Below are 72,089 nucleotides of genomic sequence, written 5' to 3' on the forward strand. Positions count from 1 at the left end.
AATAAAGTAAAATAATAAAAAATAAAAGCTTTACTAACTTAATATTGTAATATATATATATATATTTATATATATATTAGGGATGGGGGATATGGCCCTACAATAATATCACAATAATTCATGGTATTTTAGCGATAATATTCTTTGAGATATGACAAAATTGAAAAATTAAATTTTATTATTACATACAATATGATGGGGAACACCTTGAGATATTAAAAATACAAGAATTTTATCAGATTTGTAACAGAAGTCAATGATCCAGAATGTCATTACGCTAATAATGCACTCCAAATATCTCCATATATGCAGAATTAAAGTAAAATAAATGCTACTGGACAGACATAATCTGTCTCTAGTAGATATATAATGAGAAAATGAGACCAGTGTGAATTTTCTTTAGCTAAAAACAGCAAAAAAAAAAAAAGTAGAACCTTGATGTGATAATTAGGGGTGGGTGATATGGTACGATATTTCAGGGTATAATATTGTTCACGATATTCAAAAATATCGTACCTGTAAAAATAGTTGGTACCACTTTAAAATAAGACTACCTTTATAAAGGGTTTATAACATGTTTACAATGAGTTTATTAATGGTTACTAATTAGGTTGTAAATGCTATACAAATCATTAATAATCAGTTATAACACATGCGTAGAAAGGGCAACAATATAGATGGCTGTGGGTTCACTATTCGGCAAACAACAGGTCATTGTAGCCCTTTCTATATATGTGTTATAACTGATTATCAATGATGTTTAAGACATTTACAACCTAGTCAGTAACCATTAATAAACTAATTGTAAACCATTTATAAACCCTTCATAAAGGTAGTCATATTTTAAAGTGGTACCAAATAGCTTTAGCATTACAGATATATATAAAAGGAACAAAAATTAATAAATATATATTAGAAAACAGTAAAAGTACATCAATGAGTCGACACATAGTGTACTAAAATCTCGATAGATCAACACATTCACAACCCAGAGAGAGAGAGAGAGAGAGAGAGACAGAGAGAGAAAGAGAGAGAGAGAAAGAAAAAGGCAGTTGAGGGAGTGAGGACCCTTCAGACTTCATCCAAGCAGTTATACATTTATGCAAATGACATGTGATTGCTGACGTAATCATATTGATAGATTGTGTCCAGAGTCCAGTTAACAGCTTGTTGTCCAGTTTTAATGACGTGATTAGCTCCAGCCTGTCTGAGCAACAGGTTCTCATCATGGTGTTGTTCAGCTCTGTGTCCTTCATGAACACAGCAGACAGTCCTTAAGTGTCCTAAAGTCTGTGAGAAGATGAAACAGAGGAAAAGAGTGGATGGAAAGATCTTCTGGCCTGTGTAAGTCTTTACGCCGTGTAGAACAGGCATGCGCTGGCTATCTGAGGAGAGGTTCCCAGCACTTCACTCAGAGAGCTTGTTGTCTCCTACTTCATATGCACTGGTCCCAGAACAGCAGAACAGCAGTGAAGCTTCTCTGCCACTCAGGGTCACGTTCTCCTCACAGCTCTCACTGTTGATGAAAACACTCTGACCTTCCTGATTCCTGAAAAAGTACAAACAACCTCCAAAGCCTTGTGTCACTGTGACACAGTTAAAAAGAGAGCAAAGATCGTAAAGCTAAATTATTAAGTGAACAGTAAAAATAATAACTGTATATATAAATGTATAAAACAATTAAGAATAAGAGTGTGAAGGTGTGGTTATCTCCAATCACACCCTTAAATATATATATTTATATAACCCACATATCACACCACATACCCCACCATTTAAACCCCACATACATGCCACACTACGTCACACACACACTACACCCCACACTGCACACCCCACACACATACCACACCACCCACACTAGCAACTGTCTGTGAAAACCTTAGCAACCAGTTTAGATAGCAACTGCCTAGAAAACACTTAACAACTTTTCAACGATATTAGCGTACTTTTCCAAGCCAACTTAAAGTTGGTTCAGGAACTTTGCCTTTTCTAGTTCTGGTTTTATTCTTGTTAATATTAGTTTAGGTCATATGTTCCATTCAGGTGCAGTTTTCAGCTCTGCTCTCTTCCTACAGAATAACTTAGTAAACCTTATTGCTATTCTGAGGTGAATCCATGTTCCTATTATCCACATACTTCTTCATTATACTTATTTAATGCCTTATTTACCTTGTTATGAATATCCTGTCAATAATTGTGTGTTATTTTTGTGTTTCTTAATATTTGTGACAAACACGGGAGATCCCTGACCTCATGCAACCCTATGACCCATGGGATTCAAACAAGACTGTGTTTTTTACCACCTCTGATAATTAATTAACACAATTCATTGTCTTAGTTGACCAATTAATGAACTGAACACAATAGGGTTAATTTCCCCCTACAAAATACAGGTTAAAAAAGAATAATGACTTTGCTCCAGTTCCTGAAGTAAATCTTGCAGGTGGTTCATTAAGGTCACCTCCAGGTGTTCCTTATTTGACCCCTCCTCGCTGAACTCTGCCCGGCAAACTGACATGACAAAGTCTGCATCAGCCTGACACAATAAATCAGATGAATTAGTAAAACAAAAAATGTAGAGACTTGTTTTTCTACATGACTTTTTCCTGAATATACCTTATATTATATATAATATATATATATATAATTATATATATATATATATATAATTATATATATATATATACACCTTATATTAATATATAAGTTAAGAGTTAACCAATAGTAAAAACAATATTTGAACACATCTGTTGGTACCAGGCAGTACCAACATTTAGTGGTTCAATGAGTAAAATGTGTCAATTTAGAATAAAAAAAACATGGACTTACAATCATTTCTACCCCAGGGGTGAAAAGTGGCTGGCAGATATCAGGGTATTTGGCCATTAGATCAGAAAGCCCATACAGCTGCAAACCATTCCTTACCTGCTGCAGTATTGGGAACAGCTTCAGGGTTGCATGGAGAATAACAGCACTGTTTTGAAGCAAAACACAAAAATCACTAAAGTAATGAAATCTAGATATTTCCTGAAAGAAGTAATAAATGTAAAACCTTAACAAGTATTCAGAAACTATGCAACAAAAAATGATGTAGTGTAAAATGTCTGTGTGTGTGTGGGGGGGGGGGGGGAGTAAATAGTCAATCAGTTACTTTAAATTCAAATACTGACTTTAAATTGACAATTATAAATAAAATACACGGATTGCTTTGCAAGACTGCTACTGAATCTTCCATTTTTTTTATCCGATTTTCGATTTAAATCTATTTTTTCCCCTACTAAAAATAAAATAAAGATGATTCAAAAACTGGTTAAAAACGAAATACATATGGTCTGTAGAAAATCACTCTGATGGTCTTACCTTGGAAATAAGCTCAATATGTTGGTCATCTCCCAGAGCAGTTTTGTCCAGGTCTTCAAATTTCAAAGATCCACTGCACAGAAACTTGTAGCACCAAACCGCTAAAACATTTGGAGCCGGTCCACTTTGCGCCAGGCTGACAGCCATTACATACCTGTCAAGTCTCCCGTTTTGGCCGGGAAACTACCGTATTTTACTCCTCTTTCCCGCCGTCCTCCCGTATTAGTATTTTCCCGTAAATTTCCCGTATTATACTAAATAAAAAAATATATAGGCCACAGGCGACAATGCCCTGACCGCTGTGTGTCTCTTAACCAATCGTGGTCCGGTTCAAGGAGAAAGTCCCGCCTTTCAGGAGAAACAGCCAATCAGCTAGCTGGTTTTGCGGAGCGCAGTTTAGTGTGCGGGAAGCCCCGCCCCTCCCCTCGCTGTGAGTTCAGGCAGCTAGTCGGAGCAGCTGTCGTTAAAACTAATCTGGATATACGGAGATTTTTCTAAAAGAAAGGTAATTAACCATGTAAACTGTGATGAGATTGTTTCTGATAGCTGGTTAAAAAGACTCTTCTCTGAATCAAAACATAAATTAAACCCACTGTGTGTTTAATAAAATACAGCTTGTGACTCAGTTAGCTTAACTTTAGAATTAGCTAGATAGATATTCAGGGTTTGAGAAAAATCTACATATATATATAATGCCCTGCCCTGATGTGCCTGATCAGCCAATAACTATCATTTCCAAACTCTATTAGTTCAGGGCTAGTTTTAGGGTTTGTTAGAATTTGTTTAAATCTCAAGTATTGTGGTGTAATGTATTATATTATTCTGATACTGGATTGCTTGTGTATTACCTGGACTGTGTTTTCACTACTGCCTCTTGGATTACCTCTGATATTGGATCTCTCGTGTATGAACTCTGGACTGTTTCTCGTTTATGGTATGGTTTTGTCTTCATTGCTCTGTTTACTGGTGATCACCCATTTTTCTGTATCGACTACGATTACATCTGTTTATTTTTATAATAAACTTAATATATTTTTATCAGTATCTGCACGTGTCTGCAATTCTGTGCTCATCATGACATTAGTAGCAGTAGTATCATTTATTTTTTTTACCTCAGAGTGATCAGCACTTTCTGGGAGCTCGACTGTTTGCCTCTTCATACCCGCTTGGAGAAGTACCAATTCTGCAGATGATGTAGGTGTTCGTTCCATGGTTTGTCAACAAGGTAAAACTGCAGTGATACGGTCTTGCCACTGGTACTGACCTCCTTGGAGGGAGAAAATCTTTTCTTGCCCCTTACAGGAGTAGATTTGTGAAAACAGCCTGGAAATGATCTGTATAATCACAACACAAAGAAAACGACTTGTATTGAGTGTACAACTAATTAAAATACATCTTAATTTTACTGTAATAGTACTGCAATTTGATAAAATGTCTGCATAAATTACACACCTTAAAAACAAATTAGGTTTATGTCATCCCCAAACCCAACAATCAAATGACAGACAATATTTTTTAGATAATGCTTTAAATTAGAGATGGACTGAACGGGCTGAAAGGATGCACTGCTGAGAGTGGTAATTTCTGGGTGGTGGGATTAAATTCTTTATTCCCTTTTCTCCACAAGGCACATTAGCTCCACAAATATGAACTGAAGTAACAGCAAAAACACTCTGTACTGACAGAGCTGAGTAGCAACATATGAAGAACAGCTGAATAGAGTTATTCAGAGCTACATCTAATGGTTGGGCAGGGTTTTGCATTTTCATTTGACAGTGAGGCACACAGTGCTCCTGTAAACCTTAAATTCTGAATCGTACCTGATAAATTGTGAAAATATTGAAATATTGATATTGATTAGCTGATCAATCTTTCCATCTCTACTTTAAATACAGGCTGACAAAATGAATGAATATTTAAAAATACAGATACAATGAAATATGGCAAAGTCAGTGCAGGTACTACAGATTTCTAAATATTTCTTCCCTAAGCATAAATAACCTGATCATTGCTTGCTGCTCTGTTACTGCTGCTGCTGCTGCTGCTGCTGGCCGTTATGTGACTACTTATTAAAGTAATCAGTTGACGTGTCACGTCATCTATTGATCCAGTCTGTTAAAGTATAAAACATTTAAATAGCTATTTTAATTAAGCTCACCACATACACAGAAACATGTAGTTATGGCCAGGCCAGAAGCATATAAAAACATAATTAAAAAATGTATTTATTTCATGATTAAATTCAAAATGTGAAACTCATCATAAAGATTCATTACATAAAAACTGATCTAATGAAATATTTATTATGAAAATTATGAATATATTCTAATTTGATTAATATACAAAATCAATTGGAACGTTTGGAAGCGCGGACAGGTACCAAGTGGAGAAATAAATCCACATCTCCATAAAGCTTGTCAGAAGAAGGAAGCATGAAGCACCCTGAAATGTCCTGGTATAGGCTGCACAGACATAGGTCTTGATATAACATGAGACCACCACCAGCAGGGGGTTCTTGCGCTATTTTAAAAGTCAAATGTAATGCTTTTAAAGAACTTTTTAGGACCTCAAAAAATATCATTAATTTTTACACTTTTTTCTTTAAATTGTGTTCCCTTGTGATGCAGAAGAGAGCCAACATAGCATGTAAGTTGCATTACGTTCAACAACACACTGAATTGCATATAGGAAGCAAAAAAAATAATGAAAGAACACTTTAAGCAGTCTCCATTATACATTATTAATCAACTCAAAATGAAAAGCCTGTCCTAAGCCAATCATTTATTAATTTATTTATTAATTAATCATTTATTAATTCTCTTTCCCGATAACTTTAGCTAGATTTCTGCTAACCTCGGTTCTCTAATGTTAGCTAGCTCTTACACTAACCTTAGTCCTCTCTCCAAAATTTCTACTTAACTGAGGTAAAGAACGTCGTTCCTTAACACCTGGCAGGTTAGCCTATCTAGCCTACGGCTTGCTAGTTAAGCTAGCTAGCTTAGCGTTAGAGATCCATTTCCACAATGGCTAAGTCAGCTAGGCAACTAACCTAATTCTGACACGGCAGATCGGCTATGTTAGTTAGGTAGTCTCTAAATCTGTTTCACATTCGTAATGCCATAATATATTTACATATATTCCACAGAACATCATATAAACTAATATGAATACATATATTACAAGTTACAGGGGGCAGGATGGCGGGGGGATTTCATCGCGTTTTTTTCTACCAATGAGAATGCTGAGCAAGCGGTATTAGGAATTTAATTGGTCAACTGCTGTTGCAACGTCTGATTGGCTGGAGACTTTTGGCAGCTTTGTTGCAGTGAAAAGCTCGGCGCTCGAGCAGAGAACGCTCCGCGAGCACGCAGGGGGAAGTTGAGCAAGCGCGGACGCTCTCGAAACATTAAGAACAGCCAGATACCACACGAGCAAGATATATCCGAGAGAGCGCAGATTCCTACAAGAGGAGAGTTAATCTGAGAGAGAGCATGGTAAATCCGTGAGAGCGCACCTATATTTTACACCTGAGCAAATAAAATCCGTGAGAGCGCACCTATATTTTACACCTGAGCAAATAAAATCTGTGAGAGCGCACCTATATTTTACACCTGAGCAAATAAAATCCGTGAGAGCGCACCTATATTTTACACCTGAGCAAATAAAATCCGTGAGAGCGCACCTATATTTTACACCTGAGCAAATAAAATCCGTGAGAGCGCACCTATATTTTACACCTGAGCAAATAAAATCCGTGAGAGCGCACCTATATTTTACACCTGAGCAAATAAAATCCGTGAGAGCGCACCTATATTTTACACCTGAGCAAATAAAATCCGTGAATCGTGATCCTAAAATCAGAAATAAAATGGAATCGAGGATTTAGAGAATTGTGATATACATATATATAGGTCATTTTGCAGGGCTCTGGCAGTGCTCCTCCTGTTCCTTCTTGCACAAAGGCGGAGGTAGCGGTCCTGCTGCTGGGTTGTTGCCCTCCTACGGCCTCCTCCATGTCTCCTGGTGTACTGGCCTGTCTCCTGGTAGCGCCTCCAGCCTCTGGACACTACGCTGACAGACACAGCAAACCTTCCACTACCTGAGCCACTTGTGTGGGTTGTAGAGTCCGTCTCATGCTACCACGAGTGTGAAAGCACCACCAACATTCAAAACTGACCAAAACATCAGCCAGACAGCATAGGTTCTGAGAAGTGGTCTGTGGTCCCCACCTGCAGAACCACTCCTTTATTAAGTGTGTCTTGCTAATTGCCAATAATTTCCACCTGTTGTCTATTCCATTTGCACAACAGCAGGTGAAATTGATTGTCAATCAGTGTTGCTTCCTAAGTGGACAGTTTAATTTCACATTTGATTTACAAAGTTTGATTTACTTAGAGTTATATTGTGTTATTTGAGTGTTCCCTTTATTTTTTTGAGCAGTGTATATATTACAATAATCACTAACAGTGTGCTGAATGATAAAGGAATAAGGACTTTTTTGTGATTATATATATTTATTATTGAAAGAATGTAAAATACAGTTTATCATATACAGATAAAGAATAGATGAAACAAAGGGGTTAAAAAATTAAGAAGAGCAAAAGAGAAAAACAAAAAAACAAAAAGTGACGTTTAAAATTTAACCCATAGCAATGGTGCTGTCACACACACACACACACACACTCACTATACACACACACACACTATACACACACACTACACACACACACACACACTATACACACACACTACACACACACTACACACACACACACACACTATACACACACACACACAATCACTATACACACACACACACACTACACACACTCAATATACACACACACACACTATACACACACACTACACACACACACACTATACACACACACTACACACACAATACACAGAAACACACACACACACACACACAGGGTTATTCTATTTTACACAGAGTCACTGAGGAGTCATAACTATAAACCCCGATCCCTGCATAGAGGGGCTGAGTAAAGGTGGTGTAGAATGTGTGTAAGTGTGTGAGAGTGTGTGAGTGTGTATCAGAGGAGACTCTGTAGAAGGACAGAGTGCCGGCGGGACAGTCCACATACACTCCTACTCTCCTACAGCCGGAGGGAGGAGTGGAGAGAGCAGTTCTGTTATTATTGTGACGAACAGTGTATCTGTTATCAGTGCAGATCAGACTCCAGGAGTTTATATTCTCTCCAAACCAACAGACTAATCCGTCTCCTTTCCTGCTGATGGTTTTATAACTCAGAGCTACATCAACTCCTCCTCCATCTCTCCACTCAGCCTCCCAGTAACAGCGTCCAGTTACTCTCTCTCTACTCAGAACCTGCCGATAATAATCAAATCTCTCTGGATGATCAGGATACGACTGCAGCTCCTCTCTCCTCTCCACCCTCCTGTTCTCCTCACTCAGAGAGAGACCAGGGTGCACTGTGTTTAGATCCAGTGTGAAATAACAGAACCCTGAAAACAAGAACACACACATTACACACACATTACACACACTACACACACATTACACACACATTACACACACACTACACACACTACACACTCTACACATACATTACACACACACACACTACACACACTACACACACATTACACACGCACTACACACACATTACACACATTACACACACATTACACACACACTACACACACTACACAATCTACACATACATTACACACACACACACACTACACACACTACACACACATTACACACGCACTACACACACATTACACACACTACACACACATTACACACGCACTACACACACATTACACACACTACACATACACTACACACACTACACACACATTACACACACATTACACACACACACACATTACACACACATTACACACATACATTACACACACATTACACACACTACACACATTACACACACATTACACACGCACTACACACGCACTACACACGCACTACACACACATTACACACACACTACACACACACATTACACACACATTACACACACACACACACTACACACACATTACACACACTACACGCACTACACACACTACACACACATTACACACACACACACTACACACACATTACAGACATCAAACACACATTACACACAGACGACACACATTAAACACACACACATTACACACACTCAGTGTGTGTAATGTGAGTGTGTAGTGTGTGTAGTGTGTGTATGTGAGTGTGTAGTGTGTGTGTAATGTGTGTAGTGTATGTATGTGAGTGTGTAGTGTGTGTAGAGTGTGTAGTGTGTGTAGTGTGTGTAGTGTGTGTATGTGAGTGTGTAGTGTGTGTATGTGAGTGTGTAGTGTGTGTATGTGAGTGTGTAGTGTGTAGAGTGTGTAGAGTGTGTAGTGTGTGTAGAGTGTGTAGTGTGTGTATGTGAGTGTGTAGTGTGTGTATGTGAGTGTGTGTAGTGTGTATGTGAGTGTGTAGTGTGTGTAGTGTGTGTATGTGAGTGTGTAGTGTGTGTGTAGTGTGTATGTGAGTGTGTAGTGTGTGTATGTGAGTGTGTAGTGTGTGTAGGTGAGTGTGTAGTGTGTGTATGTGAGTGTGTAGTGTGTAGAGTGTGTAATGTGTGTAGTGTGTGTATGTGAGTGTGTAGTGTGTGTATGTGAGTGTGTAGTGTGTGTAGAGTGTGTAGTGTGTGTATGTGAGTGTGTACAGTGTGTATGTGAGTGTGTAGAGTGTGTATGTGAGTGTGTAGTGTGTGTATGTGAGTGTGTAGTGTGTGTATGTGAGTGTGTACAGTGTGTATGTGAGTGTGTAGAGTGTGTATGTGAGTGTGTAGTGTGTGTATGTGAGTGTGTATTGTGTGTATATGAGTGTGTATTGTGTGTAGTGTGTAGTGTGTGTGTGTGTGTATAGTGTGTGTAGTGTGTGTGTAGTGTGTAGTGTATGAGTGTGTGTAGTGTGTGTAGTGTGTGTAGTGTGTGTATTGTGTGTAGTGTGTGTATGTGAGTGTGTAGTGTGTGTAGTGTGTGTATGTGAGTGTGTAGTGTGTGTAGTGTGTGTATGTGAGTGTGTAGTGTGTGTACTGTGTGTAGTGTGTGTATGTGAGTGTGTATTGTGTGTATATGAGTGTGTATTGTGTGTAGTGTGTGTAGTGTGTGTGTGTGTGTATAGTGTGTGTAGTGTGTGTGTAGTGTGTAGTGTATGAGTGTGTGTAGTGTGTGTAGTGTGTGTAGTGTGTGTATTGTGTGTAGTGTGTGTATGTGAGTGTGTAGTGTGTGTAGTGTGTGTATGTGAGTGTGTAGTGTGTGTAGTGTGTGTATGTGAGTGTGTAGTGTGTGTATGTGAGTGTGTAGTGTGTGTAGTGTGTATATGTGAGTGTGTAGTGTGTGTATGTGAGTGTGTAGTGTGTGTAGTGTGTATATGTGAGTGTGTAGTGTGTGTATGTGAGTGTGTAGTGTGTGTAGTGTGTGTATAGTGTGTGTATGTGAGTGTGTAGTGTGTGTAGTGTGTGTATGTTATTAATAAACATTGTTATTTAATAATAGGTCTTTGCTTCTTCAGTGTTGTAATGTTAATTTACATAATTCTGAACAGATTTCGCTCATTTAAAAAGCCTGAAAAAGTTTTTAAAACGCTCAGTTTTAACTTTTTACTCATGAAGAAATGTGGGGTTTAAATCAGGCTCGGGTTCATAATGACAGTTTATGGGTCGGGCTGGATTCTTTGGGTCTGATCTTAACTCTAGCGTACACTGTGTGATTATTTTAATGGAGAGCGTTGTGGATAACTCACACTGCACGTTTGAATGGTTTGTTGTGTTTGAACAGCGACAGATGCAGCTGAAGCTCATTCTCACTCATTCTCTCTCTCATCGTACAGTTTTAGAAATAAAAAATCACATCGAGAAACTGAGTTCAGACAGAGATAAAACTCAGTTCAGTTCAATAAACCTAAGATGAGTTCATCAAATATTGTAGAAGATAAAGAAGAGGATGAGCTTTTGCTGATTCCATCATTTAAAAGTGAAATGCAATGTAATGTACGTATAGTGTGTGTGTGTGAGTGTAGTGTGTGTGTGTGAGTGTAGTGTGTGTGTGTAGTGTGTGTGTGAGTGTAGTGTGTGTGTGTGTGTGTGTGTGTGAGTGTAGTGTGTGAGAGAAAACTTACATTTCTTTAATCCAGGTTTGATTCTTATTTCGCCTCCATGTTCCATTCTAAACACACACACACACACACACACACACACACACACACACACACAGATCAGCAGGGTGTGAGAGTGAAATGCAGAGTTTCTCTCTCTGGGTTTATATTAGTGAACATGGTGAAGGAATATGAAGTTCTGGATTTTCCTGATACACAATAATTAACGTTAATCCTTAAGAAGAAACACCCACTCCTTTATAACACCATTAACACAATTAGAGGAAACCAGAGCCTCAGATTTAAATTTTAATATCTAATAACAGATTCAATATGCTGTCACACTTTAGCTTGTTCTTTTATTCCCAGCCTCTAGGGGGCGTGAGGGAGAATTATAGGGTCTCTGTTTAGAACAGGTGAAGAAGTAAAGGCTGAACCATAAAGATCCAGCTACAAAGGAAACATGGAGTCTTCAACTTTTAACCAACAAACATGTGGACTTTACTTTACTCTAAACTCTGATGAGCTCAATCCATTTTATTAACACCTGAAACGCTGTGATTTATGAATAACGAGGGTTCATCACGCTACGAAATCTGTAGTCCAGAACCCTAATCTTTATGTTCTGTTTATGGGCAAATTCTGATCCTGAACTTGGATTATTATTATTCCTGTGTTGATCTGAAGCTGGATAATATGAGTTGCTTTCACCTTATAAAATAATTTCAGTTTATAATAGAAAATTCACAACAAAAGGCTGAATACACCACATCTGGATAGGCACTGTGCACTTTATTATTAAAAATATATTAACTCAACTGAGAAAATGTAGCTCATTCTAACACAGGGTAACTTTGGACTCTTTAAACAGTTGATCACTCTTCTTTTATCTTTAACTGACCCTCATCACTCTATCTAACATCTGCAGCACACCTGAATCTTCTCCCTGAGTACTTCTTCAAACCTGAGTGTCTCCAGTGAGCAGTGTGGATCCTCCAGTCTGGCAGAAAGCAGCTTCTCTCCTGACTCTCCTGGGTGGTTGTAGGTCAGATCCAGCTCTTTCAGGTGGGAGGGGTTTGAATTAAGAGCTGAAGCCAGAGAAGAACAGCCTTTTTCTGTGATCATACACCCAGATAATCTAAAGAGAGAGAAAATTATAGTAAGTTATTAACAGAGAGAGAAAGAGTGACAGAGGCAGACTGAGAGAGAGATTATACACTTCTGTATTAAACAGAAAACACAACAAACTACTCTAGTCTCTAGGAACACTGGAAAATGAGTCATGAATCCTCTTAAACTTTGTAAATATTGTAATTAGTAATATAATACAGGAAATTGTCAAATCCTGCACCTAACAGCTGCGGTTATGCATAGGGCTCAGCCAGGATCTACTACTCACTCAACTAACAACAATAGCCAAAACCACCACAATCTGATACTGGCTCGACAAGGATCCAGAAGCACAGCCTAACACTATGTTCATGGTCCATCGCCTCAACTGCCAAGTAACAGACCTACCGAAAAATAACCTATGAACAAACAGAATCCCTCCTTAATCTAAGCTCACTTCCTTAATCTATGGCAACAACACACTAACCACAGCACCCTACCTAAGCACAATCACACACAATAAATGACATAAGTTGCGTGAGCAGAACACAGCAACCACTACCATCTGATACTGGCTCGACAAGAATCCAGAAGCATAGCGAACTATGTTCATGGTCCGTGCCTCAACTGCCAAGTACTCAGACGTCTGCAAAAACTCATGAGACAAATTACTACAAGAACAGCCAGACCACACCAATCCCCTTCATCCAAACTCTAACACAAACTTCAGTGCAAGCTCTTCTCAGGGGTCTTCAGGTAGGCACCTTCCTTCATCAGTGTTTCGCTTAATTAGGCCCACGACACCTTCAGAAGGCTCAACAGTGAAGTCTGGCGTCCCAGACCCACCACCCTCCAAGCCTGCTGTAGAAGCACAAACTCATTCCCTTCCCCACGTAGCCTCAGCCCTTCTGAACCACAACCACTGACTAGATCTTCAGCTACATCTGACAACTCCTTCACTACTGTCCTCAGCACATGACCTCTAATTCCGAATTCAGACAGCAGTCTTGTGGCAGACTTCGCAACAAAGCCTCTAGTACCTACCTCCACCGGTCTAATATACGCTTGCTAGGGTTGTCACAATACCAAAATTTTGACTTCGATACCGATACCAGCTGTAGTATCACGATTCTCGATACCAAAACGATACTTGGAAGAAAAAAAAACAATCAAAATATCTGAACATAAAATGTTTATTTTTGACTGAACTGGATTGAACACTGAACAATCGGTGCAAACGTTTTTATTCTAAAATGAAACATTTGAACAAAAAACAAGTTTCGTTATTATAACCTTAACTAAGATAAGAGATAAGATAATCCTTTATTAATCCCACAATGGGGAAATTTACCATGTTACAGCAGTGCAGAGTAAAGGACAGAGAAACAGGTCAGGAAAAGGTAAATACAAATAATGATAAATCTATATATACAGAAAACCTATTGTAGGAAAATATATAAAGAGTTTAAAAAATTATATATAGTAAAAGAAAAAAATATATATACATCTAGTGCATAGAGATATGATTATGGTAGGGTGGACCAGTATTATTGCACAAGAGTAACAGTGAATAAATATCAAATAAATAATAGATAAAAACAAAAGTGAGAAAAAAAATATTGCACATTAAATAAATTGCACAAATGATGATCACAGTACTCGTAGTGAGATGGATATTGCACACGGTAAGCATCACAGCTACACTGAGTAGTATGTAGGTTTGTATCAAGTCCTGAGATAGTAAACTAGTGTTTACTGGGAGCGCGGTGTGTTCTAAAGTTTGATGGCGTGTGGAACGAAGGACCTGCGGAATCTCTCCTTCACACAGTGTGGTGCAGCAGCCGGGTACTGAAGGAGCTGCTCAGTGCTGTCAGAGAGTGATGCATGGGATGGGACAGGTTCTTCAGCATGTTGTTAAGCTTAGTCCTCATCCTCCTGTTTCCCACCACCTCCACTGGGTCCAGAGGACACCCCAGGACAGAGCTGGACTTCCTAATGATTCTGTCCAGTCTCTTCCTGTCAGTGGTGGAGATGCTGTTGCCCCAGCAGACCACTCCATAAAAGATGGCTGATGCCACCACGGCATCAAAGAAGGTCCTCAGTAGTGTCCCCTGCACGCCAAAGGACCGGAGTCTCCTCAGGAGATGCAGTCTGCTCTGACCTTTCCTGTAGAGAGCAGCCGTGTTGTCAGTCCAGTCCAGCTTGTTGTTAAGGTGGACACCTAGGTACTTGTAGGACCTCACTATCTCAATATCCGAGCCCTGGATGTTCACAGGCACCGGAGGAGAGTGTTTGGTCCTGCGGAAGTCCACCACCAGCTCTTTGTTTTTTCCTGCGTTGATCTGCAGGCAGTTCCTCTGGCACCATTTCACAAAGTCCTGCGTCAGTTCTCTGTACTCCTTGTCATCTCCATCACTGATGAGTCCGACGATAGCAGAGTCGTCTGAGAACTTTTGCAGGTGGCAGCTGGCAGAGCTGTACTTGAAGTCTGCAGTGTAGAGGGTGAACAAGAAAGGAGCAAGAACTGTTCCCTGTGGAGCCCCCGTGCTGCAGATGACCATGTCAGACTGACAGCCCTGCGTCCTCACATACTGCGGTCTGTTAGTAAGATAGTGCAGAATCCAGGTGGTGAGGTGATGGTCCAATCCTGTGACCTCCAGCTTGTCCTTCAGGAGCATGGGTTGGATGGTATTGAAAGCACTGGAGAAATCAAAGAACATGATTCTCACAGTACTCCCAGCATTCTCCAGGTGGGACAGAGATCTGTGTAGCAGGTGGATGATGGCATCTTCCACTCCAATGCCAGGTTGATAGGCAAACTGAAGTGGGTCCATTGATGAATTCACCAGGGGGCGAAGGTGGATGAGGAGCAGTCTCTCCAGGGTCTTCATCAGGTGAGATGTAAGTGCCACTGGCCTGTTGCTGTTGAGGTCTTTTGGATGCGGGGTCTTTGGAATTGGTACCACACAGGATGTTTTCCACAGCTGTGGAACCCTCCCTAGCCTCAAGCTCAGGTTAAAAATGTACTGGGTCACAGTGCACAACTCGTTGGCACAGGTCTTCAGAACTCTTGAGCTGATGCCATCTGGACCCGCAGCCTTTCTGAACTTGATCTTCTTGAGTGCACATCTCACCTGGGATGTTGTGAGTGTGAGGCTGGATTGTGGGGGCTGAGTGCTGGAGCTTGTGTCAGCAGAGGATCCGTCTGGTGGTGACTTTGGGTTGAGAGAGGGAGGGGTGGGTGTAGGGCAGCATGCTGGTAGTGCCAGACGGGGAGATTTCTGCAGTGATGTTTGTGCAGTGGGGAGTAGGTGCGTGATCAAACCTGTTGAAAAACAGATTGAGTTCGTTTACCCATTTTTGATCCCCCACTGCCTGAGAGTCAGGTTTCCTGTGGCCTGAAATAGTTTTGAGGCTATTCCAGACTCTGCTGACATTATTGTGCTGCAGTTGGTCCTCCATCTTCCTCCTGTAACTGGCTTTACCATCCCGGATCTTTCGTCTTAACTCCCTCTGTGCAGATTTCATTCCGTCCTTGTCACCTGATTTAAAAGCCCTCTTTTTCTCCTTCAGGAGAGCTTTAATATCAGGGTTGATCCATGGTTTGTTGTTGGAGAAACACCGCACAGTTTTGGTGGGTACAGTGTTCTCCACACAAAAGTTGACATAGTCCGTTATGCAGTGTGTAAGGCCCTCAATATCGTCCCCGTGAGGATCACACAGTTCCTCCCAGAGTGTCGTGCTGAAACAGTCCTTCAGAGCCTCTTCAGTCTCTGCAGTCCATTTCTTCACAGTGCGGGTGACAGCTGGTTCTCTGTGTGCGAGAGGTTTGTACACAGGCAGGAGATGAACCAGGTTGTGGTCTGATCTTCCTAGAGGGGGGAGGGGTGATGAGTCATATGCCCCCTCTGTATTGGCATAGAACAGGTCCAGTGTTTTATTGTCTCTGGTGTGGCAGGTAACGTACTGGGTGAAGGTAGACAGGGTTGAGGATGGAGTGCAGTGGTTAAAGTCTCCTGAGATCACAAGGAGGGCCTGTGGGTGTTGGGTCTGAATCCTGCTCACAGCTGAGTGCAGGACGTCACAGGCAGTATCAGCATTAGCAGGCGGCGGCACATACGCAGTTATCGCGATAGCGTGCGTGAATTCCCGTGGGAGATAGTACGGTCTCATGCTAACGGCTAACAGTTCAATGTCCTTGTAGCAGATTTGCTCTTTAATAGTGATGTGCCCAGGATTACACCATCTATCATTCACAAACACTGCCAGTCCTCCTCCTTTCCTCTTACCGCTCTCCTCTGTCCTGTCCGCCCGTATGAGGTGAAATCCATCCAGAGAGACGAGCGTGTCCGGAGCTAGCGCTGTTAGCCACGTTTCTGTAAACAGCATAACGCTACACTCACGGAATTCCCTCTGGTGTCGGGTCAGCGCCGCCATCTCATCCATCTTATTGGGGAGAGATCTCACATTCCCCATGATGACAGAAGGAAGAACGGGTTTGTAGCGTCTCCTTCTCGCGCGCCACTGAGCACCCGCACGACACCCCCGCTGCCTCCTCTTTAGCTCACGGGGGATCTCGGGCTGCTCCCCTGGAGGTAGCCTTGTTATGCTAAAGGCTAACAGCTGATCCCGGCTATAAACAAAGAGACCGTCTGCTGGATCCGCGGTCGCGTGTGTAATGTGCCAGAAAAACAAAACAAAGAAAAAGCACAAGCTTGACCAGTTTAGTGTCCATGGTGTGCGAACAGTTTAAAAAGTACTTAAACTTAGAGTTCTATAAAAAAAAGAGAGAAAAAACAAGAGAAAAAGCTCACGAAGAGCAGGAGCTGCTGTAACTGGCTGCCACTCGAGCGGCGCCGGAAGATTAAACACATTATCAAACAATATTAAACAGATATAAACATTTACCGTGTGCGCCTTTAGACCTTGTGTTAGCTATGGTTGTTGTTCTCCCTCTGCTACTAAGATAGTCGTCTCTCTCTGCCGCCAAAGTTAGTTATGACCCACAATTCTACAGTTATCCGCGTCACGTCACGTGACTCATTATGCTCCACAGTAAAGCAGCACTGGACCAAGTACTCTTTTTAACCAAATATTATTTTAGAGACGTATATTTATAAAGACATTTCACCCTCATTTTTAGACCTGTTCATATAGTTTTTTAGCCCTATTTAACAACCATGTGAAATAAAAACAACAATTAATTTATAATAATAAATAAACATAATGTCACGTCTGGTGCTGTAGGCACTTCCTGTCCTTCCACACTGGTCTCCAACGGAGGTTGTCAGCCTAACAACTACAATACCCAGAATGCACCATCCGCTGACAACACACACACTGCTGATCACGTGACACCTCACCTGCCCCGGCCTGGAAGCCCTGAGTATTAGCACCAGTATAAAAGTACAGCTCAGATGCTCACCTGCGCCGCGTAATGCCTAGGTTTCGTCCGACATTACAAAGCGTTATTTCTGTGATTAATTTCTGTGTATGACCTTGCCTTTTGTTTTTGACTACCGATTTTTTGCCTTTGCCTTCGTTGTGGATTTTTTCGTGTATTACCCTGGACTGTTTATCGTTTATGTTTTTCGGATCACCTTTGATACTGCCTGCTTCGTATATGACCATTGGACTGTTTATCGTTTCTGTTTTTGGATTGCCTCTGATACTGCTTACTCCGTGTATGACCACTGGACTGCCTCACTATCCTGTTAAGCTCTTCGCTCCCAGGTATACCTTTACTGGTGTTTTGTTTACACTGCTAATCTCATTCTCTGTACCCTGTGGGTTTTTAATAAAATCCTTGACTGGTTCCGCGAGTGTCTGTATTCTGTACCCCACCATGACAGAATACGCGGCCTCACGTGAACAGACAGTGATCTCTGACCAGTTGAAAACAGGGTTGATTAGCCAGGGACAACTTCTCGGTCAGCACCAACAAACCCTCGTTGGTGTGACTCACGCTGTTACAGAGCTAGCTAGCCAGCAAGCTAATCAGCAACAACAGCTGACTAGCATCCTCGAGCACCTACAGGGATTAGCTTCGGCTAACGCTAGCTCTGCTGCTAACCCTAGCTCCATGGCTAAACACCAGGCCTCATGACCCCAGCGCTTCTTCCTCCGGATTTTTTGTGTGCAAACCGGAGTTATATGACGGTGATCCGTTGAAGTGCAGCGGTTTTATTTTACAGTGCTCTGTGTACTTCAGTAACTCTCCAGTGACTACTGATAAAGCCAAGATAGGCTTTATTACCTCTCGTCTCTCCGGGAAAGCCCTCGAGTGGGCTACTGCTGTGTGGGATAGCATTTCGGTGGCTAGCTACACGGATTTTTTGGACACTTTCCGCTCTGTTTTTGATCACTCGCGTTACAGTCAATCTAATGGAGAGTTACTGCTCGCTCTGAAGCAAGGTCACAAGCCAGTCGCTACGTATGCTCTGGAGTTTCGGACGCTAGCTGCTGGCAGTGGATGGAATGACGCAGCACTTCTCACGGACTCAACCCGGATGTTTTAAGAGAGTTAGCATGCCGAGATGAAGCACTCACTCTGAACCAACTCATTGCTCTCTCTATTCGCCTGGATCAGCTGCTATCTCGTCGTCCCAAGTCCAACACTCACGTCGCTTCTGTACCCCATCCACACGTCTCTGCCAGCGGTTTCAGTGGGTCTACATCTACTCCGGAGTCCACACCTGAACCCATGGATATCCAGAGGTCCAGACTGTCTGCTGCCGAACGCCAACGCCGTATTCGATTCCAGCTATGTCTCTACTGTGGAGAGAAGGGTCATCACAAAGCTGAGTGTGGTTTTCTGACCCGATCCATGAGGTCTCCTGCGACGGGAAAGCGCGTGGAAGGGGTTCCACGCGCCAACGTGGTACGTAACTTGACTCCTTGTCGTAATTCTAAGAGTTTCTCTCTGCCTATGATTTTAAGTTCACCTACTGTTCTTTTCCTGTCGCAGCACTCGTTGATTCCGGATCGGAGGGAAACTTCATAAGCCTGGAGTTGGTGAAAGAGCACAACATCCCCACGAAGGAGCTCCGTCGCCCCATCTCTATCCACGCCGTTGATGGGAAATCGGTGCGCTCCAGACCTGTCACTCTCCAGACTGTACCACTCTCTCTCCAAGCCAGCGCTCTCCACCACGAGGAACTGTCTTTGTTCGTGCTTCCCAGCACGGAACACCCGTTGATTTTGGGCATGCCTTGGCTCAAGACGCACAACCCACTGATTTCCTGGCCTGAGGGGGACATTACGGTTTGGTCTGATTTCTGTTTTGAACATTGTTTAGCCCATTCGGATATAGCCTTACAGTCAGTGTTGGGAAGGTTACTTTTAAAATGTAATCCCTTACAGATTACTGATTACATCCCTCAAAATGTAATTTGTAACGTAATCAGTTACATTACTTCAAGTGAGTAACGTAATCTGATTACTTTGGATTACTTTAAATATTGTCATTTTTTTTAAACCTGAATGAATGTAACAAATAGATAAACAAATAAAACAGCCTTTTCAATCACTCTATAAAAATACTTATGAAACCATTTCATCAAACAATTTTATAAAACACTTCTATAAATTGATGATAAAACCATTTAAAACCAAACAATGTAACAACAACCGTAAGCTATCTATTTGCAGGTTTGCCTCCAGTGTAATTTTAACAACAAATTGTGATTTAGTCTTAGTCATAGTCTTGTGACGAAAATAGTATTTAGTTTTAGTCACAATTTAGTCATCTGAAATGTTTTTAGTTTTAGTCGACTTAATGTCATAAGAATATAGTCGACTAAAATTACAGTAAATTTAGTCAACTAAAATGTAAAGGGTGTAAATGTAAATGCTTTTTCATCAGTTCCCTTGAATTATTAACTCTACATGTATACAAAATGAAACGTTTAATAACCACTTGAGTAATATTGTTAATGTTTGAAAGTGAAATATATTTATATATGATTTAATGTATATTATTATTATTGTAGGTGTGTGACTATACATATTTTACATTTAAAATTTTGCTCTAGAAATCAGGTCATAAAACATCTGAATAGTTAAATTATAGTTTGAACAGAGCTGTAGATGCAAAAACTTTTAAAGGATCTAGTTTTATCTCCAGCACTAACCCAGCACATCTACTGGAGCTACAGTCTATAAATGAACACACATTCACACACTGTCCTGTAGAGATGCTCTCAGGATGTACAGAGAGACTTCATGAGTTAAAGTGAGAAACTTATGAGAAAGTGCTGTAAAGAACTTTCATACCTGTCAAGTCTCCCGTTTTGGCCGGGAAACTACCGTATTTTACTCCTCTTTCCCGCCGTCCTCCCGTATTAGTATTTTCCCGTAAATTTCCCGTATTATACTAAATAAAAAAATATATAGGCCACAGGCAACAATGCACTGTGTGTCTCTTAACCAATCGTGTTGCCGGTTCAAGGAGAAAGTCCCGCCTTTCAGGAGAAACAGCCAATCAGCTTGCTGGTTTAGTGTGGGGGAAGCCCCGCCCCTCCCCTCGCTGTGAGTTCAGGCAGCTAGTCGGAGCAGCTGTCGTTAAAACTTATCTGGATATACGGAGATTTTTCTAAAAGAAAGGTAACTAACCATGTAAACTGTGATGAGATTGTTTCTGATAGCTGGTTAAAAAGACTCTTCTCTGAATCAAAACATAAATTAAACCCATTGTGTGTTTAATAAAATACAGCTTGTGACTCAGTTAGCTTAACTTTAGAATTAGCTAGATAGATATTCAGGGTTTGAGAAAAATCTACATACATATAATGCCCTGCCCTGATGTGCCTGATCAGCCAAAACCTATAATTTCCAAACTCTATTAGTTCAGGGCTAGTTTTAGGGTTTGTTAGAATTTGTTTAAATTTCAAGTATAGTGGTAATGTAATGTAATGTAATGTAATGTATTATTTAGAAGGGGTAGAGCTGGAGAGAGAGAAAATGTGGAGAGGGCTGAAATTAACTGAACTGATCAGGAGTGGACTGAACGATAGAAAGAAGTATTAATGAAAGATTATTAATTGTGTAGGCCCCTTAGGATTATTATTTACTTATGGAATATATCTGATCCATGTCCTTTTTGTAAATTTGTGCACCCTTCAATTTAAATTTTAAATCTATTAAATAATAATAAAATATATATATATATATATATATATATATATATATATATATATATATGTAGTGGTTACAAGGGATACCGAACTATTTACCTGATATCAATATTAATTTTAATATTAATATTAAAGGTTAATAGGGCGCCAGTAGCGGCTAGCTACAAAATTTATATTTAACCTCAGGGTGAGTTCTTGTCGGTTTCAGAAAGTCTTTGAACCACGGGAGGAACACACTTAAGTCAAGAATTGGCTAAATCAAGTAATGTTTATTTAGAATAAAAGTAATACATGGATATATGCAGAATTAGATAATGGGCATAATTCAAACAACAATTTGAGAGTGAAATTCAAGCACGCTGATGATAACAGTCTTACAACCAAACCTTCTCATCGCATATATGAATAACCCAAACAACCGAAATGTATAAGTAGATAAAAATAAACAAATCAATACCCAGCTTAATATACCAAAGGGGAAGTAATTATGATAACCCACTAGGAGATAAACCTAAATATGACTAACTAAACCCACTATAAGAATATTAGGAGATTAAACAAGATTATATATGATTATATACTGCTATAAACGAACTAACTACTAAAGAAGCAGAACGCTCTAAATCCAAGCTAATTGAGTTAAACTAGATTACATTAGAACTATGGAACTGACAGGGATCACCACCATCTCAACCGGGAATGACTATAACTGAGAACTTAGCAAGACTCAACCTAACCAGACCAACAGAACGCCACCAGAGAATTAGAGATTTAACCAGCGCCTCACTTTGCGTTGACCGGCCTCGGGCAACCGGTGTCGTCTCTGCCGCGAAGGGAACCGTTGGTGTCGACCGCCAGGAAGGGTAGCTCGATCCAAGTGGCCGAAGCGGGTTCTTCAGGTGGACTTCACGGTGCAAGCAGGGCTTCGGTTCCAACGGCAAGCGGGAGCCTCGCTCCGGGCAGCTGATGGATTCAGGATTCTCTTCGCGTCTGGGTCTGGTACGGCGAGCGATGTATAACGCTAAAGATGAGCGGTGAACTATAGGCAGCTCCGTAGCGCTAAGGTTCAATAGCTGGAAGCACCTAATTCTCTAATTCTGTTGATAATCGCTGGACTTGTGTTGGTCAGCGCGGATGCGCTGCAAGCGCAGCTCAAGCTAAGATCTATGACTCAAAAACTTAAGAATCACTAAGCTGAATCTAAGAGAAAGTAAAACAAAAGAGAGAGTACAAAATTCTAACTAAAACTCTAAGTTAAAATTACTTCTAAGAAAAAAATTGAACTTAACTAAACCTAAAAAGCGCACGAACTCCGAACTGCGAACCACGAACCACCAACCGAATGAACTAACATCCCCCTTTATTGGAAAACACGTTCCCTTCGTGACGTATTGGCCCTAACTTGTGATAGGTTTCCTAACTGCAAGTATAATCTCTAAAAACCCAATCAGCTCCAGGTAGGTGGAGTCTTGCCTGGACGACTCCCCCTTTTTTTCTTTTATTAACTTAAACCTTAACATTCTTAAATGATCAGATTAAACAATTGCTTATTTAAAATATACTTTGACATAGAAAACCCACAATTTCCCCACATTCACCCACTGTTGCATAGCATTTTAGTGATATGAATAAACATCTCAGAACTGAAATCCTAACCAGACAATTAGATAATCATAGTTGATTTTGAGGTGTAAGAATGGAAAGAAATATAACACATGACCAGGGAATACACTAACTTCCACGCATCGGACTCTTAGAAAGGAAAGAAAGAAACTCGTTATGAACTTTAAACTTATTAATTCAAGATTTGGTTATTAACCTGATTAAAGTATTGTGGAAACATGCCCTGATAGCTTTTAAGTAATTATTTTAACCAGACTGCTAGTTTGTTGCCATCCGTATTCTTTTTGTAGTTAATGTTCATTCACGTCTTAAGAACACATTTTGTTTTTAATGTTTTAACATTTTTCAGCCTTAAATTTCCTTTTTGAAAAGGCAGACTCTCTTGTGTATTTGAAGAGATAAGAACTCTGGCTGTCGTAATTCACACCTCTCCCCCACTAAGGAATGCGGGTCTCATTGCTCTGGTTAACATAATTTCAGACCTCTTTAAATCAGAAATTCACTATACCTTTATACTTTTATACTTTGTTCTTTACTAAACAGGAAAATGTATCTATATAACCAAAGCAAAGGTTAAAATTACGCTGACTAGTTGCAATAGTTCAACCAATGACAAACAAGACATAATTCTTCAGCCTGGAACCTGTAGAAGAAAATGAAGGTAAACCTCAAAATTGTTCTCTTGATTAGAAAGTGTTTCATCACATTGCTTGATACCCTGCTTCTCACAATATTAGAATTAACCAACAGTTATTTAAGTTATTGTAAAAGCATATACATATGTAATTTTTCGATCATAGCCTCGTGCTCCAAGAAAAGTTCCTTTCTTCTCCTGCGGGTGGCAGTATTGTCTTGTTAAATGGTCCACGGGTCCTTGACCAGTTAAAGGGTCAAACTGCGTGTGTGTGTGTGTGTAAATTAGCGTGACTGTTTAAGAGGTGTGCTCCGAAGATAGCGGGTCAGCAGGTGACATGTTAATCCCCAAAGTTTATGGGTCTTTTGTTCAGATGCTTTTAGCGAGACAGATGTTTCCAGCAAATGGTCGTAAAAGTCGTTAAAGTGTTATCATTCAAGGTTGGGGAGATCCCCCTATGTTCTCCATTGGAATTCCTTAAATGGATTTAAGGGAACAGAGTTGTGATTTCAAAATGAGATATCAGGCTATCTGCTACATATCCCCCCCCCATCGGGTGATAATCAGCAGAGATCCAGGTTATCAGCCGATGAGATGACGTAGATAGCTGTGGACAAAAGAGGTTACTGGGTATCTCAATTCTTACTGGTGGCATTTGCTGGTCAGTACACAACAGGCTGCATTAGCGTTATCCAAACCAGAGCTAAACCACTTCCCTTACTGCAGCTGCCTGCATAGGTTCATCAGTTGCGTCCTCCTGAGTTTCCACTGACACTTCTTGACCCCCCCTTCTACGTCTCACAAATCTAACCACCTTACCCGACCATGAATCCATCTGTCTCTGTAGCTTCACAGTCTTCCTACGATAAAAACACGTTATACCAAAGGTTGCTACATAACCCAGACATACCAGCGCAGCTAACAAGGTATCGGGCAATGACCAGGAGTATCTTACAGGTTGGACTGTCCATGTGGGACGTGCCTCGATCTCTTTTAAGACATTATTGATGGGGGTCAAATCGATAGACTGGGGACCCTCATACTGTATCCGACCAAGGGTGTCAGGGCTGAGTTCTAAGGAGTGGGTAGTAAAGAAATCAGACACCTCAATTTCACTCTCATATTGATCAGGTACTAAGTGGTACAGGGACCATTCCCCAACATGCAGAGTAGCCCCAGGTGGTACGTCTACCCAAAATGTTTGTTCCGGAAGGGGAATACGTTCATCGATATCATGCTGGTCATAGGACAACACCGCTTCCCGTGCCGCAGTATTTACCAACCACCGGCTCCCTACGATTTCAACCTGAGTCTCGACCTGTTGGTACCTATGAGTGACAGTGGCAGGACACTGGTCCTTAGTGAGCATGGGCTTAAGGCCACAAAGATTGCCGGCACCCTCTCGAGTGAACGGTTTACTGGGACAGAGATAGTGTATATCCTTGGACAGGGTACACATGCGCAAATTTGGGGCCAGATAAAGTCCAGGATTGATGTCTTGGTAAGCTACCAAGGTCGGAGTCTGAATTTTGATGTGTGCTTCTTTTTGCCAAAACCCAACATTTACCACTTCTTTTAAGCGATAAATGTTTTCCGCAGCTATTATAGGTAAGTTGACCAGAAAAGCTACTTCTCTATTTTCTGGATTGACATAAAGAGGTACTGCACTTCCGAGTGTATAGGCTAAATGTGCTTGGAGATCAGTAACTTCCTCTCGGGTAGCCCGACTGAGGATTTCCTGTACCAGGGTTAAAGGCACCAGATAAGCTGGTATCTTGCCCATAGCTAGACTGTCTACTGAGGATCCCACTTCCTGTAGCATGTCATTCAAAAGCATGTTAATCACTTGGATGTGAGCCATATCTGTCTGGATTGCCCGGGTCAGGGAGGTGATCGTTTGCAGAGTTTTGTTTAAAGCTACCGTGTGGGTATTGAGGACCACAATGGTACCCTGTAAAGTTTGTCCAATTGCCTGTAGCTGTCTCTGTTGGGTGTCTATTTGGTCCTTGATGTGTGGTAGTTCTGCCTGTAGTTCCCCTACATTACGGCGGACCGTGGCTAGGCCCACGGCATTAACAGCGGATGTGCCGACGCCAAGGAGTGAGCCTACAGCGGCGGCAGCAGTTAATAAACCTGCAAGAAAACGTTTGGATCTCTTTTGAGCCCCATTCAGTTCAGACTGTGTGACCGCAAATTTTTGCAGCTGTTGTAGCATGTGGGTGGTGTCTCGTTCGGCATGGCTTACTGCCTCTCGTACCCACCAATGCCCAGCCCACCCCACTTGGCGGGACCAATCAGGGAAGTTCTTTTTACATACGTCCTCCGGGTTCAGTCGTACAAACACCCTTTGGGTATGTAACCGGCAGTTTGTGATTAGTAGTCCCGAATTATCCCTAAGAACTACTCCTGAGGTAGGTCCGGGGGAGATCACATCAGGGGCAGCGACGATCGTCCCCAGTACGAGCGTCAGGAGCAGGAGAGTCCTCATCTTCCTAACGAGACAAATGTACATGATTAACCTGGGTGTACTGGTGTGAACCACCAATGAAGTAGAATCTGACAGACAAGTGGCTAACAATCAGTGATATCCTATTCCTTGGCACAAAATGATGGTTCTGTTGGCCGGCTTGATCGGAAGATGTGTAATGGTACTTAGGTCAAAAATCGCAAACAACAGTCTACTGTATACGGATCAAGGGTCAATATATTCCTAAAATTAATAAAAAAAAAAATGAAGTTATTAGTTTAGTTGCAAGTTGTACAGCTAAGAGTTGCTAAACACCTAGGGGTCTAGCAGGGGTTTTGTCCACCTGATTAGACTCTAATCAAGGCATTGGCGGCCCCGACTTGTCCCATAGGGCTTTGGTGTGGCTTAATTTGGTTGCGGTGTACCCACTTGCGAGTTGGCTCCTTAGAACCTGGGCTGATCTGGATCTGGTACACCACCGGGGACAATTTGTCCGTGATTGTGTGGGGTCCAGTCCAGCGAGGCATGAGTTTGCGAGCCAGCCTACCCGCATTCGATTGGGGTTTCTCGACAGGTTGAGCGAAAATGTAGTACCACACCTTATCTCCCACCTGAAGCTCGTCATAGGACGCCTTCTGATCATAGTAGGCCTTCCGACCCTGGGCACTTCGTGCCATGTGCTGTTGGGCAAAAGCAAAAGTGGATTTTAGGTGTTTCTGCAAATCGTCTATGTACTGCTGTGTTGTGTAGGCAACTGAGGTATCTGTTCCACCTGGCTGATATAACAGATGCAGTGGAAGTGTCATCTGTCTGCCTGTCATCACCTCGAATGGAGAGATGCCGGTGGAATCGTGAGGAGTTGCCCTAATGGCCATGAGTACCAACGGCAATTTCACATCCCAGTCGCGGTGATGCGTGGCCACAAATTTCTTGAGGATGCTGACCACTGTGCGGTTAGCCCGTTCGACCTGACCAGAGGACTGGGGGTGGTAGCTCACGTGCAACTTGGCTTTTACACCGAGGACGTGCCACATTTGTTGCATGACTTCTGCCGTGAAATGAGTACCTCGATCTGAGTCAACCCTACAAGGAAGACCAAACCGGGTGAAGATATGATTAACCAGGAGACACGCTGTGGTTATAGCGGTGTCATTGGCGGCTGGAAGACACTCCACCCACTTGGTGAATGCACATGTGACTGTGAGGAAATATTTGTTCCCTCGAGCAGACTTTGTGAGCGGGCCCACCCAATCCATTTGCAGATCCGACCACGGGAAGGTTAACCCCTTTCTCTGTAAGGGAGCCCTGTGCAGAGGATTCGCCGGCTGGAACTGGCAGCACACCAAGCATCCTTTAATGTAACTAGCTACATGCTCCCGCATTCGTGGCCAAAAGGCCACCTGTTTGAGTGTCCTATAGGTTTCCTTGATCCCTTTGTGACCTGCTGATGGAGAGTCATGGGCGTGCCCCAACATTACCCCCCTGTGGCACGGAGGCACCACGAACGCAGGAGAAGTGTGGGTCTCAGTGACATGAACAAGCAAGCCCTTGACCACCTTCAAGAATGCGCGGTTGTGCAAGAGTTGTTTAAGCGGAATTGATGCCTCCAGCATTTGGCTGGTTATGGGATTGTTGGTGGGATCAAGCAAGAAAGCCTTAATAGATTTGATGTCGGGGTCTGCGTCTTGTAGCGTGATCAAATCAGCATCTGTGATTTCTGGATCAATGGAGACCGCAGCGCAGGGTGGGATTTCTGTTGTTGAGGTTTGTTTAGCTTGTGCTCTAGTCACGGCTAAAACAGTGGGGTTGGGTTGGGTTGACCCATGAAACTCCTTCCAAGGCACCTCTTTTGGCCAGTGAATCAGCTTGATCATTGTATGTCTTGTCTGTCCCTGGGACACGTGAGTGTCCCCTCACCTTTTTCCAGTAGACAAGCATGTCATGCCGAACTACCAGGTAGTCCGCGGCTGTGAACAGCTCTGTGTGTTTGACTGCTTTCCTGCCAGATGTGAGAAAACCTTTGGTTTTCCAGATTGGCAAGTGACATGTGAAACTTAGACGTGCGTAGTTGGAATCTGTACAGATTACCAGGGTTTTTACCCCTTTGTCGATAGCAAGTTGAATTGTGATGAGTATGGCAGCGATTTCGGCATACTGAGAAGTTTGTGATCCTAGTTTGAACTGTTGTGGTTCGCAAGGGTTGTCATCAAGCCAGACGATTCCTGCACCGGCTTTGAGGCCTTCTTGGTCATGTCGGAAAGAGCATCCATCTACGTAGACCGTGGGAATGTTTTCACACTCCTTGGGGTCAAAGTAACGATGGTTTGTGGGTTTTTGGGAGGCGAGATTGGGAATGGGCGTTGATGTGGCCGGTATGTCAGTTTCACATCGCTGACATGCCGCCAGATCAGTGCCTAGAGGTAACCTCGAGTTTTGCGCATAGCGCACCTCAACCTCAAAACTTTGTAGTGCCATTAACCAGGAGGCGACTCGTGCGTTGGTGACCACACCTTCTCGAATGCGCTGGCTGTTGAGAAAGACCACTGGCTGGTGGTTTGTTTCTACAATGATCTTTTGTCCCCCAAGGTAGTTGGAGAAGTGTTTCACTGCCCAGACCGTGGCCAGAAGTGCTTTCTCACAGTCAGAGTATTTGAGTTCTGGAGCCATCAAAGCTTTGCTTGCATAAGCTACTACTCTCTTGTCTCGATCGTGTACCTGGTATAGACCAGCACTCACACAGTGCTCTGAAAACCCAACTTGAAGGTAGAATTCTCTGCTGTGGTCCGGATAGGTTAAACAGGGTGCCGATGCCAGTTTGTCTTTGAGGGTTTGCATGGCTTGTGCCTGGGCCTCACCCCAAATGAAAGGTACATCCTGCTTTAACAGCTGGTACAGTGGCTTGGCCAGTTCCGCAAAGTTTTCAATGAACTGGCGGGAGTAGTTGCATACCCCCAAGAAGCTGCGAAGGGCGTGGATGGTTTTTGGTTCCGCGATATCCACGATGCCTTGGGCACGACATGGTTGCGGGAGAACACCATCTGGACCAACCAAAAGGCCCACATAGTTGACCTTAGTTTTGCACCACTGACATTTGGCTAGGGATATTTTCGCACCTGCTTTTGTGAGCTGATCTAGCACATGATCAATCTCTTCCAAGTGAGCATCGAGAGAATTGTTCCGGATAAGAACATCGTCAACATAAATCAAGGTTCCTCGTTCTCTTGCATCAGGACAAGCTTTGTTGAGAAAGATGTTGAATTCAGCTGGTGAATTGGAATATCCGAATGGGCAGCGGGTGAATGTAAATTGACGGCCGGCGAATGTGAATGCCAGTTTGTGTTGGTCTTCCACATGGACCGGAATGGTCCAGAACCCCGATGCCACATCTAAGGTTGAAAAATATTTGGCATCTCTGACCCTAGGGAGTTCTTGCTCCAATTGGGTCATGGGCCATCTAGAAAGAGGGACCTGGTCATTTAGGCGGCGATAGTCAATAGTCAGACGCCATTTGCCATTGGGCTTCAACACCGGCCAAAGTGGCGCAGAGTAGGTGCTGTTGCATGGTCGGATTATTCCTTTGTCTAAGAGATCATCTATGATCTCTTGCACCGGCCCGTATGATGCAAGTGGAATCTTGTATTGGCGAACGTAAGCAGGAGCAGCGTCGGGATGCGTCGGAATACGAATCATATGGATGTGGGTCAATCCACAATCCATAGAATCTTGAGAGAAAGACGCACGATACTTAGTCAGCACTGTTCTGAGCTTTACACGCTCTTCGTCTGATTGCAAGGCATCCGCATCTAACAGCATTTGCTGTAGTTGCTTCTCAAACTCTGTTTGAGTTGAAGGAAAACTGTCGGCCTCCTCCTTCTGCTTCACCAGGACTGTGTTAGTGTCAGGTGATGGGACAGAATCGAGACTAAGGACAGTGACTGTATCCAAGACCATCTGGTCCCTGTGGGTCAGATCAATGCGGTACAACGCATCTTCATTGGTCTCCAAGACAGGAAAAATAGCAATTGCCCCAGACGGTCGGGTGTATAATGTCTTGGACTCTTGCTTTGGGAGCAGCTGCTGAGGAATCGGACCGATGACTGGAAGCCGCAGTTCAAAGTCATGAAATTTGGTGCTAACCAGCCAACCCAGTTCTGTGAGTTGGGGAATCACTATGTCCTGAGTTGTACAATTTTGAACGAACAAGTACACTGACCTAGCACGTAACTCCACAAGAGGTGTGGCTTCCACGGTCAGACCAAGATCAAAGAATCGATGTGAGGGTTGGAACAGTGCATGGGGGTGACATAGTTGTTGTCCAGGTAGGATGGTCAGGTAGAGGCCGATATTTTTGGTATTTGCCGGTAGGGTGATGGCTTGGTTGTTTGCCACCTGACAAACTTCAGGTATGGTCTGACCCGAGTGCAGATACTCTGGCTCAGGGGAAGAGCCATCTGCCTGAGTGTTTGTGAGGGACCAAAGGATGTTATTGATGGTGTCTACCTGAACATCCAACCTGACCAACACGTCACCGCCCACATAGATGGAGTGAGGTAAGTCTGGGACCACAAGGAAAAGCTGGGTGAACTCTTTCTTGTTCCAACGGACAGTCAAAGAACAAGTGCCGACTGCCGGCAAGGTGGGTTGAGGAACGGGCCCAAGCGGAAAAGCTCCCTGGGATTGAATGAAATGAAAGCTAGCATGGGTTGCCGATAATGAGTTTACTAAGTCTTGGCTGACTGCGGATTTGTCCGACCACAGGGCGATGACCACGTCATCCACCTGGAAGTCGTCCAATGTGACCCCCTTCTCCACTCTGGGACAATATTCCCCAGGATTTTCAGATGGGACCATGGTACACAAGAAGGTGTCACGTTGTTCCAAGACTGAGCTTGGAGGCCAAGAAGGATTTGTAAACTGTGAAACGGCGGCTGTAGGCCCTTCCTCAATCTCCATAGGAACCACGGGGTCGATCAGTTCCTTGCATGGTTGGAAATGTCCACAAAGACGGTAGCACTGGATCTCCTCCTCACGAGAGGGAAGAACAGGAAGGGGTTGCCGAACCTGCGCCCAGATCTTAAGACCTTGAAAGTCGATAAGGGGCTCGAACCGATTAAGAAGATCTTTCCCTGCGAGGAATGGGATGGACTCCAAGGGAGACACATGAATTGGATGAACAACAGTCACGGGCCCAATCGTAAGTTGAATTAGGGCCATCGAATGTATGGTGATGCCCGTGTGTGAGTAGGGCTGGATATTGAGAGAACAGTTACTCAGCTGTATCTCCCTATTCCGTCGCCGAGCGGATGCCCGCACTCGGTTAAAAAGGGACATGGACATCAGTGTGATGTCTGATGCCGTGTCAAGAAGAGCATCTTGCACAAATTCATCCTCCAAAGTAGTAGCAAGATAGAATTTTCTGGCCACCCCCCTTTCGCTCAGATGGCCCAAGAACTGTCGGAAAGGAAGCTCCCCCCGAATTAGAAATGGGTCTTCTTCCTTGAGAGAGTGGTCAGTGTCTAGTTCCACAACTAGGACTGCACTAGGTGCAGTGTCTTGGGCATGCTCCCAAGTAGCTCGTTTGGGGTCTTTTTCATGGGGAGCAGTGCTCGACTGCTCCTGGATGTTGCGCCCTTGGTTGAGGTTACCCCTTTTCTCCTTGCGCATTTGGTTAACCCATTGCAGGATTAACTCAAGATCCCCTGCCTCCAGGCCGTTAAGGGTTTTGTCAAGTGATGATTTAGGGCTTTTTGCAGTCTGGTTTGGTCCAGAGTGCCTGTTATTCCCATGATGGTGTGGCCTGCCACCACGTTGATGGTGGGAGGCTCGACCTCGATGGGGTCTGCCCTGGCCGCGATTCACCTTATAAGTAGGTGAGCGGCGTCGCTGTGGATCGACCTGCTGACTTTGGGCTGGTTCTTGTCTATAGGGTCTGGACCCGTGAGTCTTATCTGTTCCCTGGAAGCTGTGCTTCCCCTCTAGTTCCATACAAGGGTTACTGGCTACTGCAAGGACTTCGGAGTCTGTTTTTTTTTCCAAACTTTGCTGAACTTTTGCAAAACCTCTAAGAGCTAGATCTCTTAGCTGCCGACTAGTCAGGGTGCGGGGACAAGCCGAGACACCTAAATGGTGGCTGGTTGAAGGATGGAGGTTCTGGACAAACAGGACCTTGAAATTTTCGTCCTCCTCCATCTCTGGTTCATTCTTGAAGCCAAAGTAAGCGCGCCTGAGGCGATAGTAGTACTGTTCGGGACCCTCCTGCCTGTTCTGCCTCACCGCGAATGCAGCAGAGAGGCCTAACTGGGTTGAGAAGCTAGAGAATTCTGCCACCAATGCTTGGCAGAGAGCCCTATAGTTCCCCCTTACGTGTGGTGGTTGGCGTTCAATGAAACTGCTAACGTCGCGGTTGGATGTTATTTTAATGAGATAGATTCTGTCGTCTATGGTGGCCAGAGGGAAGCGCCGTAGATAGTAATCAATGTCATTTAGATAAAGGTGGATATCATTAGGACAGCCAGGCTTAGGTTCAAACCGGCTGATATTGCGGGCAACTTTATCCAAATCTCTATCTGAGGGCGTTATGGGCCTGGCCATATCTGCATTTGTTTGGGGTCGTTGGGTGCGTTCAGATTCGTCCCAGCCAAACAGGGTCCGGTTCACCTTTTTGGGGCCAGCCGGTTCCGGTTTGACTCTGATGGGTGATCGAGGAGCTTCAGCTCCTCCCTGGTAACCCATGGAAGTTACGGGCGTAGGAGTATGTACCTCCGTCTTAAAGAGATGTGGGGTCGCTGGTCTACCCTTTGTTGGGCTTACCTTTGGCCCCCGGGAATATGTCTCATCCCGTTCTAATTTGAACTCTGCCAACTGCGTTTCTGCATCCCTTTTTTCTATACGAGCTAATCTTAAAGCACTCATAGCCTGTGTTAGTTCAGCCTCGAGTTCGGTCTGCTGCTCCTGGGCTTCCTCCAGCTTACCTCGTGACTGGATGGCAAGCTTTGTGGCTGTTGCGGCCTCTTCCTGCAGTGACTTTACTTTATGTTCAAGGGCTTCTTGTTGGGATTGTATCTCTGAACCAGTATTATGCCATTGCGCCAATTCGTCCCTGAGTTTTTGGTTAGTTTGCTGGAGAGCTGTACAGTGGTTAGTAGCATGTTGCTCTCTCTCGTGTGAGAGTTGGAGTTGTCTCCAGAGTATGAGGGCCATTTTGTACACGGTGTCTATTTGTTCTTTTATTTTTAGGGATTTAGTTAGGTGGTCGTCCACACAGCTAGTCATCAAACTCTGAAGGTGGGCATCATCTGCCTGTTGCACGCCTTCAGCATAGTCTGGAATGCGGCAGCTTACTAAATCAAGAAGAGTGGCTTCTACTTGGTCCACCGACTCAGCCTCGCTGAGGAGCGGGGACCCTGCCTCTCTTGGAGAACTCATTTTGACTTGACGAGGGTCAAGCGATGCGAGCTGTATTGGAAGCCAGTCCCGGATGGGTGACTTAGCACTGCTGCTGAGATTGGAGAGATTGATGCTAGGGTAACAACTTTGATGCGTAGTCCCTAGTGAAACTAATAAGCCAAAAGTGTAGTTTTTTTTTTTTTTTTTTTTTTTTTTTTTTTTTTTTTTTTTTTGGATAATTATTATTTTAATTTTATTTGGGTGACCTTGGATAGGTATAAGTTTTAATAGTTTTGCATAAAAATTGTCAAATACCTATTAGTAATTAATTAATTTGTTAACTAGGTGGTAACTGGCAAGGTTTGAATGACTGTGGATGCATTAAAGATAGCACTGCTGTCACCAACACCACAGTCAAATCCTGTCAAAAACCAGCATAGAGCGGATGTATGTATGTCTATAAGGCTTTGATTTATTTAGAAATTCAACGAAGTGACTCAGACAGAGTCTAAGCTACCTTCAGTATTAGCGAGCAGATTTTTATTATTTTTTTCTTATTTTATTTTTTTTTATATATTTTTTTTTTATTTATTATTTTTTTATATGGCTAAATAGGATAAGGATTATATGCCTGTATTTAGAATAACAAGAAGAAGTGGATAAAATGCTTGACAAAACAAAATAATGAATGGCTACTATGGATTACCTAAGTAACAGGTATTTATAGCAACAAATGATTATAACCTGAATGTTTAAAATACTGGATATTATGGTTATCTCAAATGATTATATTTAATGTAAGCAATGTGAGTAGAACAGCTGACAAGCAAGTTAGCTTTGAGGGTTGACACTATGTTTGAAGTAGGGTGGCTACATAGAACAAAATATTGAATTATTACAATTGAGTTATCTAACTGTATCTATTTGAAGTGAATTCTAATTTGAATATATACTTACTAGTAATTAAGAATGGAAATGACACTTACTAGTATTACTAATAACTAGAACGATACAACATTTAAAATATAACAGTAACCAAGCAAAGAAAACAGGGGAAGAGGGTATCTCGATTAAGGTATGCCAAAACTCATATGAAACCAACACCAACCACACGTAAACACAGTTTACTAAAAGAATTTCCCAAAATAGCGTATAAATGAACTGCAACCCCCTTTAACCTGAGTATTCACCCAAACGACCAGAAGAGGGCAGTGTAGATATAGCTTTACCCCTAGAGGCACGAAAAGGTAAGACAGCCTTGAGGCAAGATGTAGCTGATACAGTTGACCACGAGATGGCGACTAGAGGCCACGGGTGGGGAAGGCTCCGCCTACCGGTGACACAACTGAGTCCCGCCCCCTTGAGTGGGAGGACAAACCTCAGCTCCTGAGAGCTCAGTTGCTTTCAAGCTTTGTGGGGAACACAACGGTCTTGCTGACCTTAACACAGAGACACAGAGAGGAACACAGCACGCAGGGATTTCCTTCACACAGTCTGAGTCAAGCGGGGCTTCCGCTGAGGGCGTGATCCTCGCCCGTCGCGTTTTCGCGACTGTAAACCTCTCTACCACCTAAAAGGATAGCGTTACGCCGCGGTTTGCAAAGCCGCGGGGCACACGAGAGGGTCCCAGTACGACCGGGGTGCGGAAATCCGCGCACACGGGCCGTTTAAACTGGGAAGCGGGTTTACTGCACTGGAAATCCGCAGCTACAGCAACCTCGCTGAGGCCTTTACAAATAGCGCTGATATAATTCACGTGATAATAGTTGTCGGCTGAGCCTGTTTAGATACCCCGGGTAAATGTAAAGCACCAATAACAGTGATAATGAAAGCAGACGCACAGCGGCGTCTACAATACACACACGCGCTCACACTGATCAGCTCTTTGGCGAGTAATATGAGGCGTTTCACAAGTGATTACCAATGCTCTTTAAAACACATACACATAAAGGAGTTGGATATATATATAGATGTATATAGATGTGCGCGCACACAGACAGAGGAGTGACCCGGTTAGCTTTCGCCAGCCCGCTGGCGTTTTACTAACGCGGAGCGTAAGGTAGATATTTAATAAACACAACACACCAATACGTTTCTTAACTCCGTGCTTTCTCCCGTAGATCAGAGATGTGACGTTGGCCCCGCGTCGGCCGCGCCAAATATGTAGTGGTTACAATGGATACCGAACTATTTACCTGATATCAATATTAATTTTAATATTAATATTAAAGGTTAATAGGGCGCCAGTAGCGGCTAGCTACAAAATTTATATTTAACCTCTAAGTGTGTTCCTCCCGTGGTTCAAAGACTTTCTGAAACCGACAAGAACTCACCCTGAGGTTAAATATAAATTTTGTAGCTAGCCGCTACTGGCGCCCTATTAACCTTTAATATTAATATTAAAATTAATATTGATATCAGGTAAATAGTTCGGTATCCATTGTAACCACTACATATATATATATATATATATATATATATATACATTTTTAGCCCTCGGTTGGGCTGTTGGGGCGGCGGAAAAAATCCCTTATTTTTAAGTCCAAAACTTGACAGGTATGAACTTTACACAGACTTTTGGATTCATAGATTCACTTATTTTATTGTTTTATTTTCGTTATATTATTGAGTTCCTTTCTGACCTGCTGCTGATTTAACACTAGCTATATATTTCCCACTGTGAGACTAAACAGATGATCGGATCTTAATGAGTGAGTTCTGTATCAGTTCTGTGTTTTAGTGCACTGCTGAGTTAAACACATCAGCTCATGAAATAACATCAGCATTAAAATGCGGATCTCTGCATGGAGATCTGTGTGACTCTGCTCTGCAGAAGCTGAAAGATTAGTGGTGTTTTTACCGGAGATGGAGTCGCTCCACGCGGTTTACACGTTATCTTGTTTTTCGCGACGTCAAAAGAGAAATATATCGCCTCTCCCCTCTCTCTCTCCCTCTCTCCCTGCTGAACTCTGTCGAGTTAACTTCCAGTCGAGCTCCGTATCGACAGTTTAATTCCGCGCGGCGATGCTGCAGGAGAGGCGGATACTCCACCTTCGCTAAAGTAGCAGTGATTGGATCTCTTCATAACTGGTCCCTACCTTTCACAGACCTAAATCAGTTCTGATTGGATTTCGTCCCTGCCAAACATTTTCGTCTCATTTTTATTTGTTGAGCAAAATGTCAGTTAATTTCGTCTCGTTGTGTGAGCGTGGAGCCGCTGTGAGCCGCTGCCCCTCCTCCCTGTGTGTGTGTGCAGCGAGACGGGAGGAGGGGCAGAGAGTTCCCTGTCATATCAGAGCGATTTCACCGCAAAATGTTATTTGCGTTTTGTCAGTGTTGGATTGGAAGAGCAAAAATAGGAAAGTACCGCAATGTAACCCTTTTATTTTAGCAGAGTAACTGTAATCTGATTACCACTTACTGAAGCAGTAACTGTAACGGATTACAGTTACTTATAATTTGTAATCTGATTACGTAACGCCGTTACATGTTATCCGTTACTTCCCAACACTGCTTACAGTCCACCTCTATTGAAAGCCCCAAAGCCGTAGATTCTCCCGTAGTTCCCTCTGAGTATTCCGATTATCTGGAAGTATTTAGCAAAGCTAATGCTACTAAGCTGCCACCACATCGCCCCTATGACAGTGCCATAGATCTTATTGAAGGTGCCACTCTTCCTAAGGCTAGAATATATCCCCTCACTCTTGACGAAGAGAAGGCTATGGCTACTTATGTAGAGGAGGCTCTTGCGCATGGTTTCATTCGCCCATCTAAGTCTCCTGTAGGTTCGGGCTTCTTTTTTGTTAAGAAGAAAGATGGTGGTCTCCGTCCTTGTATTGATTACCGTGGTTTAAATGATATCACCAAGAAGTTTGCTTACCCGCTCCCTCTCATCCCTAGTGCTCTTGAACAATTACGTGAGGCTAAGTATTTCACCAAGCTCGACTTACGCAGTGCCTATAATCTCATTCGCATCCGTGAGGGGGATGAATGGAAGACTGCCTTTACTACCACCAATGGGCACTATGAGTACTTGGTAATGAGTTTTGGTCTAGCTAACGCACCAAACATTTTTCGCGACATTTTTCGCGACATGATAAACAAGCATGTAGTCCTTTTTATAGATGACATTCTGATTTATTCACCGGATTTAGAATCCCACGTTCGTCATGTCCGCTCCGTACTTAAGCGTTTGCTAGACAACAATTTGTATGCTAAAGCCGAGAAATGTGAGTTCCATCTCCAACGGGTCACATTTCTCGGCTATGTCATTAGTCCCCAAGGATTCCTCATGGACGACACTAAAGTTTCCGCAGTCACCAATTGGCCCGTTCCTCAGTCCATAAAAGACCTCCAACGTTTTTTGGGTTTTGCTAATTTTTATAGGAGGTTCATACGCAACTTTAGCAGTATTGCCGCCCCGCTTACTGCATTATCTAAGGGTGCTACCAAGGTACTTAATTGGTCACCCGCAGCAGAGGCTGCTTTTGCTAGACTTAAGTCCGCGTTTGTTTCAGCTCCCATACTCGCTCACCCCAAACCCAATTTGCCATTTGTGGTCGAGGTTGACGCTTCTGATTCTGGGGTGGGGGCCGTGTTATCTCAGCGTAGTGGCTCTCCACCTAAACTTCATCCCATAGCTTTCTTTTCTAGAAAGATGTCTCCTGCAGAACGCAATTATGGCATAGGGGATAGGGAACTGTTAGCTGTCAAACTAGCTCTCGAGGAGTGGCGTCACTGGTTGGAGGGGGCCGCTCATCCATTCACTGTTCTCACGGATCATAAGAACCTGGAGTACTTACGTAATGCTAAACGCCTCAACCCTCGCCAAGCACGCTGGTCACTGTTTTTCTCCAGGTTTGATTTTTCTATTTCGTTCCAACCTGGTAACCGTAATACCAAGGCGGATGCGCTGTCACGAATCTTCTGCACTCCTGACAGCGCATCTCAGTCCTCTGAGTGTGAGTGCATTCTACCCCCAGACGTTAAAATAGCAGTTATTCGCTGGGAATTGGATGATCTTATTCAGCAGGCTGCTGAACAGTCACCTCTTCCTGAGGGTTGTCCACCTCAGAAAACTTTCGTTCCCTTGCAATATCGTGATCGTCTCATTAGCTGGGCTCACTCTTCCCTCACGTCAGGTCATCCGGGTGTCACGCGCACTTTTCAGTTAATTTCAGCTCGTTATTGGTGGGAGACCATGCGAGCTGACGTACACACTTTTGTAGTCTCTTGCTCGGTATGTGCTCAGTGCAAAACGCCAAAAACCCTTCCAGCCGGTAAGCTAGTTCCTCTACCCGTTCCAGAGCGACCCTGGTCTCATATCGCGGTAGACTTTGTCACGGACTTACCTGAGTCCGAGGGGTACACTACCGTTCTCACGGTTGTAGACAGGTTTTCTAGGGGGGTTAAGTTTATTCCTTTCCCTGCACTACCTACAGCTTTTCAGACAGCTCAGGCCATCTACTCTCACATTTTTAGACACTTTGGTATCCCTGAAGATATCCTTTCGGATAGAGGCCCTCAGTTCACGTCTAGAGTATGGAAAACCTTCTTTGAGCATTTAGGGGTTCATGTGAGTCTGACCTCAGGGTTTCATCCCACTAGCAATGGGCAGTGTGAGCGTGTCAATCAGGAGCTTGGTAAATTCCTCAGGCTTTACTCTCACAAACATCCATCCGACTGGTCTCAGTTTCTTATATGGGCAGAAATTGCTCAAAACTCCCTCACTAACTCTACCTCTGGTCTCACGCCCTTCCAGTGCATTCTGGGGTTCCAACCTCTGTTAGCTCCGTGGACAGCCGTGGCTACTGAGGTTCCGGCAGTAGACGACTGGATGAAACGGAGTGAGCAGGTGTGGGAGGAAACTCATCAGCAGGTCTCGGATGCGTTACACCGTTACAAGGAAAGGTCTGACAGACACCGAGGCAGTACCCCCCAATACCAACCCGGGGATCGGGTTTGGTTGTCTAGACGGGACTTGAGGTTTGAGGGAGAGTGCAGGAAGCTGGTACCTAAATACATTGGTCCCTTTAAGGTGTTGTCCCAGGTTAACGAGGTTACCTATAAAATTGAGCTGCCTGCTCAATACCGTGTACACAACTCATTCCATGTGTCTCTTCTCAAGGCTCTTGTCCCAGGTCCGCTCGCTGAGGGTACTCCAGATGACGTTCCACCCGCAGCAGTGGAGGGGGAGGCCTCGTCTACTTATGCGGTGAGAGAGGTACTGGATTCTCGCAGGCGCGGTGGCGTACTCCAGTATCTGATCGACTGGGAGGGCTACGGCCCCGAGGAGCGTTGCTGGGTTGCTGCCGGTGACGTGCTGGACCCTGCTCTACTGGCTGAGTTTCATGCCCGTTACCCGGGCAAGCCTGCTCCCAGACCCCGTGGGCGTCCCAAGCGCTCACTTTCCTCGTCGGTTCCGGTGCGTCGGGGTTCCCGGTCTCACAGCCCCCGCCTGTCCGGTACCTCTGTGGCGACTCCTGTTCCTCCCGCCGGTACTCCCTGCTCGTCGGGTGGACGTCGTCGTGGTCGTCCTCGTTCCCGTCCGACTCCTTCGGGGGAGGGTACTGTCACGTCTGGTGCTGTAGGCACTTCCTGTCCTTCCACACTGGTCTCCAACGGAGGTTGTCAGCCTAACAACTACAATACCCAGAATGCACCACCCGCTGACAACACACACACTGCTGATCACGTGACACCTCACCTGCCCCGGCCTGGAAGCCCTGAGTATTAGCACCAGTATAAAAGTACTGCTCAGACGCCCTTCGGCGCCGCGTAATGCCTAGGTTTCGTCCGACATTACAAAGCGTTATTTCTGTGATTATTTTCTGTGTATGACCTTGCCTTTTGTTTTTGACTACCGATTTTTTGCCTTTGCCTTCGTTGTGGATTTTTTCGTGTATTACCCTGGACTGTTTATCGTTTATGTTTTTCGGATCACCTTTGATACTGCCTGCTTCGTATATGACCATTGGACTGTTTATCGTTTCTGTTTTTGGATTGCCTCTGATACTACTTACTCCGTGTATGACCACTGGACTGCCTCACTATCCTGTTAAGCTCTTCGCTCCCAGGTATACCTTTACTGGTGTTTTGTTTACACTGCTAATCTCATTCTCTGTACCCTGTGGGTTTTTAATAAAATCCTTGACTGGTTCCGCGAGTGTCTGTATTCTGTACCCCACCATGACACATAAATATCCTAATTAACATGTCATTCTGACAGTTACAGTAACATTTGCCACAAGTCTTTTTTTACCCTGTTACTAACCCTAGTCTAAAATTTGTTTAGCATATCTTTCCACCACTCCACCTAAAATTCCAATTTAATTGCTCTAGACTGGTAGTTTCAAAGCATGCTGTCATTCTAGAGAAGCTAATGTTTTATTTTAGATCAAATTTATATCTCCTTCAGAAATAATCTTATTCAAGATGTTTATCATTTTACTAAATTTTAAACACTGACGTTTAGCAAACAAGTGAACATTTTACACAACTTTTCATTCCATCTTAAATATGGCAGCTTGAGCAGCAGAATCAAAGGGTTTAATTTTATATGCAATCATACAATTCAATTCTCAGATATGGAATTCCATAAGACTGACCTGAGAATCTGTAGTTTACAGTGTGAACTCTTCAGTCCAGCAGAGAGCAGCTCCACTCCTGAATCCTGCAGGTCATTGTTACTGAGGTCAAGCTCTATCAGTGCTGAATCCGAGATGAGTACTGATGCCAGTGTTTCACAGGCGTTTTTACTGAGACTGCAGTGATCCAACCTTCACATTTAATATTATAATTAGCTTTCAGAAACTCTAAAGTGAAGTAATTGCTAAACCTATAGGGTAAAGGGCATTTACCTGTACCTAACACAATCAGTTAGTTTAAAGAATATCAATATAATTACAGACTCAGTGTATGTATAAGGAACAAAAAGCAGCTTAAACATGTTATATATCCTCTAGTATAGCATTAATATTTAGTAAGACCTGTTAACAATATCACATTTCTATTACACTTTGTATATCAACCTTTGTGCAGTTTAGTGATTTAAGATTGTTTTGTTTAGTTATTTCTGGAATCTTTTAAATGTATAATTCTAATCATCAGATATATTATTATTATTATTATTATTATTATTATTATTATTATTATTATTATTATTATTATAGAATAGTTATTTACTACTATATAAAAAGTATCCCAAAGGGAAATAGTACTTACAAAGCTCGCCGTGTGTTTTTCACCACAGGCAGTAATCTCCTCAGTCCTTCTTCTGATGCTCTGTATTTTTTCAGTTCAAACTTCTCCAGAGTCTCCTCTGACATCATCAGCACAAATACCAGAGCTGACCACTGTGTGGATGAGAGTTCCTGTGTTGAGAGTGTTCCTGAGTTCAGGAAGTTCTGGATTTCTCCTGTGAGTGAGGTGTCTTTCATTTCACTTAGACAGTGGAAGAGATTGATGGTCTTTTCATAAGATTTCTTCTTTTTGAGTTTTCTCTTAATGTAGCCTATAGTCCCCTTCAGATCCTCTTTGTTTATCTCTATTTCTGGCTGTAGACTCTTGAGGAGCCTCTGATTGGACTCCAGAGTGAGGCCAAAGAGGAAGCGGAGGAAAAGATCCAGGTGTCCATTTTTACTCTTCATGGCTTTCTCCACAGCTGTCTTCAGAAGATTATCCAGTGTGTGTTCATACCTCCATTTTATTTTCTCCCACCAGGTCTGGAAGAGTGGATTACTTTCATCACTGGATGTGATGAAAACAAACACAGCAGCGAGGAACTCCTGGAAACTCAAATGTACAAAGCTGTAGAACTTCTCATCCTTTTTAAAGATCTGGGTACAGACTCCAGAGTGCACTACGGCTTCTTCTACCTCAATATCACACTCTTTCAGATCTTCCTCATAGAATATGAGCTGTTCTTTTTGTAGCTGAAGAAAGGCTAATTTTGCCAGTTTCAGTACACTCTCTGCTTCCATTTTTTCTCTCTTAGATGATGGAACTGCACCATCCACGTTCTGTTCTGGGTTGTATTTCTCACTCTTCTGTCTTGTGTGAAAGATCAGGAAACGAATGTACATTTCTGTAAGAGTTGTGGGAGCATTTTCCATCTCTTTGTCTTTCTTAATCATTTCCTGAAGAACAGAGACTGAGATCCGGCAGAAGACTGGAATGTGACACAAGATATGAAGACTTCTTGCGGCTTTGATATGTGAAATGATTCTGCTGGCTTCATCCTGGTTTTGGATTCTCTTTCTGAAGTACTCCTCCTTCTGTGAGTCATTGAATCCACGGATTTCTGTAATGATCAGGAAGTATTTACGTGGGATCTGATTGGCTGCTGCAGGTCGAGAAGTTATCCAAATAACAGCAGTGGGAAGCAGCTCTCCTTTAATGATGCCTGTTAGCAGTTTATTCAGAGAGATCTTCGCTTGTGCATTTAATACTTTCTCTTGATTGAAGTTTAGAGGAATCTTGCTTTCATCCAGTCCATCTAGAATCAAAGCTACAGTGTACTTACCTTTTAAAATCTCCATTACATCTTCTATGTAGAGTTCAGGGTGAAAATATTGTAAAAGATCTGAAAGCCTGAGGGAATTCTCTTTAATCAAATTCAGCTCCCGAAAGGGAAGAAACAGAATGAAATCTAAATCCTGGTTGTGCCTTTCCTCAGCCCAGTCCAGAATAAACTTGTGTACAGAGACTGTTTTACCTACGCCAGCAATTCCCAGTGTAAGAACTTTTGTACCAGACTTATTTTCTTCTTTCACTTTAAAAATTTCACTGAAGTTGACTGATGTTTCTCCTGGTTCGGGATAAAATCCTTCCATCTTTCTCATTTCATGCTGAGCGTTTACTCCTCCTGTGCATCCTTTAATCACATAGAGTTCAGTAAAAATGTCTTTCAGAGGAGCATAATCCCCTTCCTGTGACGTCCCTTCATAAAGGTTTGCAAATTTCTTCTTAAACTCCTCTTTTAGTTTTAATTGCATTTTATCTGATGCAAGGAAAAAAAATAAATATAGTGACTCATTGTCATTAATCAAAATATTTCACTTTCTGTGTAACATCAATGCATTACATTTTATAATGTAAATACATATTTAGTAGCTTTTAATATTATTAAAGACAAGATAAGACTAAGGTTCACTACAATAGAATATAAAATATAAAATCATAGCACAAATGTGGCTAATTTTCTGCATATAACAGTATAACACACAAACTGCATTACACGCCAAATGCAAAGAAAAAGTGCATATCACTACAGAGTTACAGTATATTAGAAAGGCCATGGTGTTTATTGGTAATGTTTCATGGTCATTGGTAATGTTCATGTATTAACACAGAATAACAGTGATCATTTAATGAGCTTACCTGCAGTCAGTGTAGTAGAAGAGGCTGCTGAACTCTCACTCATTACCTGTCCTCCACCTGCTCCACCTGAGAGAGAGCACAGCAGTACAGAATAAGAAACAACATCAGATAATTCAATCACAAAAACACTGAACTGAGGACTAGTCTTTATTATTACTCAACTAAATACAAAAAACTAAATAAAACAGTCTAAATACACAGGTTCTGTTCTGTAAAATGTTAATTTTATTTTTTGTCAATGTACATTATTCTTTAATAATTTATATATAATTGTATCCCTAGTTGAAAGGCCAATTACCCCATCCACTCATTGGGACTCCCCCTATCACTAGGAGGGTAAAGGCCAGAGCACGCCTCCTCCAATACATGTGATAATGCAGCATCACAGTCAGCTAACAGAAGCCACAATGAGAGTGATGAGAGCTGCTGATGGAGAAGCAGCATAACCTACTGTACTCTCTCTCTCTCTCTCTCGGACTCCGGCTGCTGAAGGAAAAGCAGCATGATCTACTGTACTCTCTCTCTCTCTCTCTCTCTCTCTCTCTCTCAGACTCCGGCTGCTGAAGGAAAAGCAGCATGATCTACTGTACTCTCTCTCTCAGACTCCGGCTGCTGATGAAGAAACAGCAGCATGATCTACTGTACTCTCTCTCTCTCTCTCTCTCTCTCAGACTCCGGCTGCTGAAGGAAAAGCAGCATGATCTACTGTACTCTCTCTCTCTCTCTCTCAGACTCCGGCTGCTGATGGAGAAACAGCATAATCTACTGTACTCTCTCTCTCTCTCTCTCTCTCTCTCTCTCTCTCTCAGACTCCGGCTGCTGATGAAGAAACAGCATAATCTACTGTACTCTCAGACTCCGGCTCTCTCTCTGCAGTAGTGCCTGTGTTTAAGGGTTCATATGCTTGCATCTTTATAATAATCAAATAAATATAATCTAACAAATATATTCATTATTTATTCTGTTTTTATTTGTATCAGAACAATCTTAATAAAACTGACCACAGTGTAGTAAAATTATACAGAAACAAAAAAAAATCTATTTGTGTACTTTTTACAATCACTGTCTGAAAAAGGCAGCAAACAAGTTTTTTCCTCTTATTCCTCTTTTACTTTACCTTTTATAGTTTTCAGATGTTTCAGATATTTTTACCTTCATGCTGAGATTCAGCTCCAGTGTGAATATGAACTGGTCCATTAAACACATTTCCATGTAGAACAGGTGCAATGACATTCCCTCCAGTCTGAGCTGTGGGGTTCTGGACCAGTTCACTGGGAGCTGTGGGGTTCTGGGTTGTGGTGGTCTGGACCAGTTCACTGGGAGCTGTGGGGTTCTGGGTTGTGGTGGTCTGGACAGGACTGATTTGATCTGTGTTCAGATGAGAGCAAAAGTCTGAGTTTCAAGTGTATCAAAATTCTCACAGTCAAAACTCAGAATCAACCAAAGGTGGATAGAGTAGCCAAAGGCAGAACTTTTGTAAAAGTAATTTGTACAAAAATTATTTTGTTAAATAACTGAATAATTGTCAGTCCTGACTTTGTCAGTCTACCTATTCAGGACAATTGTCCCCCCCAAAGACTACATTTCCCAGCAATCTCAACCCATGGACTACAATGACTCGGCTGAACACGTGACTCTGCAGCGTTCAGCCTTTCTCACATTCTGATTACACATTTCCCACACCTGTTTGCACCTGTATAAATAGCCCTCTGTTCCCTTTGTTTCTCCCCGAGTATTAACTAGTTTTCTAGCTCTGTTATGGCGCGTTTTCCTGACTTTCATGAATTCTTGTTATCGACCCTTTTCTACTCTTAGTTTTCTCTCTTGCCTAGCCCTCTGGTTTTGTTGTGGATTTTTGTTACCGACCTTGTTTCCTCCTCTGACTACTATCTTGCCTTTCCCTGTTTAACCTGCGTGTTTTACCGTGTACTGACTACTAGTATGATGCTTTGGATCTGTGTTTATAATAAACCTGTGTTTTCTAATCAGCACTTGTCTCTCGTGGTTCCTGGCCCTGCTAACAACAATAAGCTGTAATTAGTCTAACATAGTTAATTCAATAATGTTATACAGTTAATCTGCAGCTTTATTACTATAAATACTGCTGTCGTTCTGAAATTGGATGGACAGAATTTTTTGTATCAAATTTCTTGCAGTGTTCAGTGAACCAGGGGGTGGGGGCTGTAAACCCATGACTGTTTAAAACCCTGTGACCTTTAGCACTGTGTGTTGTTGACCTCTCCAGAGAGTAGATTTAGTGCAGGGTGTAGGGAGTGATGTGGGACGGATCTGTAAACTTTGATGTGTGAAGAGCACTTATAACTATGCGTTATAACAAGAGGACGAAGTAAACGTGAGGAAAACTAGGTGTCTTTTCTCTAAACATTGCATTCGGGTTCGGGGCTCATTAAAAATCGTTCAGCCCAGGACAGATGTTGCTCCTGGTGAACGGACTTGTACAAGGTCCTGAAGGAAGCTTTCAGAGATGTGTTTGAATTAAGCAACAGAAAATGTGCATTGAATTAAAAATGACTCATTACTTATAGTTGTAATGTGTAACGTGAGGAACAAAGGTGAATATAATGGAGTAAAAGATTTCTGACATCACAAATGTACTCAAGTAAAAGTGTTAAAATATAATGTAATTAAGTAAACGTAGCGTGTTACTACCCATCTACCAATCAATTATTCTCTGTCAGCAAATTTCTTTAAAAACTCTTTTCTTTACATGTTTTAGACAAAATGTGTGGGAGTGGACCTGGAAGAAGCGCTAGAGAAAACTTAAATCATGTTACCTTATGATTTCCAATATTTGTTCATTAGTATTTATTTATTTTTTATCTAAATATAAGAAACTATATAAGACATTAGTTAAAAAAATGATTGATCTTGTCCAAGAAAGAAAGAGAAAGGAAAGAAAATGGGGGAGGAGCATCTGCTACATCACCTTTTTGATCTGGATCGTCCTCCAACACTTGTGGATCACCTTCCATCCTGTAGGACTGCTCCTGTAGAAGGAGAGTAGATTCAGGTTTAGTGGAGGATTTCTGGTAAAGATGTAGAAGTTCCTGGATTTCTGAAGGAGGACAGAACCCATGTTTTAATGTTATTAGTAACATCTACAAAACACCAACCGCTCCTTCTTTAAGAAGCTTTACTGGATCAGTGATGGTCAGGAGTGAAGTGGGAGTTTGAGGAGAATTAGGTCAAACAAACAACATAAAGAAACACAAAGAAATCAGACAACACAGTAATTTTCATTACATTTTAATAAAATATTTCTCCAGTTTAGGATAATATTTACTGTACATATTGAAACTGTAGCAGAGGAGTGTTAAAAGTAAAGATCAGAAAGTTCATATTAAAAGACATTGTTCATGTATCCTGTAGAATCCAGAGAGAAAGAGTAAAAATAAATAATTAAATGAAATGATCTTACCTGCTGTGAGCAGAGCTGTATCAGTCCATGAGCTTTTAGTCCTCAGCTTCTAAACTCCTGTACTTTTAGATCTGGAACAGAGGATAGAATTTAGCTTTTAGATCATTCTGATCATAAACTTTCCATATAAAACTTCTTCAGCTTTTAAAGATAAGCTTCAGTGCAGACCCGGACTCCAATACCCAGAATGCACCACATTAAGACATCACCCATTCAGTCCCTCATATGACACATCACATGACACCTCCCCGACCACAATCACCTGAATACTGACTTGAATATTGACCTGTTTCACACACTATACATACCCCTGCACTTCATACACATACATTATGATATATATATATATATATATAATTTATTTGAAAACTGTGTCCAGCCCATAGAGTGTTCTTTTTCTTTTATTTGTGCTACTTAGAATTTTTTTGGTGCATCAAATACATTTAAACATAATTTCCAAGAGAACTTCTCTAAACCTTAATCCTTTTTTAAATATAACATATATAAAGTTAGTAAAATACACAGAGAGACATGTTTATTAATTAAAATGCTCTTTTATGGATAATTGTAAAACTTACAGAGCTAAAAACTACTAGATGACACACACCAAACCTCGATTACTAGTTAGTAAGAGTCATAACTCAACATTACAAAAGTAAATACAACAATATGTCAGAACTGCAGCACGGAGGATGCGAAACCAAAACTCAAAACAAGATACAAGAACAGACTACTAGAATTACCACTGAAAAAACCAACACTACAGAAAACAAGACCACACAACCTAACACTAAAACACAGGGGCTTTAAATACACAAATGGAGAACAGGAAACAGCTGAGACTGCTGATGAGGGGGCGGAGCTAAAACTGAACATGCAGAGACATGGGGGGTCATGTGCTCTGACAACAAACAAAGGAGAGGAAAACATGGAAGATGACAAAGGGACAGGACAAGGACATGACACAATAACTGCAGCAGAAAGCTTCAGAGAGAGACAGCAATGCATGATGGGATAGAAATCTGCCCACTGCTATTTATAAGATTTTAATAAACTTTTATATATGAATTAAGTATATATGCCAAACATTTGTATGAATTCCACATATATTACAATATGAAAATAAATCCTAAAACTTATTTATAATATATGTACCTATACACATTTTTATATGTATTTTTGTCATAAACGTATAATTACACATATCCAGAATATGTTGTTATAACAAATATGTATTTTTTTTTAAATAGAAATAGAGATAAACAGAGTTAAACCAGGGGTCCTCAAACTTTTGCAGAAAACTAAAGATAAATGAATGAACCAATGAATGAATGAATGTTCAGTGTTCTGTGTTCTGGTAGTTATTGTTAGACCAGTGCCGCCCCCTGGTGGCCACATTTCAGATTTGCTGCATTTTTATCAGGGAAGAACTGATGAGTGGAGCATCAGTAAAGTTTCACAATGTTCTCTTCATCCAGACTCATTCCCACAATGCAGTTTTCCCTCAGATGCTGTGAAAGAATTTTATTCAATAAAATCTCTCTAAATCAATCTCTCTAAAACACTAGAAAGAGCTGTTTTAAATCAGATCTCTGGCTTCCTCTCCCAGAATGACCTTCTGGACCAGAACCAATCTGGGTTCAAAAAAGGACACTCTACCGAGACGGCTCTGTTGTCTGTGACTGAAGCGTTGAAAACTGCCAGAGCTGCAGGTCAGTCCTCAGTGCTAATTCTGCTGGACCTCTCGGCCGCATTTGACACAGTTAACCATGACTTCCTCCTAACTATACTCTCAAACATGGGGATCGCAGACAATGTGCTGTCATGGTTCAGATCGTACCTCACTGGGCGCTCGTTCAAGGTGTCGTGGCAAGGACAGCGGTCCTCAGCCCGCTCCTTATCCACTGGGGTTCCTCAAGGTTCGGTACTGGGACCCCTTCTCTTCTCCATATACACCACCTCTCTTGGTCAGGTTATCCACTCACACGGATTTTCCTACCATTGCTTTGCTGATGACACCCAGCTATACCTGTCGTTCTCACCTGAAGATCACTCAATCTCTGCACGGATATCGCAGTGTCTCTCTGACATATCCTCATGGATGAAGGAGCATCACCTTCAATTAAATCTCTCAAAGACTGAACTTCTGGTTATACCAGCAAAACCATCTTTTCAACACAACTTCTCTATAAGTATCGACTCTCTCTCTCTCACCGACAAAGGTTGCTAGGAACCTGGGTGTTCTGGTTGATGACCAACTCTCCTTCACGCACCATGTGGCCTCGGTTGCTCGGTCCTACCGCTTTGCGCTCTATAACATCCGAAAAATTAGACCGTTCTTGACGCAACAGGCCACCCAACTCCTGGTGCAAGCGGTCGTCATCTCACGCCTCGACTAATGCCCTGCTAACTGGCCTCCCGGCCTGCGTAGTAAAACCACTCCAGATGATCCAGAACGCAGCAGCACGTCTGGTCTTCAACCAGCCAAAACAGGCACATGTCACCCCACTGCTCATTGTGCTCCATTGGCTACCAGTTGATGCTCGCATCAAATTCAAAGCTCTTACAATCGCCTACAAGGTGATGACAGAACAGGCTCCTTCCTACCTGCACTCGCTCCTGAAGGCTTACGCTACCTCCCGGCCGCTGCGCTCCTCCAGTGAACGTCGCCTCGCTTTGCCAAAAACTCACACAAAGCAATCCAGATTGTTCTCATATAGAGTTCCCCAATGGTGGAACAAACTACCTTCCACTACCAGATCAGGAGAATCTCTCGCTATCTTTAAGAAACTCCTGAAGACAGAGCTCTTCAAAGAGCACTTACTCTCTTAACACCTCTAACACACTAACTACTTCTAACCTCATTTCCTTCTTCCTCTCCTTCACTCCTCTATCCTATTACTCCCCTTTGTCCTCCTTTTATCCCTATCCAAAGATGTTTTACCTTTAAACTTATTTTACATTGTACTTGACTATTGTAAGTCGCTTTGGACAAAAGCGTCTGCCAAATGTAATGTAATGTAATGTAATGTAAAATAGAGTTATTAATGGTTAGTCTAGTCTAATTTTATTGATATGATTAAAGTTCTATATTCCAATACAACATCAGTTATTTTAGCAACAGTTTCTCCTTTGCTCTTTGCTTCATCTCTAGAACTTCTGGCACAAGCTGTCCATCAATCAACACTGATTTTCCCCACAGTAACTAACAATACAGCTCATTTTATATCTCTTTCTGCAGACCATATTCGATTGTTCATTGATAAATTAATCATATTTGAACACTTTTTGATCATTTTATGCTTTTCTCTGGTTATAAGGTTATAAGATGAACTGAAATAAATTCAGATTTCTTCCTCTTAGTTATGACCCTAGTACTAAAAGCTGTCTAGCATCGTCCCTGTTATTAATTTCATTAAGTATCCTGATATATTTTCCCCTCTAAATGATATAGTGACCAAAATTGTAACGGAATTTTATCTTAAATTGTCTCAGATCTTTCTAAGTGCATTTTTACACCAGCACTATTTGATCTGGTTAAAATGGACTCTTTGTTTCTGCGCTTGCTGTGGTTTTGGCAGGTAGAGAGATAGATAAATACTTTATTGATCCTGAAGAGAATTTATCAGCCAGTAGCAGCTACACAAAACAACACAGTAGAGCAAACAACCAGAACAAGAAAACACAGTAAGAAATATAAGACTGTGCTAACTGAGGCTTGAAAAATGATCTATATCTAATAAGATATAAATAAAACGATGCTGTATCATCAAGATAAGTATCTAGCATGGTCAAAGAATAAAAACAATAATATATAAATACAAACAAAACAAAACTATAGGTGTGAAAACAGTAACTGCACTCGTATTTGGACCAAAACAATCAAACCTAGACCCACAAAAGGAGGTGGATCTTGGTTTGGTTTCGGTTCTGTTCACGGTAAGAATGTAATCTCAATGTGAACTGACTATTAAATATACCCCTAAGGTTTGAGCTAAACAGCTTACTAATTACCCAGATAATTAATACAGTTAGTAAATAATGCCAGCTCTGCTGCCCCTCCATGTTAATCTGTTTTACAGTGAACATGGTATACGTAGCATTCCCTGCTCACTGCCAGTGCAGTCCAGACAGCTCTGACCAATCAGAGAAGACATTGTACTTGTTTGGTTTGTTGGGGAGCATTTTTGTGCTTTTAGGTTTGTACCTGTGTGAAAACAAACCAAATCTATGGGGGAAAACAACCAAAATAAATGAACTGATTCGGACCTGAGAAACAGACTACAGGTGTGAAAACACACTAATTGGTTTAATTTCTCTAATTCCCTAATTCAAAATCTCTCTTCCCCCACCTGTTGTTATCTGGGACGAGCTTAAATCCAAGTTCTTTTTCTACATTTGGAAAGTTATCCACTACACAGTGTAGTAAAATAAAGGGAGGTCTCTTTTTCCATCATTTAAATTATATACCCAAGCTTTTGTCCTTCATCCACTGGCAGTGTGGCTCAATCCAAGCCTTCGCACATCATGGTTCACCATTGAAGAGGCTATAATTTCAGACCAGTACTATCATATTTAATATCCACAAGTTTAAATATCCATTGAGAGATTCTCTCTACAACAAACTGTCTCTTGTAGAATGTCTTTTTTCTGTTAATTCAATCCCCCCCTTTTTCCCATTACACTGATAATATCATCCTCTCCTCACTCCTTTATCCTCTTCTTCTTTCACTCTTATCCTCCCCTTTACCCCAGTGAGAGTTTAACCCTAAATGTTATATTCAGTCAGAGCACTTTTAGCTGAAGCTCCCAACAGACTTACAGTGCGAACAACTACCATCTACCTTCAGAGCAGAGTAATGTAGAGAAATCACACTCATATCATATTATTATGTGATAAAGACAGTTCACCTCATCACCATAACCCCGGGGACATTAGTGAGTGGGAGTGTAGTTGTGTTTACTGACCTCCTGTTCCTGTCTTTAATAAAGCTGTAGAGCCCAAATGGATCCAGTTAAGAGGCTGTTTTATCCCATCGGGAGGATCCACTGATGGGGAGGGAAAGGGGATCACTCTTCTCAGGGGAACCTGTAGAATAGAAATGAAATAGATATGTATAAATTACAGAACATGACCAATCATATAATAATACTTACTGCTAATAACTGTTTGAAGTAATCTAGTTTAATCAGTAATACAGAACTGAGGTTGTTTTGGGATAATTTACCCCTCCATAAAGAATTTAGTCTCCTGGGGGCGGGGCTTCTGCTCTATATGCCCTGGGTTTTTACCCAGCAGGGGTTCTTCTCCCCCCCAGTCTATATCATACCATCAGGCTGATGTTCTAGCTGCTGGTAGTAAGAGTGGGAGAATTGGGTTGAGTTAAGGGTAGAGGCTTGTAGACGTTTCTACACATTTTCAGAGTCTGAAACTGGTGTTAAAGAAAAAGTATTTGCCCCCCACAGATTTCTTTTGGTTTTCCTTTTATGTCATAACAATATTTTTTCAATTATCAAACAAACTTTAATATCAGACAAACCTGAGTAAATATAAAAAGCACTTTCTGAATGATAATTCTATTTACTAAAAAAAAAAAATCAAACCAATCTAGCCCTGTGTAAAAAAGAATTTTCCCCTAAATCTAATAACTAGGTTGTTCCACGGCAATAACTGCAATCAAGCTTTACTGATAACTGATAACGAGTCTTTCTCATCACTGTGGAGGAATTTAGTTCCATTCTTCTTTACAAAACTGTTTTAATCATGATAAGATCATCCACAGCATCTCAATCAGACTTTAACTAGATCCTCCAAACCTGCATTTAGATTATTAATCCATTCAGAAGTGAACTTGTTGTTCTGTGTGCTTTGGGTCATTATCCTGCTGCAGAACCCAAGTTACTCCTGAGCTTTAGGTCACTAAGCCACTGCATTAATTCAGATGAACGATGATTGGTTAAAAGAACTGGAAGGAAGAAAATTAGTGGGAGCAGTTCTTTTAGATCTAAGTGCTGCGTTTGATGTGTTGAATTACGATTTGCTATTAAAAAAACTAGCCTGTTACGGGATAAATCCAACTGTAATAGCATGGTTTAAAAGTTATCTTTCGGATAGGATCAGAGGATTTACTACAATGGAAGTTTGTCTGAGAGTAAAAATGTAGGAAGGAAGGAAGGTGTCTTGGGCCATTATTATTTTCGATATACATAAATGACTTGCCTTTAGTATTGAATGAAGCCAGGCTACAGATGTATGCAGATGATACTACTCTTTATGCGTCAGCTACCACAGTTAATGATCTTTATAATAGGTTGAATAAAGAACTAAAATCAGTAACAAGGTGGATCAGTGAAAATCAACTAATACTAAATATATAAATATATTATATTTGGGCATAAATCAGTTGGATAAACAAAGTTAAATTTAAAAATACATGGAGAAACAATTGAACAAGTTCAAGATGTTAAATTATTAGGAGTTATAATAGACAATAAACTATTATGGGGAAAAGAAATTGAGAACATTGTAACAAAAATGGGAAGAATTTTATCAGTAATAAGAAGATGCGCACATTTTTTTACAAAGAAAACATTTAAAAAAGTCATACAATCCTTAGTTTTATCCAACCTAGATTACTGTGCAGCAGTGTGCTCAAACGCAGCAAAAAAACATTTAACAACATTACAGATATAGCAGAATAAGACAGCAAGAATGGCTTTACTGTCTCCATACAGAACAAACATAAATAAAATGCACAAGGAGCTAAAGTGGCTGAAGGTTGAAGATTTAAAGGTTGAAAACTAACCTTGTGGGACTCATAAAGAACTCGATTGATCTAAAATATCCAGTGGGCCTTTATGATCAATTACAAAAAATAACACAGAGAGAAACTAATACTACCAGATACTCAACAAAACATTACTTTAAACCACCAAGAGCTAAAACCAATTCCATGTGTAAAACAGTAATTTATACAGCCGTTAAAGAGTGGAACTGCTTACCTGATTCACTACTAACCAGATAGACCTGAAATGGGGTCAGACCAGTTGTGGCACACCTGAGGGAGTTCTGGGCCATTTCTGCCCAGACCAGGAACTTGGGCCAGTCCTCTGGATTTTGATGACAGTACACACGAAGGAACTTTCCTAGTTCCTGGTTAGCACGCTCACACTGGCCGTTGCTCTGGGGGTGATACCCTGACGTCAAGCTGACATTCACCCCCAAATGCTGACAAAAGGCACGCCAGACTCTCGATATAAACTGGGGGCCACGGTCGGAGACAATGTCCTCTGGGATACCGAAATTGTGGAATACATGGTCCACCAAGGCTTGGGCAGTCTGGAGGGTGGATGGCAAAGCAGAAAAAGGGATAAAACGCACCCCCCTTGAGAAACGGTCGATGATGGTCAGGACTGTGTTGAAACCCTGTGAGTTGGGCAGATCAGTTACATAATCCAGATGTCTGATCTCATGCCCTCCCACCAGTACTTCGGAGAGAGAAGATGGAAGGTTCTCCTCCCTCCTGGGTGACCTGATGAGGCTAACGTGTGAGCCCAAGTGACGAGGCGGACCCGAAAGGGAGCAGGGACATAGGTCTGTCCCTGTGGACAGGCCTGGGGTATGGAAACATTTACTAAGGCCTGGGATAATTCGTTGTCTAGATCCCACTGAATGGCCTGGATCTTAACACTAGGGGGCAGGACAGGAATGGCACTAGCCTGGATTGGACGACCTTTTTGGAAGACTCTGGACAGGGCATCGGCCTTGGTGTTCTTGGAACCTGGTCTATAAGTAATTGAAAAAGCAAAGCGTGAAAAAAAGAGGGACCAACGGGCCTGACGGGGGTTTACTATCTTTGAGTGTCTTAGATACTCCAAATTCTTGTGGTCAGTGATCACTTGGAAAGGAAAGGCAGCACCTTCTGACCAGTGACGCCATTCGCCCAAGGCCAATTTCACAGCAAGGAGCTCACGATCTCCCACGCCATAATTTTGTTCAGCTGCACTCAACTTACGTGAGAAGAAGGCCACTGGGTAGATTCTGTCACTCTCCCCATGGCGTTGGGAGAGAACAGCCCCCACTCCGGTGTCAGATGCATCTACCTCTACGATAAAAGACTTCTGGGGGTCAGGGTGTCTAAGGATTGGGGCGGAAGTAAAAGCCAACTTAAGGGCCTGGAAGGCTTTATCGGCCTGGGGTGTCCACACTAGCTTCTTAGGGGCACCTTTGAAAAGGGAAGTGATAGGAGCAGCCAGGGTGCTAAAGTTTTTGATAAATCGCCTGTAGAAGTTGGCGAATCCCAGGAAGCTTTGAACCTCTTTGACTGAGGTAGGCTTGGGCCAGTCTAGGACTGCCTGAACCTTTTCCTGATCCATGACTATCCCCTCATTACTAATAATATACACCAGGAAGGAAACTCTGGATAGGTGGAACACACATTTCTCTAACTTGACATATAGCTCGTTCTCAAGTAGACGGACTAGGACCTGGCGAACATGGCTCACATGGGACTGGAAATCAGGGGAGTAAATCAAAATGTCATCCAAATATGCTATCACAAACTTGCCAAGGAACTCCCTGAGGACATCATTTATAAGGCTTTGAAAAAAGGATGGGGCACTGGCCAGCCCATACGGCATAACCCGGTATTGGTAATGGCCGGAGGTGATAAGAAATGCTGTCTTCCACTCGTCCCCCTCCCTGACTTGTAGAAGGTTGTAGGCGCTTCTTAAGTCTAGCTTAGTAAAGACCCGGGCACCTCTAAGCTGTTCCAAAGCGGATGGCACCAGAGGAAGGGGCTAAGGGAAGCGCTTGGTGATTGTGTTCAGGGCCCGATAGTCAATACAGGGACGAAGACCCCCACCCTTTTTCTTGATAAAGAAGAAACCCGAGGCTACTGGGGACCTGGATGGTTCGATGAATCCTTGAGCGAGAGCTTCAGTGATGTATTCCTCCATATCCTTCTCCTCCTCACCTGTCAGTGGATAAATACGGGCCTTAGGGAGGATAGGATTGTCAACCAGGTCTATTGAGCAGTCATAGGGACGGTGAGGAGGAAGCTTGGTGGCCTGGACCTGACTAAAAACTTCCTGGAGGTCGTGATACTCTGGAGGAATGTCAATTAGGTTTAGGGGCTCAGGACTCTCTATACGTGTAGAGTGGGCTTGAACCGGAACTCGTTCCAGGCAGTGACACTGACAGTAAGGGGACCAGGCTATTATCTCCTTCTCAGGCCAAGAGATGTGGGGATTATGGGTCATAAGCCAGGGGAGACCTAATATAATGGCATGGTCTGTCTGAGGCAGGACTAGAATTCTAATTTCTTCACTGTGAAGGCTGGAGACAGCAAGACGTGTGGGTTGGGTGACGTGCGTGATAGGAGCCTGACCCAGCGGCTGACCATCCAGAGCAGTGACACGGAGGGAGGGATTGACAGGTTCAGTGGGGATTTGGAGCCGCTCCATGACCTCGATGAAGTTGCCTTCGGCACCACAGTCTATCAGGGCTAAAACAGAGAAAGACTCATTTACACAGCGTATTAGCACTGGCAACAGGAATGATTTTGAGACCAACCCCCTGGCTGAGGTACTCACTACATTAGCGCCTGGAGTAAACTCCCGGCGCTGTCCAAGGGGTTGGGCGTGGGCTCCTGACGGACGTAGTCCGTAATCACGCCTCATGTGGTTGGAGCCTCCACAATACAAACAGAGACCCTCTCTGAAACGGCGTTGGAGCTCCTCTGGTGAAAGACGGCGGGAACCCAACTCCATGGGCTCAGAAGCAGACAGAGGAGGTGTTGGCACAGGACTTGGGTAGGAGGTGAGGCTGGGTTTGTTGGTCATGGCAGCCCCAAGGGTTCCATCCGTGTTTCGGGCTTGGATGGGGCTGTGGGCTACTGAGCGGCTCAAAAGTTGATCTAGTTTTATGGACAGGGAAATAAGTGGGGTTAACTCGAGCTCATCATCCCGGCAGGCCAACTCCCGCTGGAATGCGTGTGCTTAACCCATGGCGATACATAGCAATGAGCGCTTGCTCATTCCAACCACTCCCCGCGGCTAGTGTCCGGAACTCAAGGGCATAATCTGAGACGGACCGGCTGCCCTGGGCTAGGCGAAGGAGGAGCTCTCCTTTAGCAAGCCCTTTCCTGGGGTGCTGAAACACAGCCTGAAACTCCTCTAAAAATGACTGAAGGGTCCTCCTTTCATATAAGGGGTAAACCGCAGTGGCCCAATCCAGAGCTCTGCCAGCCAGGCAGGAGACTACGAAGCCTTTCTTGGCTTCATCAGTGCCGGCTGGTTGGTTTTTAAAATAAACCGCGCACTGAAGCAGAAACCCCTCACAGAGCTCTGGGTCGCCATAATACGTCTCTGGTTTACTCACTGGATACGAATGGGACGTGACTTGGACAGGGCTAGGGACGCTAGGCAGGTTTAGCGAAGATCTGATCAGTTCCGCTAGGTCTTTAACCTCACTGGCTATTCCAGCAACCTGCTGTTGTTGGCCTTCTTGGTGTTGCGCCACAGTGCCAACAACTTGTGAAACGCGGGACAGCATTTCCTGCTGTTGACCCAGGAATCGTCCCTGTGTCTGAACAGCTGTACTCAAGGCCTCCATCCCAATGGTCTCGGGTTGGGCCGAGTAATCTGTCATACCTGACTGGGATCAGGCAGAGACAGAGAGAAAAGGGAGACACTGCTGGGATGGAATACGAAGCAGTTGTGTTTATTAAGAAAAACGGGAATAATATAAAACTCAAAAATGGAAAACAAATGAAAACACAATGAACATGCAACAATAACTAACTGGGGAAAACTAGAAACAAACTTAGAAACTGACAAATAAAATGGGACTGGGCAAAGTAAAGAAAAAGCTGAAAAACGGGAGAAACGGAAAACGGCCAAAACAATAAAACCAGGAAGTGGCCAAAACAATAAGACCAGCGCGTAGCGCGGTACAACGGGGAAAACGGGACAACTAGGCTACAAACTAGAACGAAAAACTACTAAGCAGAGCTTAGGGAAAACGGCTTAAAAAACTCAAACTGGGCAAAGAAACAAAATAAGAAAATATAACAGAAAATACTTAGGCAAAGGGGACTCCGGGAAAACGGGAAGACAGGATCGTCTGAGAGAACGCTTTGTAAGACAGCTAACAGGCTGGAACCGCAGGGAAACACAGACCATGATAGTGACCATTACTCGGCGAAGAGTGGAGGAGAGCAGCGTGCTTTTAAGCTGCTCTCCGCAGCTGAAGCCAGTCTGTGATCAGGGCTGAGCAGCCGTGTGTGTGTGCTCTGAAGGAGCGGATGTCCTTATATGGGCATAGTGCTCTCTCAGAGAGTGCCGGAGGGGGGGCGCGGTTGCTCAGGCCTGACAGTATTTAAATCAGTAAAATTTGTGGAACACAGGTCCAGGATCAGAGCTGCAACCATTAAAATATAAAAACTACTTTACTAATAAAATCAGTTAATTTACTCACTTTAGGACAGAGGCTCCTCCTCCACTGCTGGAGTTCTGAGGATCCATCATTTACTCTTCTTCATTCACACACAGCTGGAACCCCTGAGAACAGATCAGCCATTACAATAAAACCACTATTCTTACAATAATAACATTATAATCAGAACTGCATTAAACAATTCCTGATAAACAAACAAAACCAACAAAAACAGGGAACATTTAATAACAGTGTGATTTAACCTCATTACAGATTAACTTAGATTACAGACATTTACTGATTTTATAATTACTATAATTTAATTATTACTAGTAATATAAAATAATAAAAACATTATTTAAGTAAAATATAAAACAGCAGGATTAAAAACACTAACACTAATTATTTATATTAATAATTATTAAAATATAACTATTAATAGTATTAAATAAATGTTATTTAAGTATAATATAAAACAGCAGGATCAAAAACACTAACACTAATTATTTATATTAATAATTATTAAAATATTACTATTAATAGTATTAAATAAATGTTATTTAAGTATAATATAAAACTCTAACACACCACGTGATCTTGAGCTCCGTTGCTCCCCCTGCTGGTTGAACAGCGCTACTGCATATAAACACGCCTTTATAGCAGTTCCGTGTTTTTATCTCCCCAACAGATCAAAGCCCACATTAAGCAGTAATGCGCTTTAAACAGCATAAACTACACTGTGATCAATAAATATCGATCTATATCTGCGCATTTCTCTTCAGTTTACAGCATTATTGATCTGTTACAGCTGATTGTTCTCCAGCCGGTCTGATCTAGACCAGGTCCAGGTCTGATCCAGGCCCGGTTCAGATCTCCATGCTGATCCTGGTTCTTCCAGTGGAATCGGACACTGAGCTGAGCTTAAAGAACCGGTTCTGGATCTGAGGAACCTTTAGAACCGGTTCTGACTTTAAGCTACACGGTTCTGTTCTACATTCTCTTCAGTTCTGAACTTACCGAGTCAATCCGGACTTCTGTTCTCTTCTAATGGAGGAAACTGAACTTACTTTCACTTTCTCCTTCACTGCGTCACATCCCGCCTACTCTCTCTCAGCCCCGCCCCTATTCATGCGTCACATCCCGCCTACTGTCTCTCTCTCTCTCTCTCTCTCTCTCTCTCACTCTCTCTCTCACTCTCTTTCTCTCTCTCTCTCTCTTTCTCTCTCTCTCTCTATTCTCTCTCTCTCTCTCTCTCACTCTCTCTCTCTCTCTCTCTCTCTCTACTCTCTCTCTCACTCTCTTTCTCTCTCTCTCTCACTCTCTCTCCTCATGCGTCACTACCCCCCCCCCTTTCACTCTTTTTATTTTTAATGAATTGTATAATAATAATAAACTGTGCACAAATAATACAATATACAAAACTCCAACAGTCGCTCTGTGTCGCTCGTGCAGCAGGCGATGAGTCGCTTGGGGGCGTGTCTCACTCAGAACGAGCTGTCGCTGGTGGGCGTTTTCCAAACACAGGCACTCAGACAGCAAGAATACAGAAACAGCCTGTCTACACAATTCTAAAACATTATACACTCGTACAAACGTTTCGCATTATTTAAAATGCACGTCATATGCATAAAAATGATTATCTATTAATCTCCTTATGTGTTAAAACATTTATTCATGTAAAATGTGCTGTTAAACCTGGCTTTCAATGAATGAGGTAAGCCCTCTGCTCCGAACACAAGAAGCTGGCTCTGAATCTGCTGATTTCTTTTAACCAATAAGCAGTGTTCCCTCAAAAAACGAAACAAATGGAGGGAAACTGTACTACATAAATACTAAACCCCTCTCAAAACCATTAGTCCACCATGGATACTGGAGAGTTTGTCTTGCTGGCTGTTGGAGCACTTTACCTCCTGGAGAAAGCGCAGTCACCGCTCTGCGTGGATCCATCAGACCCTGCTGTCCCGCACACAGCATGGAGAATTCCTTCGCCCTGTGCAGGAGCTGAGGCTGGATGATGACAGGTTCCAGCGGTACTTCAGACTGGACAGGAACCAGTTTCATTCCCTTCTTGCTAAAGTGGGTCCCCGAATTAGCCGAATGGACACAAATTACCGCAAGGCTATTTGTGCATCCCAACGCTTGGCTGTTTGCTTAAGGTAAGTGCAACTTATTTAATATAATATATTATAATATATACAAAATTAATAAACTTAATAATATAGGTAGCACTTTATAATAAGGGTACATGTCATGACATTAATTCAGGCATTCATTAAGGATGAAGTCATGAGGAATTATACAGGAACAAATGAATGGGTTATGTATTAATAACTGTAAGGTTAAATTAGTCACCATTATCTAATGTCTGTATGAATTAATAAAGATAAATGGAATGAAGGCTTTATTCAGTACATGAATATACCAGGAATTAATGTGTTAATTAAGCCCATCCTGGGTGGGCTTAATGTGGGTTTTCTTTTTTTTTAGCACCACCCAGTCATATTTTTAAGAATGTTAACATTTTTAATCATTAATATAAGAAAATATATTTATAAAAACATAAACTTACATGTTTTAAGCTGTTGTTGAGTATACAATATACACCCACCTGCATGTCCATCCTGTCTTCTTTTCCAGAATGCTAGCTATCTATATCTATTACTACAGTACACATACTTACAGGTGAATGCCACACAAAAATGTGGTGGTCATTTCAATATCATTGCTTGGCAGAATTTAATACTGTTTTATTGTTATGTGATCTGTTGTGTCAAAAAAGCAACAAGCTACTTAAGGCGGTTACATTTTTTTCCGGAAAGGGGTGATAGGACACATATAACCGCCTTAAGTAGCTTGTTGCTTTTTTGACACAACAGATCACATAACAATAAACATTAAAACAGTATTAAATTTTGCCAAGCAATGATATTGAAGTGACCACTACATTTTTGTGCGGCATTGAATAAAGCCTTCATTCCATTCATCTTCATTCATTCATACAGACATTAGTTAATGGTGATTAATTTAACCTTACAGTTATTAGTACATAACTCATGTGTTTGTTCCTGTATAATTCCTCATGACTTCATCCTTAATGAATGCCTGAATTAATGTCATGACATTATATATTATATATAACTGTTTGAATAACAGTTTTAATATGCATTTAAACCATGCATTTTAACATTAATATTTTTACAGATTTCTTGCAACTGGAGACTCTTTTCGCACAATAGCTTACAGCTATCGTATTGGATTCAGTACTGTGGCCTGCATAGTTGCGGATGTGTCCAGGGCTATTTGGGCCTCTTTGGTGGAGGAGTACATGCCAGTTCCCACCACTGATGACTGGAGAGTTATTGCAGCAGACTTCCTCCATCGTTGGAACTTTCCAAACTGTGTGGGATCCATTGATGAAAAGCATGTGGTGATCCAGGCTCCTGATAATTCCGGGTCCTTTTTCCACAACTATAAGGGGACCTTTTCTATCGTCCTCTTGGCAGCTGTGGATGCCAAGTACTGCTTCCGGATTGTGGATGTTGGCGGCTATGGAGGAACCAGTGATGGAGGGATTCTGGACAATTCACCCTTTGGTCATGCTCTCAAAGATGGAACCCTTGGCCTTCCAGAAGATGCTGTGCTGACAGGAGCTGAGCACCTGGGACCTCAGCCACATGTGTTTGTTGGTGATGAGGCCTTTCCTTCTGCGGAGAGATCTAATGCAGCCCTTCTCAGGTTCCAACCTCTCTAGTAGGCAGAGAATCTTCAATTACAGGCTTTCGCGAGCGAGGCTGATTGTTGAGAACACCTTTGGTATCCTCACATCACAATGGTGCATGTACCGCCGGGTCATTGGTATCAGCCCTGCCAACGTGGAAGCTTGTGTGAAGGCCACCTGTGTCCTTCATAACTTCATAAGGAGCACGACAAGGACGAGGAGGGAGCCTATGTCACGGAGTGGTGAGGGCAATGTTGCTGTCCTTCAAGATGCAACAAGATTGGGGAGCAACAACTCAACCCGGGAGGCAGTTTGTGTTAGGGAGACATATGCATCTTACTTCTCAACTGAGGGTGCAGTTCTCTGGCAACCTGCAGTTTGAACCAACAGACACAAAGGCTCTTTTAAGAGCCACAAACCACTCCAAAAGAGCAATAATTCCATTTACACACAGTAATAAGCATTAGTTCCTCCAAGTTCACTTAATAAAACTACACTGCAATATAAAGTATGTGTCATTGTATTATTGTCACCTCCAGTTGTAATTTAAAACATAATTTTATAACAAGAATATCTGAAATCACAGAGATTCATTTAAGTAACTTAGTTTATTAGTGTAGTAACAATTAGTATAGTATTAGTATAGTATAGTAACAATAACTTTGATTATTAACACAAATGTTGACAGTAATAAATTAACTAATTGCATTGAATGAACAAAAAACGAATTAATAACAAAAACAAAGACTTTTCCCTTGAAAAGTCCTTACATTTTTATATCAAAACTATATTAACTATATACAGTCATGTGAAAAAGTTTGGGCACCCCTATTAATCTTAATCATTTTTAGTTATAAATATTTGGGTGTTTGAACAGCCATTTCAGTTTGATATATCTAATAACTGATGGACACAGTAATATTTCAGGATTGAAATGAGGTTTATTGTACTAACAGAAAATGTGCAATATGCATTAAACCAAAATTTGACCGGTGCAAAAGTATGGGCACCCTTATCATTTTATTGATTTGAATACTCCTAACTATTTTTACTGACTTACTGAAGCACAAAATTGGTTTGGTAACCTCATTGAGCTTTGAACTTCATAGCCAGGTGTATCCAATCATGAGAAAAGGTATTTAAGGTGGCCAATTGTAAGTTGTTCTCCTATTTAAATCTTCTCTGAAGAGTGGCATCATGGGCTCATCAAAACAACTCTCAAATGATCTAAAAACAAAGATTGTTCAACATAGTTGTTCAGGGGAAGGATACAAAAAGTTGTCTCAGAGATTTAACCTGTCAGTTTCCACTGTGAGGAACATAGTAAGGAAATGGCTCTGGTCACTAGGTAGGACACTCAGCAATATTCGCCCGCCCAATCCGGACACGTGAGACTGGCAGATGCATACTGGGAATTGTATTGCTGAAGCTGAGTTTTTCCATTGGGTTGAATGGTAAATGGACTACAGAAAATGTGTAACCCTCCTGACCCCTTTAAAAGTTTGAAGACCTATGGAAAATAGATAAAAGTGTTTTTTTTTGTATAAACCTTATTCTGCCTGCCTTAATTAGTGTAAGCAACATATAACCCCCTGCAATAAACAAAAACTAAAACAAAATTAAATTGTTATGTTTTAATGTTATGTAAAACTGTTATTTCTAATATGTTGGTCTTTCAAAAGTAGTAAAGTAGTGAAACATAAAAAAAATTACATTTTTTAATAATTGTTATTTTGGATAATTATTATTTTGGATAATTATTATTTTGGATATTAATAGGATAATTAAACATGCACCGGATCAAATTGACCCAGGAACACCATTGCTGTTCCTGACAAATGAACATAACAGGAGGGTTAAGGCATGAAGCCACAGGAAAGTAAAGGACAAAATGCCAAATAATGAATGTGACCAATTTACAGATTCAAAAAGAAGCGACTATTTCATAAAATCAGTCTAACAGATCCACAGACATAAACAGATTCAAACTGTTCAGCTCTTTGTGAAGTCAGTTCCAAATCGGAACCACTAATAATAGATACTGAGTTTATAGCACTTACACAATTCTTTTTGGTAGATGCTACAGCAGACACTAAAATTTAAGGTATTGCCTACAATACTATGCAGTATATTATCAAATTACACATTTAATTAATTTAATTACGCAGACATTAAAAAAAAAACAGTGTATTTAATTTACTATTATTACTATTTTATTGTTTTGCTGCAATGTTTTACAATAAAAATGAATAAACAGTACAGCATTCTCTGTATGTGATTTACACACAAATTAACATCAACAAAACAACTTTATATTTAATGTAAAACAACACAACCACAGCATAAACAGCTCAGCCAATAATCTTACATAGGGCAACACTCCACACACTGAACACACACACACACACACACACCACACACACATACCTGGAATACCATAGAATCAACTTGCAACACCTCTGAAACCATCTAGGATATGATCATTTAAATTAGAGATTAAGATTTAACATTTTAATTCTGACAGAACGATTTGGACAGAACAGAGCATTTGGACTTGTTTTTTTACACTTCAGGGTCTAATGTTTTTACGTCTGTAACCTGTTGTCCCTTAGCTATTACTGACAGGTCCACTGGCAGCCTTTTGATTAGCTCATCAGCCTCTTCAGGTAAGAGCCCTGGGGGTACACTCAGCTCCTCCAGATCTCTTGTTAGGAGCACATTGCCATCATCAGACTCTGCCACTCCAACAACAGTGATTACTCTTCTTTCCTGTTTCTCTTCAGTTTCCTGTAGTAAAAAGTTTGAACATTAAAAATGGCGGGTATGTACTGGACAAACATACACATACAGTAAAAGACACATTTTTCAGTCCACAACTATACCTTCCCTCATCCACAGTTATACCTTCCCTCATCCACAGTTATACCTTCCCTCATCCACAACTATACCTTCCCTCATCCACAGTTATACCTTCCCTCATCCACAGTTATACCTTCCCTCATCCACAATTATACCTTCCCTCATCCACAATTATACCTTCCCTCATCCACAGTTATACCTTCCCTCATCCACAATTATACCTTCCCTCATCCACAGTTATACCTTCCCTCATCCACAATTATACCTTCCCTCATCCACAGTTATACCTTCCCTCATCCACAACTATACCTTCCCTCATCCACAGTTATACCTTCCCTCATCCACAGTTATACCTTCCCTCATCCACAGTTATACCTTCCCTCATCCACAACTATACCTTCCCTCATCCACAGTTATACCTTCCCTCATCCACAACTATACCTTCCCTCATCCACAGTTATACCTTCCCTCATCCACAGTTATACCTTCCCTCATCCACAACTATACCTTCCCTCATCCACAATTATACCTTCCCTCATCCACAACTATACCTTCCCTCATCCACAACTATACCTTCCCTCATCCACAACTATACCTTCCCTCATCCACAGTTATACCTTCCCTCATCCACAATTATACCTTCCCTCATCCACAGTTATACCTTCCCTCATCCACAATTATACCTTCCCTCATCCACAGTTATACCTTCCCTCATCCACAACTATACCTTCCCTCATCCACAGCTATACCTTCCCTCATCCACAGTTATACCTTCCCTCATCCACAACTATACCTTCCCTCATCCACAGCTATACCTTCCCTCATCCACAGTTATACCTTCCGTCATCCACAATTATACCTTCCCTCATCCACAGTTATACCTTCCCTCATCCACAGTTATACCTTCCCTCATCCACAGTTATACCTTCCCTCATCCACAGTTATACCTTCCCTCATCCACAGTTATACCTTCCCTCATCCACAACTATACCTTCCCTCATCCACAGTTATACCTTCCCTCATCCACAGTTATACCTTCCCTCATCCACAGTTATACCTTCCCTCATCCACAATTATACCTTCCCTCATCCACAATTATACCTTCCCTCATCCACAATTATACCTTCCCTCATCCACAGTTATACCTTCCCTCATCCACAGTTATACCTTCCCTCATCCACAACTATACCTTCCCTCATCCACAGTTATACCTTCCCTCATCCACAGTTATACCTTCCCTCATCCACAGTTATACCTTCCCTCATCCACAGTTATACCTTCCCTCATCCACAGTTATACCTTCCTAAACACAGGTAAACCTGTTTTAACAGTCTAAAAGGAAACCTGTATTAATGTGTAAAGTACACAAACAGAGCATATTAGCAATTAGCAAGAGGAGTACCTTCAAAAAGGAAACTTGAAGACCAAAATGGGAAGTTATCGATTTAGTGTGAGAAATTTATGTTACTCACCGAAACACTTGTGTAGGTGGTTGAATTGAAGTTCTTGCCAAAGGCTTTCTTTTCCCCCACTTTTACATGAGTAATAAGGACAGTTTGCCCAATCACCAGTGGCACAGTCGCTGCCTCCCTCCAGAGGGATACTGTGGCGGTGTCACCATTTTCCTCAAGGACAATATCCCTCACAGGGATGCAGCCATCTATTTGGACCTGCCGGGGAGTAGTCAGCTAAATAGGAAAAAAGGGTGGGTAGAGTAAGAACAGAGTACAGATAAAAAGATATTTATACAGTATGTTTTCTCCTGAAAGGCTTTGTCAGTGTATTGATCATTTTTGTTTTTTTTTCCTAGAACATAATTCTGATCTGAAATGCATTTCAATATATTTTCTCATACATCTGTGTTTATATTCAATATAAATGTATAATTTTTTCATCTTTTTTCACAGTAAAAGTGAGTTTACATTAGGGAGCATGAGCAAACTAATAAAGCAGGTAAAATCATGATACTTGCCGAAACAATTCTTCCTGATACGGTTAAGTATCCTTCTTTTTGGTACAGTCCCGGGTCTTTCAGGTCCCCTTTTTCAGAGGACGGCATGACGCTTTCTCTTGCGAGGCGAATTTAATGTTCTTGCACCGTCAATGGGGTTATTCGGAACACCCCTGCCCCATATCCAATGAACAATTTGGGGTAGGGGTGGTCCTGCTTTACTGTAGCGTTCTTTATAATGTACGTCTCCCCCTCCTTAAATTTAGAAATTTGGTCCTCTTTAAGAGGAACCAAAAAAACTGCTGTTCCATCAGTAACAGAACACATAGACTTTTTTTCTGTATGTGTTATTTTTGCTGTGTCTTCAGCAAATTCAAATTGAGTGGCACGCTCTGATGTTCTAATTGAGATACATTGGACTTTCATCATTGAACAGGATGGGTAGGGTTGGAATTTTTTGTGCATTCTGTGGAAACAAAAAACATGAATTATCAATTAATGTAAATACGTTTTGTTTATATAAACAATATATACATGGTACATACACTGTGTGTGTGTCTGTGTGTGTGTGTGTATATATATATAGATAGATAGATAGATAGATAGATAGATAGATAGATAGATAGATAGATAGATAGATTTATATTTTGAAAGTGATAAGTTATAGAATGTTTTAAAAGAAGATATTTGTTTAATTGAACAAATTGTAAAATAATAAAATTATGTACATATCCAACTCAATGGTTTCTGTTAAAAACATGTATATATATATATATATATATATATATATATATATATATATATAGAGAGAGAGAGAGAGAGAGAGAGAGAGAGAGAGAGAGAGAGAGAGAGAGAGACAGGATTTTTTAAAGGATTGTTTTAACAGAAACCGTTATGAGTTGAATATGTACATATATATTTTTAAATAAACCGAATGTCTTCTTTTAAAATATTTGATAACTTATCACTTGTTGCAAGTTCAAGAACATAATTATAATTGCTTTTAGAAAATGTCCAAAGGGAGGAAACTCTACACTGTGCTGCAGCTAAAAAAAACATACTAATACATGGTGGATCAATTATTATGACTTTTTTTATATAGTTTTGTTTGTATAAACAATATATACATAGTACATACATTGTGTGTGTGTGTGTGTGTATATATAGAATGTTTCAAAAGAAAACATTCGGTTTATTTACAAAAAAATGTACATATCCAACTCAATGGTTTCTGTTACAATATATATATATATATATATATATATAGACAGAGAGTGAGATAGAGAGAAAGTACCATTATAAGTTGAATATATACATATTTTTTTAATAATATTCTATAACTTATCCCTTGTTGCAAAATATAATATTAGGATAAGTACTGACTACCATACAAGTTCAAGAACATAATTATAATTGCTTTTAGACCATGTCCAAAGGGAGAAGACGCTACACTGTGCTGCAGATTCTCATTATTAGCTTTAAACTAAAATGAAAATCGTACTAATATGTGGTGGATTACAGGAAAAAGACATTTAGCTAGCTTTATTCATCCCATTCATTTTGGACTCGCTGGCTCCATCTAGTGGCGGGCCTAATTTTATGCAGCGTCACAGATGAGCATGGGCAGGCCCAAGCTAGGTAGCGACAGCGACTGGATTGGCTTTCCTCTGACCAATCACAGCATTTTACAGACCCAGCCTGATCTATTTATAGCAACAGTGCTAGAAAATGGAGTCTTGTCAGAAATGTTCTGGTTAGCACAGATGCTAATAAGAAAAAAACTGACTAGTTTTTTAAGCTAAAGCTGTTAAAACATTCAGTGTAAAGGACTTCATTTATTCAACATTACTGGCTAACACAACAATAATTCTAGTAAAATTAGTAGTAGGAAAATGGATGTGATAATGTTAAACTGACCCTTTTTTTGGTATGACTTTTAAGTTGTTTGCCCGTGAGGTAAATTCATGGATCAATGTTAGCAACTAAGCTAATGGTCAGGGTCCCACATTTATTACAATAATAAGTTAGTAAAGCATTTATTTTTTATTATTTTATTTTACTTTATTATTATTATTATTATAATTATTATTATTATTATTATTATTATTATTATTATTATTATTATTATTATTATTATTATTTTATTATACTTTTTTTTATTTTACTCATAGATTTATTACAATATTTAGTTAGTAAAGCTATGTCTTCAAAAACAAAAATCACTATTTTTATACACAAATTGTCCTGTTGTCTTGCTGTATTTATTAAGGCATTAGCTAACTATTTTAATATGGTTTAACAATAAATATTCTATTATATATTTTATTAAAATACTTGAAACAAATAAGCAAAAAGACTGACTTAACTTTTAATTTTCCCCTAAAACTTCCTCATTTAAACCAACACTTCAGTAACCTTCAACACAAATCTGAGCAATTAATGCATTTTCTTTAGTGTATGTCTTGTATGTCTTGGACTTGTTAGAGATGAGAGAACTTGACAGACTGACCCACTGACCCACTAACCAGAGGACTAAATGACTGAGGTAGAATCAGTTCTGCAATTCATAATGTATCTTAAGTGTTAGGGTAAGCACTCTAAACCCTATCCCTAAAACCCTAAGCAACATAAAATAATAAAAAATAAAAGAATAAAGTAAAATAATAAAAAATAAAAGCTTTACTAACTTTATATTGTAATATATATATTTATATATATATTAGGGATGGGGGATATGGCCCTACAATAATATCACAATAATTCATGGTATTTTAGCGATAATATTCTTTGAGATATGACAAAATTGAAAAATTAAATTTTATTATTACATACAATATGATGGGGAACACCTTGAGATATTAAAAATACAAGAATTTTATCAGATTTGTAACAGAAGTCAATGATCCAGAATGTCATTACGCTAATAATGCACTCCAAATATCTCCATATATGCAGAATTAAAGTAAAATAAATGCTACTGGACAGACATAATCTGTCTCTAGTAGATATATAATGAGAAAATGAGACCAGTGTGAATTTTCTTTAGCTAAAAACAGCAAAAAAAAAAAAAAAGTAGAACCTTGATGTGATAATTAGGGGTGGGTGATATGGTACGATATTTCAGGGTATAATATTGTTCACGATATTCAAAAATATCGTACCTGTAAAAATAGTTGGTACCACTTTAAAATAAGACTACGTTTATAAAGGGTTTATAACATGTTTACAATGAGTTTATTAATGGTTACTAATTAGGTTGTAAATGCTATACAAATCATTAATAATCAGTTATAACACATACGTAGAAAGGGCAACAATATAGATGGCTGTGGGTTCACTATTCAGCAAACAACAGGTCATTGTAGCCCTTTCTATATATGTGTTATTAATGATTATCAATGATGTTTAAGACATTTACAACCTAGTCAGTAACCATTAATAAACTAATTGTAAACCATTTATAAACCCTTCATAAAGGTAGTCATATTTTAAAGTGGTACCAAATAGCTTTAGCATTACAGATATATATATAAAAGGAACAAAAATTAATAAATATATATTAGAAAACAGTAAAAGTACATCAATGAGTCGACACATAGTGTACTAAAATCTCGATAGATCAACACATTCACAACCCAGAGAGAGAGAGAGAGAGAGAGAGAGAGAGAGAGAAAGAAAAAGGCAGTTGAGGGAGTGAGGACCCTTCAGACTTCATCCAAGCAGTTATACATTTATGCAAATGACATGTGATTGCTGACATAATCATATTGATAGATTGTGTCCAGAGTCCAGTTAACAGCTTGTTTTAATGACGTGATCAGCTCCAGCCTGTCTGAGCAACAGGTTCTCATTATGATGTTGTTCAGCACTGTGTCCTTCATGAACACAGCAGACAGTCCTTAAGTGTCCTAAAGTCTGTGAGAAGATGAAACGGAGGAAAAGAGTGGATGGAAAGATCTTCTGGTCTGTGTGCGACTTTACGCCGTGTAGAACAGGCATGCGCTGACTATCTGAGGAGAGGTTCCCAGCACTTCACTCAGAGAGCTTGTTGTCTCCTAGTTCATATGCACTGGTCCCAGAACAGCAGAACAGCAGTGAAGCTTCTCTGCCACTCAGGGTCACGTTCTCCTCACAGCTCTCACTGTTGATGAAAACACTCTGACCTTCCTGATTCCTGAAAAAGTACAAACAACCTCCAAAGCCTTGTGTCATTGTGACAGTTAAAAATAGAGCAAAGATCGTAAAGCTAAATTATTAAGTGAACAGTAAAAATAATAACTGTATATATAAATGTATAAAACAATTAAGAATAAGAGTGTGAAGGTGTGGTTATCTCCAATCACACCCTTAAATATATATATTTATATAACCCACATATCACACCACATACCCCACCATTTAAACCCCACATACATGCCACACTACGTCACACACACACTACACCC

At 41.4% G+C, this 72,089-nt stretch overlaps 1 protein-coding gene and 1 long non-coding RNA gene across 2 annotated transcripts in view; both read right to left on the reverse strand.

The window, feature by feature from the left end:
- Positions 1–6,626: 6,626 nt before the first annotated feature.
- Positions 6,627–47,805, reverse strand: LOC111197504 (NACHT, LRR and PYD domains-containing protein 12). The gene is made up of 9 exons (XM_049478903.1): positions 47,680–47,805; positions 47,188–47,248; positions 45,393–45,608; positions 44,241–44,306; positions 42,084–43,860; positions 41,468–41,638; positions 12,471–12,644; positions 11,537–11,577; positions 6,627–6,823 (listed from the first exon to the last, which is right to left on the reverse strand). The coding sequence occupies exons 2-9, from the start codon at positions 47,231–47,233 to the stop codon at positions 6,627–6,629; spliced, it is 2,688 nt and encodes an 895-aa protein (XP_049334860.1). The 5' UTR covers positions 47,234–47,248; positions 47,680–47,805.
- A 23,912-nt stretch (positions 47,806–71,717) lies between these two features.
- Positions 71,718–72,089, reverse strand: part of LOC125785766 (uncharacterized) — a 1,969-nt gene continuing 1,597 nt past the window's right edge. Inside the window, exon 2 of the long non-coding RNA XR_007428120.1 lies at positions 71,718–72,089. This exon is cut by the window's right edge and continues 1,072 nt beyond it. This is a non-coding gene — a long non-coding RNA (uncharacterized LOC125785766).

The sequence above is a fragment of the Astyanax mexicanus genome, chromosome 1, assembly GCF_023375975.1.
Source record: "Astyanax mexicanus isolate ESR-SI-001 chromosome 1, AstMex3_surface, whole genome shotgun sequence".
NCBI classification, from domain to species: Eukaryota; Metazoa; Chordata; class Actinopteri; order Characiformes; family Acestrorhamphidae; genus Astyanax; species Astyanax mexicanus.

Coding starts and splice junctions, on each gene's coding strand:
- LOC111197504 (XM_049478903.1), bottom strand. CDS start 47,233: ATGGAAGGTGATCCACAAGTGTTGGAGGACGATCCAGATCAAAAAG. Junction 43,861..44,240: donor TTCTACTACACTGACTGCAG/GTAAGCTCATTA, acceptor TCCTTGCATCAG/ATAAAATGCAATTAAAACTA. Junction 11,578..12,470: donor TGCTCACTGGAGACACTCAG/GTTTGAAGAAGT, acceptor GTGTGTGTTTAG/AATGGAACATGGAGGCGAAA.